This window comes from Raphanus sativus, chromosome 1 (genome assembly GCF_000801105.2).
Source record: "Raphanus sativus cultivar WK10039 chromosome 1, ASM80110v3, whole genome shotgun sequence".
Lineage (NCBI taxonomy): Eukaryota > Viridiplantae > Streptophyta > Magnoliopsida > Brassicales > Brassicaceae > Raphanus > Raphanus sativus.
The window spans coordinates 25,434,617-25,495,564 of NC_079511.1; the positions used below are offsets into that span (position 1 = coordinate 25,434,617).

The 60,948-nt window shown below is 31.1% G+C and overlaps 9 protein-coding genes across 9 annotated transcripts; 5 read left to right on the top strand and 4 right to left on the bottom strand.

Annotated features, from left to right (window-relative positions):
• Window positions 1–2,365: 2,365 nt before the first annotated feature.
• LOC108849803 (polyubiquitin 11) lies at window positions 2,366–14,993 on the bottom strand. Its single transcript, XM_056989031.1, is given in 3 exon segments — window positions 2,366–2,596; window positions 12,073–12,352; window positions 14,536–14,993. Coding segments are annotated over 3 exon segments (933 nt in total). The 5' UTR covers window positions 14,973–14,993; the 3' UTR covers window positions 2,366–2,380.
• Window positions 3,145–7,459, top strand: LOC130496712 (uncharacterized). Its single transcript, XM_056989027.1, has 5 exons — window positions 3,145–5,784; window positions 5,881–6,412; window positions 6,483–6,582; window positions 6,679–7,062; window positions 7,149–7,459. Exons 1-5 carry the CDS (start codon window positions 3,729–3,731, stop codon window positions 7,416–7,418), a joined length of 3,342 nt encoding a protein of 1,113 aa, XP_056845007.1. The 5' UTR covers window positions 3,145–3,728; the 3' UTR covers window positions 7,419–7,459.
• On the top strand, window positions 7,831–10,578 carry LOC130496713 (uncharacterized). The gene is made up of 6 exons (XM_056989030.1): window positions 7,831–8,359; window positions 9,026–9,250; window positions 9,324–9,453; window positions 9,530–9,826; window positions 9,910–10,131; window positions 10,196–10,578. Coding segments are annotated over exons 1-6 (1,164 nt in total). The 5' UTR covers window positions 7,831–8,357; the 3' UTR covers window positions 10,484–10,578.
• A 13,560-nt stretch (window positions 14,994–28,553) lies between the features above and the next one.
• LOC108811920 (GDSL esterase/lipase At1g54020-like) lies at window positions 28,554–30,961 on the bottom strand. Its single transcript, XM_018584036.2, has 5 exons — window positions 30,661–30,961; window positions 29,817–29,935; window positions 29,450–29,650; window positions 29,101–29,353; window positions 28,554–29,008 (listed from the first exon to the last, which is right to left on the bottom strand). The coding sequence occupies exons 1-5, from the start codon at window positions 30,914–30,916 to the stop codon at window positions 28,686–28,688; spliced, it is 1,152 nt and encodes a 383-aa protein (XP_018439538.2). The 5' UTR covers window positions 30,917–30,961; the 3' UTR covers window positions 28,554–28,685.
• Window positions 30,962–34,707: 3,746 nt separating this feature from the next.
• LOC108811930 (GDSL esterase/lipase At1g54020-like) lies at window positions 34,708–36,966 on the bottom strand. The gene is made up of 5 exons (XM_018584048.2): window positions 36,711–36,966; window positions 36,278–36,396; window positions 35,574–35,774; window positions 35,224–35,476; window positions 34,708–35,122 (listed from the first exon to the last, which is right to left on the bottom strand). The coding sequence occupies exons 1-5, from the start codon at window positions 36,964–36,966 to the stop codon at window positions 34,797–34,799; spliced, it is 1,155 nt and encodes a 384-aa protein (XP_018439550.2). The 3' UTR covers window positions 34,708–34,796.
• Window positions 36,967–47,090: 10,124 nt separating this feature from the next.
• LOC108839925 (trihelix transcription factor ASIL1) lies at window positions 47,091–48,316 on the top strand. Its single transcript, XM_018612715.2, has one exon. The coding sequence runs from the start codon at window positions 47,192–47,194 to the stop codon at window positions 48,095–48,097; it is 906 nt and encodes a 301-aa protein (XP_018468217.2). The 5' UTR covers window positions 47,091–47,191; the 3' UTR covers window positions 48,098–48,316.
• A 131-nt stretch (window positions 48,317–48,447) lies between these two features.
• LOC108810578 (dormancy-associated protein homolog 4) lies at window positions 48,448–50,125 on the top strand. Its single transcript, XM_018582683.2, has 3 exons — window positions 48,448–48,882; window positions 49,471–49,564; window positions 49,668–50,125. The coding sequence occupies exons 1-3, from the start codon at window positions 48,627–48,629 to the stop codon at window positions 49,693–49,695; spliced, it is 378 nt and encodes a 125-aa protein (XP_018438185.1). The 5' UTR covers window positions 48,448–48,626; the 3' UTR covers window positions 49,696–50,125.
• On the bottom strand, window positions 49,983–53,004 carry LOC108810560 (oligouridylate-binding protein 1A). Its single transcript, XM_018582673.2, has 12 exons — window positions 52,631–53,004; window positions 52,200–52,261; window positions 52,020–52,122; window positions 51,853–51,929; window positions 51,713–51,774; window positions 51,527–51,614; window positions 51,354–51,429; window positions 51,228–51,258; window positions 50,981–51,100; window positions 50,791–50,882; window positions 50,540–50,716; window positions 49,983–50,462 (listed from the first exon to the last, which is right to left on the bottom strand). Exons 1-12 carry the CDS (start codon window positions 52,760–52,762, stop codon window positions 50,205–50,207), a joined length of 1,278 nt encoding a protein of 425 aa, XP_018438175.1. The 5' UTR covers window positions 52,763–53,004; the 3' UTR covers window positions 49,983–50,204.
• A 5,087-nt stretch (window positions 53,005–58,091) lies between these two features.
• LOC108852568 (uncharacterized) lies at window positions 58,092–59,406 on the top strand. Its single transcript, XM_018626073.2, has 2 exons — window positions 58,092–58,609; window positions 58,691–59,406. Exon 2 carries the CDS (start codon window positions 58,695–58,697, stop codon window positions 59,133–59,135), a length of 441 nt encoding a protein of 146 aa, XP_018481575.2. The 5' UTR covers window positions 58,092–58,609; window positions 58,691–58,694; the 3' UTR covers window positions 59,136–59,406.
• The last annotated feature ends 1,542 nt before the right edge of the window (window positions 59,407–60,948 follow it).

Genomic DNA, 60,948 nt, shown 5'->3' on the forward strand with positions numbered 1-60,948 from the left:
ATATTTTCAAAAATACCTTATTTATTAAAATGGTATAGACTTTTACATCTTTGTTTTTATATGCTTTTCAAAATTCTAATCTCAAATTCTAAATCATAAACCTCCAATTCTAAACTCTAAACCCAAAATTTTCAACTCTAAACCCTAAACCCTAAACTATATACCCTAAATTCAATATCCTAAACTCTAAACCCTAAAGTCTAAACTATAAACCCTAAATCCTCAACTCTAAACCCTAAATCCTAAACCCTAAACCCTAAACTATATACCTTAAACCGTAAAACATCAAATCTAAACCCTAAATCCTAAACCTTCAAATCTAAACTCTTCATTAAAAGTAGTGGTAAAAGTGGTTAGTGTAAACATAAAAAATGGTACTATGAAAATGGTATTTTTGGCAATTTCTCTATTAAGAAACTCATTAAAATGCATTTATATTTTCATTAATGTCACATATCTAACCAATAGTATTTTAGATAAATAGATTTATTCATAAAATCAATGCATTTTGCAATTAATTTTGAGCTGAAATATTGTATAAATTGCATTGGTATTGTAGAATGACATTTTTTATGAAACAAGAAAAATGAGTTAAAATGACACTTAACATGAAACATGAAACAGATGGAGTATTATATATACATATAATTAATAAGGGTTGTTAGATTATTTGCAGTTGAGCTTTGATTAGTGAGAAAATCAATTTTCTAAAGATTCATATTCACAAAATCACAACTAACTATGATTTTTGCAATATCATATTTAGATTGGATCTCGGCATGACTGGATATGAAGTGAATAAAATATACATATATATTTAGTGGAAAAGCCTTAATGATTCGTTTTGTTTTCAGACATGGATATATTGTAAGCTCAAGGATAATTGTTTATAGATATTTATTTATGTATAGACGTAGACAAACCTTGGTCTGAAGATATGTGATTTAGTCACGTGTAATATACCTACCGACTTGGAACCTGCTGACAATATAGCGTTACAAGCCCTCCAATTTTAATGCTCAACTAGATTTTGATCCGCGCTTTTGAAGCGCGGGATATTTTACGATGAAAAATTTCACTAATAATTTAACAAATATTTTGGTAATTTTTAAAGAGTGTGTATTTAAAATATTTTTGCATTTAAATCAGTATTTTTAAATTCAACCCGATTGTGATTATACCGGTTAATCCGGAGATCTGACAATTCAATTTATGTTTTTAAAATATTCATATTAAAAAATCACTAAAACCCGAGACTAACCGATTCAACTGATGGATGACCGATATGTAATCTAATTAGATTTAAATTGTAATAGTTTCATAATTTGTAATCTTATAATCGAAATTTTAAATTTCACTATTTTGCAATTTATGAAATTATGACGTTTCTACAAAATTTTAAAGAGAAAATGATAGATATAAAATAATTAAGATTAATTATTGTATTATTTGGAAACATTGATAGTAGTATAAAAAATATATTGTTTGGAAACATTGATAGTACTATAAAGAAATAAGTATATTGTTTGGAAACATTGATAGTAGTATAAAGAAATAAGTATATTGTTTGGAAACATGGATAGTAGTATAAAGAAATGAACATTAGTGATTTAATGTATGTTTAACTATAAAGTATAAATGTGTATTTAATTTAAAAACTTACAAAATAAATGTTAGGTCCAACAAAATGTTTCTGTTTTAATAAGATAGATAGCTTAAACTAAATGTAAGTACAAACATATTAAGCCCATTACCTGAGCTGCTTAAAAAGTTAAGTTATACCCAAGTTTGTTTAATGAGAAGCCAACAACTGAACGAACAATGATAAGATAATCTCAGAATGCATAACTCGTTGTTCCATCCAGTCTTTAGAAATCTGCATGACATCACCACGAAGAAGGTCGTGTCCAATGTATGGACGTGTTGGAGCTTCGTCGATTTTGAGGTTGATGGTTTTGGAGCCATTTCATTCATAATTCACTGTAATTGGTTTCAGTTTTTAAAACACAATAATTTTGAAAATATTGAAAAAACTACACAAAGCTCGTAGATGACACTATGATCGATAGACTCAAAGCCAATCCTAGGCATAGTTCAGTCAAGAGTTGGTCTATGGTCTTCAATTTTTTTTAAAAAAAAATTACATAGTAATAGGCCAAAATCATCAAAAATAATTTTATTGAAAACTTTACCAAACCGCTTAGTCTTCAAAATCTCAAGGTTGGATCTGGAGATCATATTTAGGAGGTAAATTTTACCAAAAGCAAAACACGAGAAGTCTTGATTATTGTGTAACTCCACTAGTTAACATAGGTTTTACTAAAACAAAAAACAAAAGAAGAAACACGAACAACACTAAGCACCAACATCGCCACCAGTTTTAGAGACGTAAAACCAAGTGAATGGTCGAACCCTTCTTGATATTGTAGTCAGCCAATGTCCGACCATCCTCAAGCTGTTTGCCAGCAAATATCAGTCTCTGCTGGTCCGGCGGAATACCCTCTTTATCTTGGATCTTAGCCTTGACGTTATCGATGGTGTCGGAACCTTCACATATCAAGTGGATTAACTTTCCTGTAATTGTCTTTACAAAAAGCTGACCATTATTAACGTTCGATCGAGAATTTCGACGGGTTTGGTTATCACTGATCTTAAGGTCGATGATTTTGGAGCAATCCGCCTCTATGTTTATAATGGTCTTTCCACCCACAGTCTTTTTAGAAATATGCATGACATCACCATGAGGACGGTCATGTTCAATGTTTCTACGGGTTGGCTCTTCATCGACTTTGAGGCTGATGGTTTTGGAGCTATCCGCTTGTAAGCTAATTGTTGTCTTTCCATCCACTATCTTAATAGAACACTGCATTTTATTAAATTTAGTAAAAGAAAAGGTTAAAGACAAACTATGAGATAATTTGCAAAATGCTAAGCAAAATCGCACTATGAGACTAAAGACGATACAACTCTTAGGGTTTCCTTTTGTAGACGTTTGGAGGTATTAATTTGTGTACCAATTTCCCATAATGATATCATTTATTCTTTTGACTGTCTTCGGAAAATGTAGTCTTGAGTCGACCGTTGTGAAGACAATGGTTCCTCTTCGGTTCCTTATTCGAGATTTTACTCACTACAAGAAAACACGCTGAATTCCGACGGAGGTTCCGACGGACCAAAGTGTCGTCGGACAAATTTGACGATTTTCCGACCAATTTCTGACGGAAGCAAAAAATAAGAGGTCGTCGGAATTCCGTCAGTAAATACTGACGGAATTCCGACGAAACAGGGTTCGTCGGTATATACCGACGACTATCCGACGATATTCCGATCAACAATTATATCCGTTGGGGTCGTCAGTATTCCGTCGGTATATACCGACGGAATTCTGACGAACCCTTGTTCGTCGGCATATACCGACGACTATCTGACGATATTCTGATCAACAGATATAACCGTTGAGGTCGTCGGTATTCCGTCAGAAAATACCGACGAATTTCTGATGGACTATGTGACCGTTGCCGACAAATCCATATGACCGTTTTATAGCCGTTTAAAATTTGTAAATACCGACGGAATTCCGACGCACTGCTTTATGTCCGTCGGAATTCCGTCAGAAATTCGTCGGAAAGCCGTAACCAATTTCCTATAAATTCAACTCCTCCTCATTTCAACTCTTCACTCCTCATTCTCTCTTCATTCTCTTTGATCATAACAATTCCGTAAAAATCATGTCTTCAGGAGGTTATTATCGTTCATGGATGGATAAACCTCATTTGGATCCCAACACCAAATTGCTTACGGAAGAATACGTTCAAGGGATTAAAGAATTCATGAGGCTTGTTCAACAACAACCAGATGCAAAAAATGGTATGTTAAGATGTCCCTGCTCTAGTTGCAATAATAATAAAGTTATAGAAGAATTTAATGTTTGGACTCATTTGTATATGAAAGGGTTTTCACGTAATTACAAAGTTTGGTATCTTCATGGAGAAACTGGTTATGAATATGGTAGTACTAGCGAACCTCAGCCTATTAGTGAATTTCAGTCGGATATTAGGTTAGAAGAATCTAGAACGGATATAGATTATGGTGTAGGTACTGAGCAGATGGTACATGATCATTATAGAGGGGAAGAACCAAATCCCGAATCTAGGAGATTTTTTGACATGTTAGATGCAGGAAAACAACCTTTGTATCAAAATTGTAGAGATGGTCATTCAGCCTTATCATCTGCAACTAGATTAATGGGTATTAAGACAGACTATAATTTGGCTGAAGAATGTATGGATGCGATTACTGATTTTGTCAAAGGCATTCTACCTGAGGATAATGTTGCACCGGGTTCATACTACGAAGTTCAGAAACTGGTTGCCGGTCTTCAACTACCGTACGAAGTGATAGATGTATGTATTGACAACTGCATGATCTACTGGAGAGCGGATGAGACACGGAATGAATGCAAATTTTGTGGGAAACCTCGTTTCCAGGAGACGAGGGGAAGAGTTCCGATCCCGTTCAAAAGAATGTGGTATTTGCCTTTGACGGAAAGATTGAAGAGGTTGTATCAGTGTGAGCGCACAGCAAAAGCAATGAGATGGCATGCAGAGCATTCCACAAATGGTGAGATTAGACATCCTTCAGATGCGAAGGCTTGGAAACATTTCCAGTCAACATATCCAGAATTTGCAGAAGAGAGAAGAAATGTTTATCTTGGATTATCTACTGATGGTTTCAGCCCATTTGGAAAGCATGGAAGACAGTATTCTCTTTGGCCAGTTATTGTGACACCGTACAACCTACCGCCGAGCTTGTGCATGCGACGAGAGTTTTTGTTCCTCTCAATTCTCGTCCCCGGGCCAGAGCATCCTAAAAGATCACTAGATGTGTTTCTTCAACCACTGATATATGAGTTGCAACAACTATGGGCGCATGGTTTTGAGACATACGATGTTTCGTGCAAAGAAAACTTTCATATGCGGGCAGTACTTATGTGGACAATAAGTGACTTTCCAGCATATGGTATGTTATCTGGATGGACAACACATGGGAGACTATCATGTCCATATTGTCAAGATGACACAGCTGCTTTCCAACTAAAGAACGGAAGGAAAACGTGTTGGTTTGATTGTCACAGGCGATTTCTACCACCTGATCATCCATACCGCAGGAGTAGGAATGCATTTACGAAGAACAAGCAGGTGTTTGATGGTCCACCTGTGGAAGTTAGTGGGGAAGATTTGTTGAAGCAGTTTAGGTATTTTGATGCAGAAAGGACGCCAGATGTAGGTGGACATGAAAACATTCGAGTCAGTGCGGTTGGAGAGCTACATAACTGGCACAAAAAGAGTATTTTCTGGGATCTGCCATATTGGGAAAGTCATCTATTGCGGCATAATTTAGATGTCATGCATATTGAGAAGAACTTCTTCGACAATCTGATGAACACAGTCCTTAACATCCAAGGTAAAACGAAGGATAACTTGAAGTCAAGGTTGGATTTAGTCGATATCTGTGATCGTCCTGAACTTCATGTGGATGAGAATGGTACGGCCCCTTTTCCCATTTATCGTCTGGATGGTGCTAGAAAAGAAGAGTTCTTTGATTGGATTACAGATAAAGTGAAATTTCCTGACGGATATGCATCAAATTTGGGGAACTGCGTTGATAGAAGCGAAGGAAAGTTTACTGGCTTGAAGAGTCATGATTGTCATGTAATTATGCAGCGCCTCCTTCCGTTTGCTTTTTCAGCATTATTGCCACGTAATGTTCATGAAGCAATTGCAGGTATCTTTTATTTTTACAGTTTAATTTATTTTTATATTTAACAGTTATGCTTATATAAACTAATACTTATGAAATCTATGTCTTTTATCTATGTAGGGATAAGTGTTTTCTTCCGCGATTTATGCAGCAGAGTAGTGACTGAAGAGGGTATTAATAATTTGAAGACAAACGCTCCAGTCAGCATGTGCAACCTCGAGAAGATATTTCCTCCATCATTCTTTGATGTTATGGAACATCTTGTTATTCATCTCGCAAGAGAATTGGAACTTGGTGGTCCTGTGCAGTACAGATGGATGTATATTTTTGAGCGTTATATGCATCATCTGAAGAAGATGGTCAAAAATTTAAGCCGGGTGGAAGGATCTATAGTGGCACAGGTGATCAATGAAGAAACTGCAATTTTTGCTGAAAATTATTTTCCACCAGAAGTGCATACAAAACACCGAAGACCTTCTCGGCACAATGACAGAGGAGAGAGAGCAACATATCATGTTACTGTCCCAAGCATGTTCAAGGAAATAGGACGACTTAGTGGAACATTCACGAAGCGGAGACTTACGGACACTGAGCACGCTCATTTGCAAACATATTTGCTCACCAACTGTGAAGATGTTCTACAATATGAGAGGTAAAAATATTTATTCATTTACATTGTTTTTTTAATATTCAATAAATTGATATAATATTTTTGTATATAGTGTATATATGGCGGAGTTGCGTATGACTCACAGCCATGCAACAGAACATGAGCTTCAACAACTTAGAGATAATGGATTTGCTGCGTGGCTTCGTAGTTATGTGAGTTATATATATCATATTACCCTATGCAAATGAGTAGTTTAATTTTAATATAAACAAATTAACTTTTCACTCATATATGTTTTTAATTTATAGGTGAATGATGGTTTGGCCAGAGGTTTTGTGTTCGATGATTGGATACGCGAATTTGTGCAGGGACCAAACTATGTGGTCAAATCATATCCAAAATTCTGTACGCGAGGATATGCATTCACAAAGAAAGGTCATTCTAAGACAACATATGATGCTGGTGTTTCATCTTCTTCCGGTGACGATGTCTACTACGGCAACATAAAAGAAATATTAGAAATCCAATTTCCTGGAATGGTTGGATTGCGTTGTGTAGTATTCTATTGTGATTGGTATGACACCACCCTAGATAGAGGAGTGAAGATTGATGCGTTTGGTGTTATATCGGTTCATTCGCGGCGGAAACTTCAATATTATGATCCCTTCATTCTTGGTTCGCAAGCTGATCAGGTATGTTAATTTATTCATAATTTTTTACCAATATCATTAATTAATGTTATATACTCTACTAATACTTGTAAAATTGATATGTATAGGTGTGCTACATCAGTTACCCTCGGGTGACGTACAGAGACGATCCATGGGTCACAGTAACGCAAATCAACCCAAGAGGACGATTGAATGGAAGTTCTGATGATGATGAACCATTGCAACCAGAGTCTACCAGCAACGCCCAGGCAGTTCAAGATTTGGCAGATGTTGAATTCGTTGAGAATTTTACTGAGTTTGGACTTGATGCTGTTGTACATTCGGAGCCAGAAGCTGAGGTTGGGGAGTTTGATGAAGATTCAGAAGATTCGGATTAGGTTTTTTTTTTTTTTTTTTTTTCCTCGGTCCGTCGGAATTCCGTCGGCATATACCGACGGATTACCGATGAACCAGGCTAGTTCGTCGGTAATCCGTCGGTATATTGCGACGGAGTTCCGACGACATAGGGTTTCAATGATGTTTGTATACTTCCTCGTTAATTCGTCAGTATATTCCGACGACATACCGACGAACTGGTCGAGTTCGTCGGTATGTCGTCGGAATATACTGACGAATTAACGAGGACTTGTGTTTGAAAACAATTTCAAACATATAAATCTATAAATTTAGATGCCAAAACAACAAAAATAACACATAATAAGTTTTTAGTATAGTATTAGATCGCAACCATTCAAATATAACAACTCATAAAATAAGTGTTTATGCATATCAATGTTTTTATAACATCTCATCTTAACACTCATATACTTATACAATCATATTCATCTAATCTTACTACAAAAAAATGTTATTGTGTAAAATTGTGTTATAAAAACATTTTTATTGTTAAATATTTATGCAAATACTATATATATTATCAGAGATTAGGATTTTGCATTTAGAAACTTGTAATCAACCCCTAAACACTATGTCGTCGGAATTCCCTCGGTAAAGTTTGTCAGTATTCCGTCGGAAAACACTGACGAACCCGTGTCCGTCGGAAATTTTATTCACCCGGGAAACTAAACCGCGTGAAAATTTTCGCGCACCTCGAATTGGTTTATATTTAATGATTCCGACGGAATACTGACGAACCCGTGTCCGTCGGAATCATCAAATATAATTAACCCTTCTTCTTCCTTCTTCGTTATTTCCGCCTCTCTCTCTATCCTCTCCGCCGTTTCTCTCTCTTTGAAGGCGATTCCGGTGGTTTTCGAGCTCCCATCCCCGGCGATTCCTCTACCCACGCTCATATCTCTTCCCCCAAACCCGAAATCATGTAAGAATCATCCTAACCTTTGTTTATTTCAATTTTTTAGGGTTTTGGATGTTAGATCTCCGATTTGTTCTTGTTTGATTGAATGTTTTAGGATTGAATGGATTGTTTAGGATATATAAGTTAGGATTGTTGTTGTTTTAATTTTTTTCTGGAATTATTTTGTGTTTTTGTTAAATTCAAAACGTTTTACTATTTTTTAAAACGTTTTTTGATATTTAAAAACGTTTTTTGATATTTAAAAACGTTTTTTCAAGTTTACAGTTTAAACTATGTATTATTTAAAACGTTTTTTTTTTTTGATTTTTAGAAACGTTTTTTTTATTTTTAAAAACGTTTTTTGATTTTTAAAAATGATTTTTGATTTTTAAAAACGTTTTTTGATATTTAAAAACGTTTTTTCAAGTTTACAGTTTAAACTATGTATTATTTAAAACGTTTTATTTTTTGGTTGATTTTTAGAAACGTTTTTTGATTTTTAAAAACGTTTTTTGATTTTTTTAAAATGATTTTTGATTTTTAAAAACGTTTTTCGATTTTTAAAAATATTTAACAACCCTTTTCAATATTTATAAAAAATTATAATTTTTTATATTTTATATATATATATATATAAATCATTTTTTATGTAAAAATCATTTAATTAATTTGATGTATTAATTTTTTTAGGTCCGAGGAATCACCCCGCCCTGCAGCCCGTCGACGTAGTTCGGTGAGCTCTTCCCGTGCATCGGGATCGTCTCACGAACAAAACTCGTTTCCCGCATATATTCCCGCTCCACCTCCCGCTCAACAGAATCCGGGGGTCATGCCAGTTGAACTATTGGTTCAACAACCGGGTCGAGAGCATCTCCCGGTTCTCCATCCCACCCCACGACGAGGACATAGCACTTGGTTAGTATTTTTTTTATTTGTTGCATTATGTTTTTTTCCATTAATTAACTTGTTAACTTGTATTTTTTTAAAGGTTCACCAAGTCGAGTAATGGCATTAGCAGGAGCATCAACCAGATGATGTATTCCATGCTCCAAATTGGATATACGAAGTGGAGTGAGATCCCTCAAGAAGACCAAGAGTTGTGGTTTCGTCAATTTGCGGTAATAACTCTTCATTTTTTAAATTACTTACATTTTTTTAATATATCTACTTATTAAAATTATGTGTGTTTTGTAGCAAGAGTTCAACTGGCACCCCGATCACACGGAAACAGTCCGTATTAGATTCAAAGCTAAGGCCATGGACTCTTATACAAAGCAAGTGAATGCGTGGAAGAAAGTTTGGCAGAAGAACAAGAGGCCACGGAACATCAACGGGAGGGTGTTCGAGCAGTTGGTAGCTCATTGGCAGAAGGACGAAACTGCAGAGACGTCTTCTAGGAACTCTAAGAACCGGAAGAGCGATCGTGGCGGGAAAGGTATGTATGTGCACAACCTCGGGGCTTGCTCTATGTCTACTAAGGAAGATGAACTTGTAAGTTTTTTTTATTATTTATCTTTATGTTTATTTATATAAATATTTTATATATTCCTTGGCTAATAATGGTGGTTTTTTAGATCGAAGCAAATGACGGTAATCCCGTTGATCGACTCCAACTCATTAAGGTGGCTCACACTAACAAGAAGACGGGTCAAATTCAGGACCTCTTGATCAAAGATGTCGTTGATTTGGTGGAAACTGAAATAGCATCTCAATCTCAGCCTCTCTCTGATGACGGCGATTCAGTGGGAGCTTCAACCAACTTGTCCCGATTGCAAATCAATGAGATGGTTGAAAAGGTAATTTTTTTTTATTAATATATTCATTTTATAATGTAGTTTACTAACTTAAAATATTTTGTAGGCTGTTCCTAAAAGGAAAGGAGGCTTTTTAGTTGGATTGGCCCGCCGTGCTTCTTCGTATCCGGCATCTTCTTCGCAGGCTCCGTATGCCGATCCCATGATTCTCGATGAGCTACATGACAAAGGTGAACGGATTGTGGCATTGGAGGAGCAGAACGCCACTATCCAAGCTGAGAATGCCACTATCCTTGCTGAGAATGCCACTATCCTTGCTGAGTTGGCATCCCAAAAGAAGACCAACGCCGAGATAATGGAGAAGCTAAACCGTTTATTTGCTTCGAGTTCTTAGTTTTTTTCTGAATTTTAAAACTTTCTGAATGTTTTTTTTTAATATTTCGGTTTGTATGAATTTAAATTCTATAATATTATTAGTTTTCAATTTCAGATTTATTTTAATTAAATTTATAAAATTGCAAAATTTTATTCTATAATAAAAATATTTAAAAATGCAAAATACAAATTCTATATTGAAAAATTGGAAATACTGACGAACCATGTCCCTCGGAAAATACCGACGAACCGCGGTCCTCGGAAAATACCGACGAACCTGTCCCTCGGAAAATACCGACGAACCTGTCCCTCGGAAAATACCGACGAACCTGTCCCTCGGAAAATACCGACGAACCTGTCCCTCGGAAATTACCGACGAACAATGTCGTCGGAAAATACTGACGAACGTAGTCGTCGGTATTTACCGAGGGACCGAGTTCGTCGGTATTTCCGAGGGACAGGTTCGTCGGTATTTTCCGAGGGACCTAGTTCGTCAGTATTTTCCAATTTTCCGAGGACCGCTGTTGTCGGAGCTGTTATCGGAATGTGGTTAGAAGTTCGTCAGAATATAGTTTCTCGGCATTCGTCAGAAATTCGTCGGTGTGGCTGACGAAATTCCGACGAAGTTCGAAATTCCGACGAAATGATACCGACGGACAGTTTCGTCAGATATTCGTCAAAATATGTCTATTCCGACGATATTCTGACGAATTCGTCCGTCGGTATCCGCCTGCTTTCTTGTAGTGACTATTTTGTCAACAATTGTAAAAATAAAACAGACCGTCTATTATTATTAACTTACCAGTTCAATAGGTCACTTATATAATACTAGTAAAGTCACATTACTTTTAGGTTGTCGAGAAAGTTTTAAACTTACATAGCATTGACGTTGCTTAAGAGATGCTAATAGGGCATGATTCGCTTTTAATAAACTCGAAGAGTAAACTAATTAGTTGTGTTTTTTTCTTCTTGCCGGATTCAAAGAGTTAGTATAAAATGAACGTAGTGATATGTGAATTCTAGAATATGCAAAGAAAAATGAATTGATCGAAGCATATCAACGTAATACCCCTTTTCGATGACATGCAGCTCTGAGGAACATTCTGTTACATTTGTTGGAGTGGCTGCTATTGGCGAAATTGTTTTATCGCCATTCCAAACACATCTTATAATTATAATGTTGGATTGTTTGTTGTCGAACTTTGATAGAAAAAAAAAAGAATCAATTTTCTAAAGTCATATTCACAAATCCCACGTCACAACCAACTATGATTTTGCAATATCATATTTAGATTGGATCTCGGCGAGTCGGCGTAACGGATATGAAGTGGATAAGATATACATATTTAGTGGAATTATGATTAGTTTACTTTTCATACATGGAGATACTTGTTTATGTATGTACGTACGTAGACAAACCTTGGTCTGAAGATGTGATTTAGTCATGTGTAAATGGTGTTCACATACCGACTTTCGGGACCTGCTTACAATATAGCGTTGAAAGCCCTCCAATTTAAAAGCCCAATAACTTAAACTAAACGTTTAATACAACATATTAAGCCCATTATCAGGCCGACAAAGAAAAAAGAACAAGAGAAACACGAACACCATTAAGCACCAACATCGCCACAGTCTCAAGTCTTAATGACGTTGTATCAAGTGAATGATCGAGTCCGTCTTGATGTTATAGTCAGCCACTGTCCAACCATCCTCAAGCTGTTTGCTAGCAAGGATCAGCATCTGCTTGTCAAGCGGAATGCCCTCTTTATCCTGGATCTTGGCCTTGACGTTTTTGATGGTGTCAACGTCTTCGCACTTCAAGGGGATGAACTTTCCTGTCAATGTCTTCACAAAAATCTGCATGAGTTGACCATTACGAACGTTCGATCTGGTAGGGTCATCACTGATCTTAAGGTTGATGAGTTTGGAGCAATCCGCCTCTATGTTGATAGTAGTCTTTCCATCCACAGTCTTTTTTGAAATCTGCATGACATCACCATGAGGGAGGTCATGTCCGATGTATGGACGTGTTGGAGCTTCGTCGATTTTGAGGTTGATTGTTTTGGAGCTATCGGCGTCTAAGCAGATCGTTGTGTTTCCATCCACAATCTTAATAGAACTCTGCATTTTAGTAGGTGAATGATGAAAAAAAAGTTAATACAAGATAATTTGCAAAATGCCAAACAAAATAGAATTATGAAACCAGAAAATCCAACTTTCACTGGAGTTTTTTTTTCTTTTTAAAGAATTGTTTACTCTTGACTCTTAGGGTTTTGTAGACGTTTGGGGAGGCATTTATTTGTGTAACAATTTTCCATAATGATATCATTTATTTTTTGACTGGCTTTTGCCTTTTGGGAAACGTAGTCTTGAATCGACTGTTGTGAATAAACTGGTGCCTCTTCGGTTCTTTATCTGAGATTTTACAAATATAATTTGCCAACAATTGTAAAAATAAAAACAATTGTAAAAATAAAAAGAACATATTATTGTCGATAAAAAATTGAGTTATTCTTGGGTTCACCCCCTAGGGTGAACCTTTAGATTCACCAATCAATAGAATTCAAGTATTTTATATTTAATGTCTTTAAAAAATAAATAAAATATTGTTAAATTATATTATGTTTTCAAATAAATAGCTAAAAATAAATAAAAATAGTTGTAGTTGCAAAATTTTTTTTAATAAAAACTCTAAACCCAAAATACTAAACCCTAAACCCTAAATACTAAACCCTAAAATCTTGGAAAACCCTAAACCCTTGGGAAACCCTAAACCCTTGGGTAAACACTAAACCGTTGGATGAATCATAGTTTTAAAAATTAAAAATTCTTTTTTTCAATTATTACTGTTTTTTTTTATTTTTAGCTATTTATTTTAAAAACATAATATAATTTAACAAGATTTTGTTTCTTTTTTTAAAAGATATTAAATAAAAAATACTTGAATTCTATTGGTTGATGAATCTAAAGGTTCACCTTAGGGGGTGAACCCAAGAATAATTCTAAAAAATTTTAACTTAATTTCTCAACCTTTTATCAGGTCAGTAAGATATTTACGTTGCCGTTAGGTTTAGAGATATATTGACATCGCTAAAGAGATGGCGATGGGCGTGATTCGCTTTTAAAAAACTGGAAGGTTATAACTTATATCAGGTGTGTGTCAGTGTGTGTGTGTTTTTTGGCTGGACTTAGAGTTAATAGAAAACCATTAGAAGTTTTTAAATGACCAACGGGTCTTTCTACTATTTATTTTTCTGATCTAAATCTAATTGATGGTTTTTATATCGTTATTAATGGCCTAGAAGAACCCTTTTAAATGCATTGAAAATCATTAGACTGTGAGAAATATTGCACATTAGAAACTGGAGATGATCTTATATAATACATGAGCCAGTTCATTCGCTGTAATGAGTTTGGAATTCAAAATCCAGTAAATTTAACAATGCTGAAAAGAAAAATAGAGGTCGTAGATGAGTCGTTAGGATAGATAGGGGGGAGGAACGTTAACAACGACACGAGATATTTGATGGTTTGGTGTGTGATCTGGTTTCAGCATTAGAGCATCTCTAATATAAAACACCATTTTTTTCTCCAAAATGGAGTAAAAGTGATTATGGAGTAAAAATGCTCAAACCCTACTCCATTTCTCACTCCATAATGGAGTGATGAACAAAAAAAAAATTAGATTACTCCATTTATGGAGTAAACTCCATTATGGAGTGAGAAATAGAGTGGGGGTGGAGCATTTTCTACTCCAAACTCACTTTTACTCCATTTTGGAGGAAAAAATAGAGTTGGGTTGGAAATGACTTTACTGAAGAAAATCAACATTTAGATTGAAAAACTCTTCCATAAACTAAGAATCGAAGCTCGTTTAGCTACCAAAACTCTTTCTTTAACGGTTATTAAAAACTGAATCCCATTTAGACTCACAACAAGCCCTTAAACAGGAAAGGTAATGGAAAAAAATCTAAAGTATACGAGAAGAAAATGGCCACGTAAATAACTGAAAGCAACGACTGAAACAAAGCCCAATAGTAAGGAACGTGCTCCAACGCTGCATCACGCTACCTCAGACGCAGTACTAAGTGAAGGGTCGACTCCTTCTGAATGTTGTAGTAGGCCAAGGTGTGACCATCCTCAAGAGTCTTTCCAGCGAAGATCAATCTCTGCTGGTCCGGTGGGATACCTTCCTTGTCTTGGATCTGGTCCTTGAGGTTGTCAATGGTGTCGAAGCTGGCCACATTTATGACAATGCTCTTTCCTTTCAAATTCTTTACAAAAATTTGCATGACTTGACTGATCCTAAGGTCGATGCTTTTGGAGCTAGCCACCTCTAGGTTTATCGTCATCTTTCCATCCACAATCTTTTTGGAAATCTTTGTGGCTTTATTATAATGACTAAGGGTTGTGTCTTCTTCGCCGATTTCGAAGTCGATCGATTTGGAGCTATTGACTTCTAGGTTTAACATTGTTTTTCCAGCCACATTCTTAATAGAAATCTGCATTTAACCTAGTACTCGCAAGTGAATGTACGTAAATAAGAGTTAATAAACAAGATCTATACTATTATTTGCGAAGTAATTTTTCGCAACGGAGCTCTCACGTTAAAAGTTAGAGTGATTAATATCAATACTACCCTTAATGAATATTATATAAAATCTGTTATTATATAATTTTTAAGAGCCATATTAACAACATAATTTTATGTATTAGATATTATACACGAGAACAAATCAAAGTATCAGGTTTTTGGTTCTCCACCTACGTATTCAGATAATGTTTATACAATAAACTATAGTTTATCAAATATATTTTATTAGATATGATAAGCTATTGCTATTGTAGTTATCGTATATACCTTATACATGTAACTTTGCTTATGAACACTAAAAACAGACTTAAACGTATAATAAAACTTTGTAAATATTTCTATAAGTAAATAAATTTATTTACTACATTAGATTATTAATTATAATATAATATAATAAAATTTTATCCAAAAATAGAAAAGAGTATAAAACTTATTACATCAGAATATCATATAATTCTATTAAAACTGATATAGTAAAAATGTATTTTAAAATAAAAAGATAATTCCTATATATATTGTGTTATTATCCAAAAATATTTTTAATGTATTTAAAAATAATTTATTTATATATATTTTTGTTATCCAAAAGAATATCTTTTATTAATAAAAACACAAAAATAGAAACAGAAAACGCATAATTAAAATATCTATTATACATGAGAGTTTTCAAAAAAATATTAACACAGTAATGAACATATTCATATATATTGATGATTAATTTTTATATATAAATAATTTGATATACGGTACAAAACTTTTTAAAACCATAAATAATAACTTATCAAAATAGTTTTTGAATTAACAATACATGTATTGATAAATCATTGTAAAACGATTATGCATGTTGGCACAACACATTTGTAAAGTTATTTTTCCCAATGGAACTCTCATATTAAAAGTAAGAGCGGTTAAAATCGTTTATACTTTAATGAATAAAATATTAAAATTATACACAAAATAAAAATAAATTTTAGTTTTCGTTAGATAATTTATTAAAATTCATAATAGTTAGAATTATTGAAAATATAAAATATATATTAACATAAAAAGATATTTATGTATTATTGTGTTGTTATCTGAAAAAATATTTTAATTAAAGAGCTAAAAGTTTAAAAAAAACATATTTTAAATTAAAAATATAATTCCTAAATATATCGTAGTGTACAAAGAAAACTTTTTAAAAATTATTAGACATAAGAATTTATATCTATACTATTATTTATGAAGTGATTTTGCTTACTTGTCATGTTCTCCATGATTTTAGCTAATTTTGCTTATTTGTCATATTTTTATTAAGTTTAAGATAAACTATTTTGCTTACTTGTCATGTTCTCCATGATTTTAGCTAATTTTGCTTATTTGTCATATTTTTATTAAGTTTAAGATAAACTAATTTAGCTGAGTCACTAATTAATTAATTTAAAAAATAACCTTGATGAATCTTGTATATAAATTAACAAATTTTATTTTAATAATATTAAATTTATATGTTATATTAGCTTTTCTTATTTTTCATATTTTTATCAGGTTTTAGACTACTATTATTTATGAAGTGATTTTGCTTACTTGTCATATTCTCTATGATTTGAGCTAATTTTGCTTATTTGTCATATTTTTATTAAGTTTAAGATAAATTATCATTGATTTATTATTTGTTTTTAGATGAGTCACGAATTAATTAATTTAAAAAATAGCCTTGATGAATCTTGTATATAAATAAACAAATTTTATTTTATTAATATTAAATTTATATGTTATATTAGCTTTTCTTATTTTTCATATTTTATCAGGTTTTAGACTTTTATATACTATTATTTGAGAAGTATATTTGCTTATGTGTCATTCTCTCCATAGTTTTAGGTTATTTCGCTTATTAGTCAAATTCTCCATAAATAATTTTATTAATTTATTTCATAATTTATCATTATCATTTTAAATAATTTTGGTGATTTATCTGATAATTTATTATTATCTCAAAATAAATATAAAATTTAACGATAATATCAAATTTATATTTATATTATATTTAATTAATAATTATATATGTATTTATTTTATATTTGGTTTAATAATATTAAACCAAATTTATTTTATATATCTATACTATTTGAGAAGTAAATCTGCTTATGTGTCAGTGTCATGCTTTCCATAGTTCTAGGTTATTTTGCTTATTAGTCAAATTCTCCATAAATAATTTAGTAATTTATTTGATAATTTTCATTATCATCTTTAAATAATTTTAGTGATTTATCTGATCATTTATTATTATCTCAAAATAAATAAAAATTAAAGATAATTTCAAATTTATATTTATATTAGATTTAATTAAATATTATATATGTATTTATTTTATATTTGGTTTAATAATATGAACCAAATTTATTTTAAACATATATTTATATCACATAATTAGATCGAATAGTCTATATTTTAAAATAAATTTCTTAAAACAATCAAAATCACTCTCATCATACTATTATTTGAAAAGTAAATTTGCTTACGTCTCATGCTCTCCATAGTTTAGGTTATTTTGCTTATTAATCAAATTCTACATAAATTATTTTAGTAAGTTAGTTGATAATCTATCATTATCATCTTTAAATAATTTAGTGATTTATCTGTTAATTTATTATTATCTAAAAATAAATAAAAAAGTTTAACGATAATATCAAATTTATATTTTATTTAATTAAGTAATATTAAAATATTATATATGTATTTATTTATATTTTTGTTTAATAATATTAAACCAAATTTATTATATATATATATCACATAATTAGATCGAGTCATCTATATTAAAAAATAAATTTCCTAAAACAATCAAAATCACTCTCATCTATACTGTTATTTGAGAAGTAAATTTGCTTATGTGTCATGCTCTCCATAGTTTTAAGTTATTTTGCTTATTAGTCAAATTCTCCATAAATAATTTTAGTAATTTTTTGATAATTTTTCATTATCATCTTTAAATAACTTAAGTTATTTATCTGATAATTTATTATTATCTCAAAATGAATAAAAGAATGTAACCATAATATCAAATTTATATTTATATTATATTTAGTTAAGTAATATTAAAATATTATATATGTATTTATTTTATATTGGGTTTAATAACAGCAAACCAAAATTATTTTAAATGTATATATATATATACACTCGAATTATCTATTTTAATATTAATTATATGGACAGCAAATTATCTTATTGTAAACCAAAAAAATATTGTCATTATCTCAGTTCGTTTTAAAAACGATTTTCCAATTTTGTGTGTTTTAGTGTTTTTTGGTAGTTTAATATATGTTTCTGGTTCAAAAATACAAAGTAGATTAAGAGAGACCGAAATTTCACATTTACTTTACTCTATTGTGTAAAATATTTTTGTTATGTAATTATGCTCTCATGATCTCATTGTTTTATAGTATTCATTTGTGTTAAGAAGACGTAAACCGAAATAAAAAATAAAAAATAAACTAAAATGATTAAGAATATAAAAAATAAGTTGTCATGATATTTAAATCATAATACATATGTTAATAAGTATTAGTAAAATTATTAAACCCGCGGGTGTGGGCAAAACACCTAGTAATTTGATAAACGTAAAGAAAATCGAATTGTAAGACTAAGAAGATCCAACTTTTATTACGAGTAGCCAAATTTAATGGAATTCTTTGAATGTATATTGATACTAGGTGATTCTCCCGTGCTCATGCACGAAAATAAATATTTACAAATAAGTACTTTACTTTGTTTGTTTATATGTTTTAAGTAATCTTTTATTTGTATGTATAAAAATTGTATTAAATATCTTTATGTTTAAGTATGATATTTTGTATTATTTCAACTTTTTGAGTTGTATATAGACGGTAAATTAATGATGATTTGTCTCATTAGGTTAAAATTATCGTATTAGTAGGTTATTCAGTTTATCTTCTTATATTTGTAAATATATTTCATAAAATTTTGTATAATTTGATATATTTTATTTTATAAAATAGAAAAAAGTAAATCAGATATTCATTAATAAACATAACTTGTAAAATATTGAAAATTTATTCACGTAAATGAATATATGCAAAATAGATACGTCATAATAATTGGTTGATTGTTCATATTTTGATTGATTTCATTACTTGGATTTGGTATATTGGGCTATATAATTTTTAATCATAATGTTTTGGTTATAATTAGACTAAAATAAAAAGATTTTGCTAATTACATTTTTTTTAGCTTACCTTAGGTTCATAAATATATTTATGTATAATTTATATATGTTTTTGATAAAATATATAAGTCTATATTTTGAAATTTGATAGATATTTTCTGTTTTTATGTTTTTGGAAAAATATGAAGAAAAATACAAATAAATTTCGTTTATGTATAATCAATCTTTTATATTCTAGAAATATTATTATCTTATAGAAAATGTCTAAATTATTTTATTAATATTATAAATTTTCTTTTTATTATCAAATTTTTTAATACAAATTTAATTTAACTGAACATTAAAATTAAGATAAAAAATTTAGTTTATTTTGAATTATATTTAAGAATGTGCATGTATATATTTAAAATTATATCTTAGGTATATTTTTCTATCTATTTATTTTAATTAAATATATTAAATAAATATGGAAAATTGCATAATTGTCAAAAATTAAAATTAAAAAATATTTATAAAATCTGTAGATATATATATATATATAAGAAACTAATGATTTTACGATTTAGTTTGATTTTATGATTTATTTCTTTTTATAATTTTCTAAAATTATGTATATATTTTTGAAATATTTTAATTTAAATGATATTTCGAAATTTGAAATGCCATAATTGAATATATTTATTTTAATGATGATTTATGGGTTTTTACCATATTTTTAAAAAGTCCAAAAATATAAATCGACAATATATATAATATATGATTTTCCATGTCATATTAATCTTTAAATATAATTTTCCATGTCATATTAATCTTTAAAACATGTCATCAATTTTAGTAGCCATATCACAATTATTAATCTAGATGTTTTCCTGCACCATGTGTAGTGATGAAATTTTTTAAAGTTAAATTTTATATTTTAAAATGTAATTTATTAATATTATATATTTTATTATTTTTACCAATAATTAATATAAATATCATTAATTAAGCATAAAATTAAGAGAAAATATTTTTTTTATTTTTAATTATATTTAAGAATATATATGTATACATATAAAGTTAAAATCTTAGATAAAAAATTATTTATTTCATTTGGTTAAATGTATTAAATCAACTTGTACAAAATTACTAAAATCATATAAAATTGTATAGTTATCAAAAATTAAAACTAAATAATATTTACATAATTTGTAGATATCTAAAAGAAACTAATGATATTACGATTTTTTTTTAAATTCAGAAAATTCAAAAACTTTTAGATAATAAAAATTTTATAATTATAAAAGTAAAATTATATAATATTTCGAAATTCAAAATGTCATATTTGAATATATTTATTTTAGTGATGATTTATGAGTTATTACCATATTCTACAAAGTTTACCAAAATATAAATCAATATTAAATGTAATATATGAGTTATTACTATATTTTACAAAGATTTCCAAAAATATATATCATCATTAAATGTAATTGTCCATATCATATTTAACCATATGACATGTCATCAATCTTAATAGCCATGTCACAATTGTTTTTGTGAAAACGATTGTAGAAAAGACATGTGACAAATCACTTCGCAAATAATGTCTAGGGGATTAAGCGGAATATATATAGTACAAGGTATTAGGTCAAGACCCTATAGAAAAGGATTCAAACTTATCTTCTTCTTTTTGAATCACCAAAAAGATACAAACTTATCAAAAAGTATCTTAACAAATTTATATATCAAAAAACATATTGATTTACGCATTTAAACACACACCAATTAACCTAATGTGTTAACAATACCATAATCGAAAGGTATATTACTGTAACATTTTAGGATCAATCCACAAGAAACTAGAAATATACAAACTTTTTTAATCTAAGCAAATAGAAAAAAATTTATGATCTAAACTAGTGAAATAGAAAGACAAATAAAAGCAAGTACAATATAAGGGGGGGTGTATTGAATTAAGAATTTTAGGAGATTTTAGAGTGTTTTAATTTTGGTGAGTTTAAGGTGATTTTGAAGTTATTTAGGAGGTTTTAGTAGAATTTTAAAAGTTAAAAATAGAAATCTATATGTGATTTGGTAGGTATTTTCTAGAAATTTTAGAGTTGTTTAGGTGACTCTTTCCTAATTTTCCTAATCTGAAATTTCCAGCACATCTTCATTCTAGAACTTCCCTTGTGGGTTCCGGTCTGATTTTCAATAACCATTTCCGTGTACTCTCTCAGAGCTTGATGATGACATATGTTCATGGGCGTTAAGAACACACCGAATCTGAAATTGTTAATTAAGAGAAGGGTTTGTTCAGACGCTGGAGCTTTTTAATATATATATTACAAAAATAAAGAGAAGATCTTGATGCGCTAATCTCTGTTCGTGCCGTTAAAGATCTTCTTCATATGATTGAAGAGTATCAAGAAGCTGAAGAAAAGGCTGGTTCCAAGAGGATAGGAGTGTTTCTAGTGTCTTTATCTGAGACAAGAACAAGAACATAAACCAAAAAAAATGCATCATACGATATTGAACATTATCAATATGTTTCAGCTCTTAATGGCTTTGTAGATGTGAGTCATAAAAAGAGTTCAAGTAGAAAAGTCAAGCAACAAGACATTTTGGAACCGCTTCATATTATAGCCCCACCTTAAGTCATCCATACTCTTGTACTTCTGTTCATTATAATTTATGGGGTTCAGATAACTATAGAAAAAGAGGTAATCTGAATGCAGTGAAGAGTTTTTTTTTTCTTTTCTTTTTGCTAAAAAATGCAGTGAAGAGTTTGTGTTGCAAGACTTTTGTTTTGATTGGCCGTTCGGCTATTTGTGAATATGCAGATTCTAGTTCTTAAGTTTGTATATTCATCAAATCTCTGACTTTTAAATCAGTGATGAGGGATGAATCAAGCAAATATGTATGTATTATTGACCTCGATCATGCAAAACAATGATCAGCTTATATTTATATACTTTTGAAGACTTGAAGTTGGGAGTTGGGCTGAGACGTGACTCTGCAGAAGTTTCATGGTGGCATGCGAGCTTTGGCTTTTATGGTTTTAAAGTAGAATGGATTTGTGGAGAATATTTAGATCAAAGATGTTATCGTAAAGGCAGAATCAGGAGAATAGACTCCTTCAAGCAGCGTCACACTGACAGCTTCGTGCTCACAGAGACATATCGTCGACCAAGTGATGCTACGAGTTCGACACTGACAGCTTTTATTTACAACTTAAAGACGGGTTTCCTACGGAGAGACGGAAGTAGTCGAGATCAGGTCTTTAAACGCTGATGTTTTTTCCCTCCGAGCAAGAAGACATGTCTCTCGGTTCTTGTTTCAACGTACGGCACTATTTTTTGTAAGTCTCTTCAAATACCAGCTCTAAAGATGTTATTCTATAAGAATTCTTTTTAACTAAAAATTAATGTAAACTCTTCTAAAATCCTTATTACAGAAGTTTCATCCTAATTGTTGTTTGCAGTTAAATAAGTGGATTTGATTTAGTTTTTGCAAATTGTTACTTGAATAACAGGGGGTTTCAAGTGATTTTCAAATACTTTTTCCAAATTCCATATTGAATAACACTTGATTTGGATTTTTTTTTTTAAATTATCAATTGAATAACAGGGGATTTTAACAAAATCTGAAAGTCTCTTGAAACTCTTGTTTCAATACACCCCCCTAAATCAAAGAAAGACAAGCTTTTGGGTCAAGATTATTGATTAGAATGATCAAATGATATCTCATGCTGCTTAAACAATCATCAATTACTAATCTTTAGGTTTAAGATCACTAATTTAAGCTAATCCACTCCCGTGGTAATAACTCCTATGCTAATCAAGTTCGTAACATCAATTTTCATTGGTTAATTACCATCAAATATGCATGAAGTCTAAGTTCTAATAGCCACTAAACATCCATAGCATCAACTCCTGTTGGCTAAGCAATTAAAGCACAATGATTAGCTTCAAACATTTCATCGTGAACAAAAAAAAGCTTCAAACATTTCATCAAACACTTTTCGGGCATGAAACAACCTAACCTATGATCTAGATTATAATTTCCAAACCTTAATCTAGAATTAAGCGCACTAATCAAGTAAATATCATTTAGATTAATAACATATAATCGAAAACCAATCACTAATCACCCTAATCTACTAGACTCAATAACTCTAAAAGCTCTACTCACTAATCTCCATGAGACCACACAAACTCATGATAGATTGTTGGATAAACAAGAGATTAAGAGATATATACAAAATATTAACAAAATAAACTCTTAAACCATACAAGATTCCAATTGAAAAACAAGAGAAATTACAAAACTATAACTTAGGTAGTCTAGGTTTTTTCTTGCCATTAAATAACTATTTATAGGTTCTCAAAATCAAACCGGATTAACCGGACAAACCGTATTAAACCATATAAAAATCTGGGTAAAAACTATTTTAAAAGCCAAACGGACTTTTGTTGAACGCAATCACCAAATGCCATACGTCGTGACCGTGTTTGAAACCGCGATTTGCAATCACAATTTCTTTTCTTCTCCACAGCGGCCTGCTCGTCCCGCTCTGCCTGGTTGCTACTGAGCTCGTTTCAATCCGAGCGATGGCATCTGCCCGCAACATCAGACCGCTCCAGACCCGAAGATTGCTTTCGAGCCGCTTGATTCATGGTGATGTCTTCTCCATCCTCCTCCTTGTTGGAGTGAACCTTTCCACCAAAATTCCTCTTTATGAGAGGTACATGTCTCTTGGTGTCAAAGCCTCAAGTACTTTCGTTTTCTCAACTGCTTGTTATCTTGTGTGATGGTTCGCTTGGGACCGGAAGATTCAACGAGACTCATCCCGGTGAGACTCGAGGTTGTGGAACGCTCAACGTCACAATATACAGTGACTATTATCAAGTCTGAAAACTTTGAAGGACGCAGATTATTTGCGTGCGGCTCCTTTGATAAACTTGGACACTCTATCAAACTTCCAAAGTTTGTGTCTCTATCTTTATTTGCTTTGCTCTTGATATTTTCAAAAGGACCGCACATTGCTTTGTTCGATGTTGCATTTGTCCATGTAACCGTTTAAGTTATTAATAAAGAATTTTTTACAAAAAAAAGAGTATTTTATTTTGTCTATTGTTATCAGTAACTTTAGTCGAGGATTGAAAAAAAGCCGTTGTTGAATTTATTTATAGCTATTCTGACAGGTATTTTGTGTTCTCATGATATAGAGCTTTGGCCCAAAATTGATTGATAGGGCACCAACATGAAAACTAATTTGAGTTCAAATATATATATATATATCAATACTATTAAAACATGAATACAAAATAAGATAACCCTTAAACTTGCATAATATTTACAAGAATATTTAGCCTGTGTATTCCATGCTCTGGATTAGAAATCTAGATCGAGAGATGGAAGTCTGCTAAAGAAGTCTCCACTCAGCCTTGGCCTTACTTAGCCGATGCTCTTAGCTGTTGAACTTGTTAGGTATTAGCTCAATTGAATGGTATCCACAACTCTCTTGTGGTTCTTAGGTTTCCATCTTTCTTGTCCGAATCTGAGATTAGTTCACCATCTTTCTGGTAACAGTTTGCTTTGTTAGAGTACTCATCCTTTATTTATTTAAACTGATATTTCATTAGCTTTCGTTGATGTTTTGTAGCTTGTTCTGTTTCTGGTCGCTATACATTTTAGTATCTGAATCCAAGCATCAAGCTTGTTACTGACATGTGTAATTATTTCCAATTTCAGTGTGATTGTTTTCTGCAATGTCTAAACTAAAAGACCGCCTGCTTCAGCTTTGAATCTCAGAGATGCTGCCTGAGTCTCACTCTTCTGCTTCTGGAAGAACTACCCTTCTTGGAGTTGATGTCTTGGGTCTTAAGAAGCGTGGACAAGGCCTACATTCTTGGAATCGTTTTTATCCCTCTGGAAGCACTCATGTCATGGATGTTGACAAGTTCACAATGACCCTTTTGGAAATACTCATGTCATGGAAGAAGAACTATGATCCTTTGGAAACACTCATGTCTTGGAGGAAGAAATATGATCCCTTTGGAAACACTGACGTCCACATCCACATTCATCTTTTTTTCTGTCCACAAAATTGTCGTACATATATTTTAGTTTATCTTAAAATCAAAAAAGATATATCAGAATGGGTGTTGAAATATAGATAAAAATATTATAATTTTTAATTGGAACAAATTTTATTTTTAAATATAAAAAAAATTCCAAAGGACCGAAGAAATACATATTATAAGGGTGTAGTGATAAAATAGTCTTCTCTCTCAACCAACTCCGGCGTTAAACACTACTCAAATTCACCTTTTTCAAAAAAAAAAAAAAAATTCTGTAAACTGTAGGATCTCCTTTAGCTTTTACAATCCGATGATCGCTATATCATAGGAAACACGTTTCCTCTATCTGTTTTGGTCCTCACAAGGCCGAAATAAAAGAAAAATAAAACTAATTCAGCTCTTCTATTTCTTAACCAAGGGAGAATGATATAATTGTCATAACACAAGGGAGAGAGAAGGAGAAAGTGTCTCACTAGCGACAAGTGCCTAAATGTGTTAAGAAAAAGAAAATTGTGTCTATTGAAGTAATCAACTCTATTTACAATATAATGCCACTGAAGAAATAAATGATCTTATTGTCTTTTCCTGTATTTAAACATTTCCTAAATTAATTATAACAAGCCTTATATTTGTTTTGCATTTCAGCCGTAACTCATCTATCATTAATTACTTTTTAACTTCAAAATTTTACAAAAAGAAAAACTTTTAACTTCAATTAGATTAATATATTTAATAAGTTAATAACACGAAAAAAAATTTATATTTAAATCATTCACCACGAGAGTTTATATTTGAGAATTCGGCCAAAAAAAAATCTCAACTTTGCATGAATTACCAAAAAATACATGAACTTTTGGGCTCACAAAAAAAAAAAAATTCATTGATTTTACAATTAATTAATAATATTTTCGTTGACTTGCCAATTTAGCACGCCGTCATTTAATTTAACATAAAAGTTTGACGTCATTTATTGTTGGCGTTAAATTAAAACAAGTAGACCCCTGAATTCGAACTCGAGTTGGTTGGATCATATGGCAAGGTATTTTACCACTAGACTAGTGGCACTTTCAATGTAGTTACTAACATATTTAATGTTATTTGGTACTCATTGAATATAAAAAAATCTCTAAAAACTTAAAAAGATCTATAAAATTCTAAAAATTGAAAAAATAATTTTTTATATAAAATTAATTTTGAAAATTAAATTGAAAAATATTTTTTTTTCTTAAAAATAAAAATCTTCCAAAATTTTCAATTTTCTAGCCTACAAATCGTTTTTGTTTTAAAAAAAAATCGAAATTAAAAAAAATTGGGAGATTTAAATCGATTTGTTTTTTTTAAATTGAAATTTTCTAAAGATTTTTATTTTTTAAAGAAAAAATAAAAATCTTCCAAATTTTTCAATTGTTTTTAAAAAAATTCAAAATCTAGCTTAAAAAATCGAAATTTAAAAAACAAATTAAAATTTTGGAAGGTTTAAATCGAAATTTATAAAAAAACAAAAACTTTGGAAGATTTTTATTTTTTTAAAGAAAAAAAAATTATTTTTTCATTTTAATTTCAAAATTAATTTTATAAAAAAAAATCTTTTTTCAATTTTTGGAATTTTAAAGATCTTTTAAGTTTTTAGAGAATTTTTTAATATTCAATCAGTACCAAATAACATTAAATATGTTAGTAACTACATTGAAATTGTTACTAGTCCAGTGGTAAAATACCTTACCATATAATCCAACCAACCCGAGTTTAGATCCAGGGGTCTACTTGTTTTTATTTTTCAAATCATGTAAAACGACGTCGTTTCATTTCATTTGAAAACGACGTCGTTTCATTTTAACGTCAACAATAAACGACGTCAAACTTTTCTGTTAAATTGACAAGTCAACGAAAACATTATTAATTAATTGTAAAGTCAATGAAAATTTAGTGTTTTTTGATCAGCCCAAAAATTCATGTATTATTTGGCAATTCGTGTAAAATTGAGGTTTTTTGCTGAATTCCCGTTTATATTTAGTCGTAGTCACCACTTCAAACCGTTTGCTGAATTAACCTGCATCATACGCAAGGTTATAATACACCTCATGGAGTAATTGGCTCTCTCTTTTTTTCAACAGAGGAGTAATTGGCAGTGACAACCATCTTTCAAAAAATCTTAAATATTTCAAAGAAACACAAAATCAAAACATGGAGTGATTTCTTTTTTGATCAAACAAAACATGGAGTGATAACTAATGAAAAATCTTATTTAGTTTAACTGAAAATAATTCATGGAAAAATCTTATGTATCTTAACTGAAAATATCTAGAATTCAAAATCAATTACGTATACCAACAATAACTTCTAAATCAGCTATATTTAATTATAAAAAAAAATATTTTCCCTTGAATTTAGGTACACACAATTGTCTATATTAGATTCTAATCGGCTAAGGAATAAATCAGTAGACAAAAATCAAATATAAAATAATTTATTCATAAATCAAATATAAAATAATTTGTTCATAAATTATTAATATAATGTTATCATAATATAATTCTAATTAGTTATAAATATTGGATTTATTTATATGATACACTGTGATATGATAGACAATCAAAATCACAAGATATAATAAGTTATAAATAAATTTTTTATTTTTTAAAATGTTATATTAACAATTATCTAATATATTATAATTTACAAATATATGCATATATATATTATACCATTAGTACAAAAAAAAATTTAAGTGAACTCAAATATTTTTACGGTCACTGATTAAGCTCTAGAAATAAACAACAACATCGCAAGATTATTTTTATTTAACAAATTATAGCTCGCTTATATATTTTATGTATCTACAATTTTTTAAAGGATGCTAAGATTTTGAAATAGAAAAAAATATGATCCACCTCTATATTATTTTAATTAAGAAATTTAAAATTTATATCAGAATATTTTATAAAACTTTTAATTTTAATTTTTATTATAACTGTAGCGATTAGTTTTCATCTAAACTTATGTTTAAATATTTCAAATACATAACTTAATATAAACAAAAAATTCAAAACATAAAATAAATATCCGCCCGGTCGGACGGGTCAATATCTAGTATATATTTGGATTAGAGTGCAAAGGATTTTGGGATTTGGTCATAATGGAAAACAATACCCATTTGGGTTTAATAATTTTTTTTTTTTTTGAAAAAACAATCTGGCTTTAATAATTGATTATAGGTTTCGTTAGAGTTCTAGTTTGCTGCTTATTAACAGTGATGAAATGTTCATAACGCCATTTTTTATTTATAACAAAAAATACACACGTGATAACATTTTATTTAGAGTTTCAACAGTCAGGCCGCTAAGTTCGTGCCTGAACTAGAGAGAAACTATAATGCTCGAAACTAGACGAGCTACATGGATGCACTCGCATAGACGTCATTCTCATGGACTACCGATAAATCATTCTCCACTGGTTCTTTCCAAAACTCAGACATATTTGTATTAACAGCATAGGTAATAAGTTCACGAATGTTCATGGGTTGGATAACGTTTGGGTCGGCTCCAAATAGAAGATGAGCGAATGATTCTTGTGCCTTCTCTGAGTTGTGACGTCCATCGAAGTAGAGGTAAGACCTTTGATACTCGCATAGCTTCGAGTGCACGTTGGGTAAACCGCAACCATACGCGTTGTGCGTCCCAGTACCGCAACACGATACACTCGTAACGGAGTAACCTAGTCAGTCACAACAAGTATTGTTAAATACTTACAGATATTAACTATTACTAGTGTATATATTTTGAAACGGTAAATCCCATAATACTTACGGAAATTCATGTTTCTCTGTGTCCTGCGAAGAATGACATTGTAGAAATCGAAAACGGTGAACTGGAAACCCGATTTGGATGTCGCTAGATCATTCAGCATCGGTCCGATTTTAGCGTTGTGTAGTTTAGCCAAATCGTTGAATTTCTCGTAACACTCGTTACCAGTGTTAAAGTCTTGTCTCACGATAGGTAAGCAACCTAGTGGCGCTAACATATATACAACGAACTTACTAGCTCCCAATGAATACAACATCTGCAATATTCACATAAATTATTTAAAGTAACAAATATTATGAATACTATTAATTAATTTTCCCATTCATTTTTAAGTGTAAAAGGACTTAATTACCTCAATATTGTATTTTAGTCTGCTAATGACTGAAGTGACAAAAGCTTCTTGAGCAGAACCATCGGCTGTAGGATTGCTTTTGGTGAAGTTTAAGTAATCTTCCATACCAATAGATATCATAAACAATGATTTCTGAATGTAACTCTCGTTCCAGTTTGATATCATCTGATCGAATTTCCTCACTTGTTGATTCATGTTCAACTACAAAAGATAATAACAAAATAAACCATGCGTTACAAAAATTATTAGAATTTTGCTTATAATTATTTAACAAATAAATAATAATAATTATGACATAACTGTTACAATAGTTATGACAAACATTATACACACATTCATTTATTTATTTATTTATCACTAAGCTTACAGAGTCTTTGGGAGCCCCAAGTATAGTAGCGGCGTCTACGGCAAAGCTAGCTCCTCGTGAGACATCGACGCCGGGTTTAAGCGCCGGCGGTAAATCGTGTGAAATTCCCATGAATTTTGCTGTCATTTTAGTTACCCCTCATTAATGTTATGAACTTTAATTACGAATCTATTTTATTTTTCTAGATAAGCATAGTACAGATGGTTATATTAAAAATATCTAAGAATAAATTTATGTTTTTGAGAGTAGAACATCATCTATTTTATTTTTTCAAATGGAAGATGTTTCCCCAAATATTAAAAGTTAGCGTAATCTATTACAAATTACTTTACCTTTTTTGGACATCAGATTAATCTATCTTAAAAGATACATACTAAAAATATTACTTTGGATATTTCAAAATAAAAATTGAAATATTTTTAAAATAGTTCTGGTGATTTTAAAATACTTTTAATAGAATATATATATATACTTGAGAATTTTTTTTTGGATCGAAAGAGAAATTTTTTTATAGAGCATCGGGGTTGCTCTGAGAGCTTTAAAAACAATTACTAGTCCTTAGTAATTCAAACCTTTCACACATATTTATAAAATGCTCTGCAAATTATTTATGTCTTATCTTTTCGAATTATAACTCAATTTTAAATTATTTATTATGTATAGATAAGCTCACACATACGCCAAAATTTATATGTTTTCGCAGTTTTGTTTCTTCAGACAAATAAAATGAAAAATAAAATAAAATAAGATAATTGTTTTTTTTGGTAAAATGTTAAGATAATAAAAAATAATTGTTTCCAGGAGAAACTGTGAAAACAGAGAAAAGAAAAACAATAAACTTTACCAATAAAGTCCGGGACGATTTTGCCATCCGATAACTTGCCGTTGGGGTCATCTCGAGATTTACCGTAAGGCCAGAAGTTTTGAGGAAGTGTACCAGTTGTGATGAACTTTCTATTTCCTGCGTCAAAGTTGGAATCTCCGAATGTGAACAATGCCACCGCCGGAATATTTTGTCCGGCGACGATGATAGGGTTGTGGAACAGTGTGAATACAAAAAGTACCCCTAGAACACTCGCTAAATTGAAGTTGGTTGCCATTTATATGGACGTGAGGATAATAATAATAAGATAGGAATGTTTGATAAGTTCCACTGTCCACTACTAGATTTATATATATTAAAATATCCGAAGCTAAAATGGTATAAAAAATACAGTTCTAAAAATTAAGTGATCGAACTCATTTTAAGTGGACAAGTTTTGTTGAAAGTGACATGACAAATTACAGAAAAGAAATAACGCTTGTAATATAATTAATTATATATAAAAAACATTCAAAAAACAAAGTGATATGTGAATGTGAGCTGTTTAAGTCTCTCACGTTTTTGATATGTGTTATTATTGGTTGAAACTAATTCCACTTGCACCTAACTTTCCAAAAATTTACGGGACCCAAAAGTTAACAATCTCTTATCCATATTTCTCAGCATTTAAAAAGGAAATAATTAGAAAAAGGAAAAAAAGAAAAGAAAAACAAGAAGTGAGAGAAGAGAATCGTCTATTTATTTAAAGACGTTGCAAAAGCTGCGAGGGACGTTTCAGGTGTGTTGTCATGCATGGATGACCTATATTTTTATTTAAAGTTTATTTGTTTTATTTTACTGATCTCCTTATTATATTATGACAGATGATGGGGAAGAGCTTCCCTCGTTTTTTTTTTTAATAATATGTAAAATTTATTCAGAAAAAGTATTTGTTACAGCTATTGCTACTTTTAGCTAGGAAATTTTCTATAAAACAGAGTACTTTTGTTTTGACTATCTAACAGAGAGCCAAAAGTTGCAGTATTTCTTCATGGTGCCGAATCCTTTTAGAGATGAGAAGTAAACATTGGTTTCAAACATGTCTATCTATAATAGTAATTAGCTGGCTCGCTGGAATCAGCTGTTGTCCATGCCGGCAGTTGTTTTGTTCCCTCCAAATCGAGTGTAAAGCTACCTGAAAGCTGTAACGTACCAGGTATAGTTTCAGCTTTGAGATCGAGTTATCTGCAAGTATCACCATGATGTCCTGCCATTTGTCGGAGAAGCGTGACGAAAGGAGACGTCGCACCAATCCCGACCAAACTTCTCGAGAGTAGATACAGTCAAAGAAGAGATGATCTCTTGTATCCAGCTGTTGTTGACACAAAACGCAAGTCGCAGCTTCCCTCGTTGCTGATGCTCTTATACCTCACAGCTGATGAATTAGCAGTAGCTACTTTTATTAAATCTTTTAATAAGATAATTGGTAGAGTAGTATCAGTATATAATTTTAAAATGATTCTAAAAATTACTATATAGTATAATTTAAAATAATATATACTAAATTATAATATATATTAATAATATATTTGTTACTAAAAATAATGAATATTAATTAATAATATAAATAAAAATTTCAATTGAAATATTATTATATTAAAATAAATGTAAAATTTATTTAAAATATAAATTATTTTTGGATATAAGATAATTTTGAATATTATAAAATAAAATAAATAATTTATATATAAATTATCATCCCATATATATTAAAGGATAAACATTTAAAAATTGTAACCTCAATTTTATAATAATTAAAAAGATTTCTTGCTTATGTGGTAATCAATTAGATAGTCAATTAGTCTTACGTGTTATCTTTACTTTTAAATTAAAAAACATGGTGGTCCAATTCGATTTGTATATCTTGCTAGATATATTGAATGCCAATTATATGATATCATATTTCCTATTAACTAAATCAAAGTCTCGCATTTTTCTTAAATAAAAATTACGGAATTACCTAATATGATTAGCGTATATATAACAATTAATGATTATGAATAATAAAGGATCTTGGATATGGAAGAAACTATTGAAACTGAGGAGGTTGCGTACAACTATTTAGGGTGGACATAAGGGATGGCATGAGCTGTTACTTCTGGTTTGATGATTGGTTGGGTAAGGGTAGTTTGATCGACATCACCAGAGCTGAAGGTACTATCTTTCTGGGTATCAGGAGGCACTCCAAGGTTAGCGAAGCAGTAAACTGGATATTAATATCTTAAGCAAATTCATTTAGCTAATGTTAGATTATTCAAAAAAATATGAAGCAAAATTTTATGAAACTTGAGTTTATATAAAAATAATTCATTTTACTATTTTCATATATGTTTTATATCAATTTAGAATTTATTAATTTTTTTCGTTTTATTATAAATGTTATGTCGATGACATTCCATTGTCAAACTTTAATAAATTATGTCTACTTTAATAAGTGGGCTAAGAAGACTATGTGTTTTACACTTTATTAAATTTCTAAAATATTTTATAAATAATAATTAAAAATTTATAAATGATTTAGTAGAATTTATTTGTTACAAATTTTAAAGTCTTTATAAAAAAAATATTATCTTTTAAGAGTAAATTTGAAAGTGGTATCAACTTTGTGGTAAAATTGAAATTTCTCCTTTGAATTTAAATATTATCTAAAATTTAAATAAAATTGGAAACTTATGAGATTTGTTTTAAAGTTTGAATATTTTAAATTTTGTTTTAAACTTATTATTATTTTTGATTATAAATATAGTTTAAGTACTAAAATCAGCATAGTTTAAAATATAGGTGTATTAAAGAAAGCAAAATAATTAGTTTGACTATTAAACTTGGTAGCAAAAAAAGTTGGATTTTAAAAAAAATTGTGAAACTTGGTTGGATTATTTCTGAGAAACAGCTTTAATTTTAATCGATGTGCCTTTTCACATATTTTTAAAAATTTCTGAACACACACCATTTCACATTTAAAAAAAAATATGAATGATGCACATATTTAGCTAACTCTAAATGGAGAAGAGAGCGAAACAGGCCTATCTTAAAACATTTTAGCAGTTACATATTTTATAACGTTTTTTATCTTGCAAATTTTTAGTTTATTTGATTTTCTATTTTCTTCATATAATATGACTGATAATATATCTCGCAAATTTTATATGATAAAACGACTGACAAAATGCATGAAATCAATGAAAAAAAAATGAAAATTAATCAAGTAAAAATATAATTAAGTGTAAACATCTGATCAATATGTTAAAATAATTTAATTTTTTAGTAAAGTATTTATATGCCTGTGCATCCGCGCAGATTTGCTTCTTAGTACTAATAATACCATAAAAAAGAGTAAGTCTTCAATTCACTTCCTAGGGTGAACCTAACACACCAATAGGATTTCACTATTTCATATTTAGTATTTTTAAAAAAAAAAATATTGTAAAATTAAATTATGTTTTTTAAATTAAAAGATAAAAATAATATTAGTTGCAAACAAAAAACTTTAAAAAAAAATTAATACCGTCAACAAAACACTAAATCCTAAATACTAAACCCTAAACCCTAAATACTAAATCCTAAATCTTTGGATAAATCTTAAACTCTTGAGTAAATCTTAAATCTTAAGGTTTAGAATTTATCCAAATATTTAGGGTTTAGTATTTGTTTAGAGTTTAGTGTTTTGTTGACGGTATTGAAGTTACTTTAAAAAAAGTTCAAGGATTTACGATCCAAAAGTTTAAGGTTTACCCAATGGTTTAGGTTTAAGATTTAGGGTTTAGGTTTTAGTGTTTTGCTGATGATATTAAAATATATATATATATCTTCTTTTTGCAACTTTTTAAAAAAAAAAAATTTTGGGTTTTTATCTTTAATTTTTAAAACATAATATAATTTTACAATAATTTGTTTCTTTTTAAAAAATATACTAAATATGAAATAGTGAAATTATATTAGTGGATAAACCTTTAAGTTCACCTAGAAAGTGAATCCAAGAATTACTCTAAAGAAAAACATTGCACTTTTATTTTATTACAAAAAACACAGGATAACATTTTATTTAGAGTGTCAACGATCACACCGCTTAGCTAGTGCCTGATCTTGAGACTAAAGTCACTAAACTATTAATCTCAAAACTACATAGATGCACTTGCATTGACGTCATATTCGTCAACTGACAATAAATTCCTCCCTACTGCTGGTTCTTTCCAAAACTCAGACATATTTGTATTAACAGGATAGGTAATAAGTTCACGAATGTTCATGGGTTGGATAACGTTTGGATTGGCTCCAAAGAGAAGATGGGCGAACTGTTCCTGTGCCTTCTCGGAGTTGTGACGTCCGTCGAAGTAAAGATAAGATCTTTGATAATCACATAGCTTTGAGTGCACGTTAGGTCTACCGCAACCGTAGGCGTTGTGCGACCCTATACCGCAGCACGATACATTCGTAAAGGAGTAACCTAGTCAGTCACAACAAGTATTATATTATCAAATACTTAATAACAAAAATTAACTATTACTAGTGTATATAATTTGTAACGGTAAATTACATAATACTTACGGAAATTCATGTTGTTTTGTGTCCTGCGAAGAATGACATTGTAGAAATCGAAAACGGTGAACTGGAAACCCGATCTAGCTCGCGCTAGATCATTAAGCATCGGTCCGAGTCTAGCGTTGTGTTGTTTAGCCAAATCGTTGAACTTTTCGTAACAATCGTTACCAGTGTTAAACTCTTGTCTCACGATAGGTAAGCAACCCAGTGCTGGTAACGTATATACGGCGAATTTACTAGCTCCCGACGAATACAACATCTGCAGCATACACATTAATTATAGTGTAATAAATATTATCAGTGTACTGCTAACTAGTAATTTTTACATTTCTTCAAAATTGGAAGTACGTACTTACCTCGATATTGTTTCTTAGTCGGCTAATGACTGAAATGACAAAAGCTTGTTGAGCAGAACTATCGGCTGTGGGATTGTTTTTGGTGAAGTTATAATAATCTTCCGTACCAATAAATATCAGGAACAATGATTTCGTAATGTACTCCTCTTTCCAATTTGATATCATCTGATTGAATCTCCTCACTTGGTTATTCAAATTCAGCTATAAGAAAAATCAAAACCATGCATTACAGAATTTTGCTTATAATTATTTAACAAATAAATAATGACAGTACTAATCAATTATGATAACAATAATTATTTCCTTTGTTAGCATGCATTTTAAGATACCTTTTGTTTTTGTACTAACTATTAAATAATACTATTTTATCTTTGATATTTAAGAAATACTCCTTCTGTTTTTTTATGGATGTAGTTTTAGCTGAATGCACAAGAATTAAGAAATATATTATTTATTTTTAAAATAGCATTCAGTATATAAATTAGGAATAGTTAAAGTAATGATAAATAAGTCTATATATCCAATAAAAATAAAAATTGCATAGAATAATAAAAACTATTTATATTTTGAAACAAACAAATTTTTCTTAAACTATTTATAATATGAAAGGGAGGGAGTAGAATATAATTCTAACACACATTGTAAATATACATAAATAGCTTTTTAGAATGTTTAAATATACACAAATAATTAAGGAAAGTTACAGAGTTTTTGGCAGTCCCAAGTATGCTAGCAGAGTCTACAGCAAAGCTAGCTCCTCGTGAGACATTGGCACCAGGTTTAAACGCCGGCGGTATATCGTGTAGAATCCCCATGAATTTTGCTGTCATTTTAGTAAATAAATATATTAATTATGGTTACTTAAAACAAAACCAGAAATAAATCTAAGCTTTTCTCTTAACGTTCGAGAGGAGAACAGTATATATCCCTATTTTTATTCAGTTTTTCTTTTCAAATGGAACATGTTCCACAAATATTTAAGAAATTAGCATGATACAAATTAGGATCCTTGAAAACCGTTAATAGTCCGTTGTATTCCAAGATTTCACACATTTATAAAATGCAAGGCAATATCTTTGAATTGCTTGTTTCATTGAACTCAGTTTAAAAATTATTTATTAAAAACAATTGACTTACCGATAAAGTCAGGGACGATTCTCCCATCCGAGAACTTGCCACTGGGGCCATCTCGGGATTTACCGTAAGGCCAGAAATTTTGAGGAAATCTTGTACCTGCGAGGAACATTCTATTTCCGGGGTCGAAGTTGGAATCGCCGAACGTGAACAATGCCACCGCCGGAATGTTTTGTCCGGCCACGGTGATCGGGTCGTGGAACAGAGTGAATACTAAAACGACCCCTAGAATATTCGCTAAACTGCAGCTGCATGCCATTTTTTGTGAAATAGAGGGTAATAAGATATGTTTGATAAGTTCCTCGGTGCACTACTTGATTTATATAGTAAAGTATTTGAAATTGAAATAGATTTTTAAAAGTTTTTTTTACAATTTACAAGTTAAATAGTAATCGAACCTATTTGCATGACAAGTTATGTTGAAAGAGCCCTTTCGAGTGACAGCGTTTAAGCCATAACAAAAAAGTGACAGCGTTGCGAATGTGGAAGTGTTCCCTATCCAGTGTCACGTTTTTAACAGGTGTTAGACAATTTTTAACTCATTCAGTTTTCATTCTAAACTTTGTTTTATATATAGAAAAAAATTGATCTTTCCTTCTACTATAAAACTAGATTCTGACCCGTTTTTAAAATGACGGATATATTTTTTGTTTTACATATTTCAGAATTTTAGTTTTTAAATTTGTATTATTAGTCCAATTTTTGTTTTTTGTATAGTATATTTCTTAAATGATTAATAAGCAGTTTTAATAGTTGTATTAAAATAGTTGGACTACACTTATATCAATAGGTTATGATCATATTTTAATAGAATTGATAATTGTATTAAAATAATTGGATTACACTTATATCAATAGATCATGATCATAGTTTAATAAATTGATATTTGCGTTTTTCTTTGTAATCATTTTTTGTAAAATATTTTTTTAAATCATTAGTAAAAAGTTTTGATCCATTATATATAGGGATAATTTGCAAAATACCCTATTTAAGATTTGAAATTTAAAAAATACACTGCCTTTAATTTTTTTTTTAAACTATACTTTTTCTAATATGAATTTACTTTTTTACCCCAATTTGATACTTTAATAATCATTATATAAATTCTAAATTAATAAACATATTATAATTATTTATGTTTAAGATAAATATGTGTATTTAAAATAAAATTGTTACAATAACAAAGATAAATAAATAATCATATGTTGACTTTATGCAACGTGGTGTCTGAAGAATAATGTTTTGGTGACATGGTAGTTGTATACAGAAATAAAATAACAGGGATCAGACAATTAATGGCTTATAGGCACAAGATTTTCTTTCTCTCTCAGTTACAACAATAAAGCTAGCAGAGAGGAACAAACATCAATGGCGGTCAACAACTTCGATATAAAGCTAAGCAGAAACACGAACATAATCACATGATCTCATGTTGTTCATCTTCCTCAACTCCCTTTTCACTTGCTTCATCGCTAAGTTCGCATCTTTCTTCGGCCTCAAAAAAATATGCCTCCTCTATCTGAAGCTAGATCGTATCTTCCACCAACGAGAGCTGCTAAGTCCAAACCACGTGGCGGAGAGAGCGAGTTTCAGTTTTTGCAAAACTCAGTCGGCGAGCTTGTGCTCAGAGTGTTCGGCTCGAGAGGAGAGAAGCAATATTGGTTTAAGGTTCTGCTCTTAATGCTAGAAGCGCTTGGGAAAAAAACACTACCCTAGTTACTTGCTTGTCAAGTTATCTGTTTGGGAGAAAACTCTTGAGGACAGAGAAATGATTGACAGTGGTAAGACTCGAGATGGGTTCAAGATAGAAAGAGAATCTCATAGTTTCCATCCACATAAATCATTTTCTCGGGAATAAAGACGAGATCCCTGAAACTAAATCAAGAGTTTTGGAAGATGAACAAAAGGATGATGATGCTATTGGTTTTACCAAAACAAATAATAGAAATAACGAACATGCATAGCTGAGGTTTATACATATTTAGATGAATACGCTTCTTGTATAATTCATCAAATTTTTGATCAAGTCCATCTTGTACGGTAAGAAAACTTATAACAAGATATTATGTAGATTCTCTAACGGTTTTTTAAACAATTCTTTAAAAAATGTTTAATACTAATTGAGAGATATTAATATTGGGCAATTTAGTAAAGTAATATATAAATAAGTGTATTTTTCTAAAAACCTAAACAAAGGTGTATTTTCCAAATTATAATCTTATTGAATTGCACTTATCCAAATTTCCCCTTATATATATTCTATCTATTCTATTAAAATAAAAGTCACAACTTCATTTCATGTGTGACTTTTAAGTTGTACCATTCTTAAGAAATTTTATTAAATGTATATTAATAAGACTAATAATACATAGAATTTTTGAAATATTTTATCATAATATCTTTTGATATATTTTCATTTAAAATGTAATACATATGTATTAAAAATTTTAGAAAATCTGTCAAAAAAAATCTTAACAAGATCTTAATTTTCAGAAATTATATGTAAATATTTTGTCTAATTTCGTAATTTTTTTTGAAAATATTATTATACATTAATATATTCAGTTATCAATGAAAATAAATATTATATCATGTTTTATCTATTATATAATCACAATCAGTCATATTAAAAGAAAATTATTATGTTGATCTAAATATTTTAACAATAATCTTAATTTTCGAAAATAATTATGTAAATTTTTTCACTAACTTTGTAATTAGCAATGAACTATTATCATGCATTAATATATATTCAGTTATTATTTATAAAATTTAAAATATAATTTTTATACTAACTTTATCTATTTTATAATCATAAACAATCATGTTAAATTATTATGCTGAACTAAATATGAAAAAATTATATTAAATTGATAAAATTTTAAATTTATTTTCATAAATATAAAATATTTATTTTAAAATATAATATGACTACAAGAACAGCTTCACATTACGAGACTATATAACACATGTATACAAGTTAACATATTGTAAACTTTTTTTTATACAATAATATATTATGTAAAATGAATAAAAATAAAGTTATTGCTATAAGAAAATCCAGTTTTGAAAGTCAGGTAAAAAATTAACATAAATTAAATACAAATAATTTTCAAACTAGATTTCGATCCGTGCAACCGCGCGGATGTTTGTTTTCATTTATTTTTATTTTTTTTTTGTCATCAACAAACAGACTCATATAGACTCTGCGCACCAAACTGGGAGCTCTGCATCCATGTGAACGACGAAAGACGTTTGCTGCCTGGCACTGCGTGCTAAACGATCCGCCTTTGAATTCTCCGTTCGTGGTACATGAATGATCTGTGAGCTCGAGAAGCTGTCTTTTAATCTCTTAATATCCTCCAGATAATTTAATATCTTCATTTATTTTTATATAAATATTTTGTTTTAATCCTAAATTGGTATATATTATTATATTACAACAGAAGTCATGACTTCTAATTCATGTATGATTTTTTTTTAAAATGGACTACTTACTAGATTTGGTCACACTGCATTTTTATCTATTATAAATCTTCATATTAAATAATATCATTAAATATCTTCATTTTTATTTAAGGCTAAAAATAAATATTAATTTAAAAAAAAATCTAACAAAATCTTTGAAGAATCTTTTCAGAATCCTTTTAGAATTTATTTTCGAAAATTGGTTAATTTAAATTTTAGTTGTCATAAAATATAATCAGAGATTTAAATTTAATTTAGTTTTGATTTATAAACAAAAAATAAAATTATATAAAATATTGTAATGATAGTAATAGCCACTTAAAATGATTACTTTTCAAAAATAAAATTTACAAAGATTCTAAAAAGATTTTGTTGGAAAGCAATATCCATTTCTGTTTAATTATATAACATGTATAAAAAATTAACTTATCTTAAAATTTTATATATACAAGGACATATTATATAATCTGAATAAACAAAACAAATTACTAAAAGAAATCTAGCACTTTGAATTGCGGATCGGGATTATAGTAAATTTAATACAAAATAATTCAGAAGTATGTCATTTCTAACAAATCTAACATTTTAATTAAAACTACTATATTGAACTAAATATGATAAAATTATTTTAAATCTCAGTTCAAAAAAAAATATTTTAAATTGATAAGTTAGTATATTTTATTTTCATAAATATAAAACCTTTATTCTAAAAATATAATATGTTGGTAGAATGATTAACATTAATAAACTATATAATACATGTATAAAATGTTAAATTTTCTTAAACTTTTATATATACAATAATTTATTATATAAACTGAATAAACAAAACAAAATTTTCAAAGAAATCTAACACTTTGAATTACGGATCAGGATCATAGTAAATTAAATATAAAATACATACATAATAAGAAGCAACATGTAATATATATATATATATATATATTTATGAGAAATTGTCTAAACTACCACTTTCTTGATACCACTTTTCATTTTTACCTTAATCACTTATACCATTAAAAATTTAATAATAGAAAGACCATTATACCCTAATTAATTAAACCTAAGACTAAATACGTCGACGTCGACTATCAACTCTATCTTCTTCGTCGATGTGATGTGAGAATCCGGCGAGCTTCAGCTAAGGATACGATCGGATATTTGAGATGTCGGCGGATTGCTTTTGTGATGGAAGTGAGACATTGGGATGAGCCAAGTGAGGCATAATCGCCATGATTGCGATAGAGTGGCGAGAAGAGAAAAAGGACTTGGATTTGGGAAGGAATTGAAGCTGCAATGATACCAATCAGACAACTCGGTGCAGATATTCTCACCATCCAAGAAAATAAAGTATTATACCAACCTTTTCTAAACTCTTTGTCTTTCAAATTGATTTTGAAGTCTCTTTTGAGTTGATGAATGGATGTGTAAATGTTTATAGGTGAGACCGCTAAGATATGATGATTTTCGGAAATCAATGGCAGTAATCGAGCGTTGGAACTCGGAGTTTGGCTCTAATTGAGTATGGGAGGTTGATCTCCCTGTCGACGAGGTCCCTCCTGAGCTTCCTGAACCAGCTCTTGGCATCAACTTCGCAAGGGATGGTATGGCAGAGGAAAACTGGGTTTCTCTGATTGCAGTTCACTCGGATTCTTGGCTCATCTCTGCTGCCTTTTACATTGGTGCACGTTTCTCTTTTGATAAAAACTAGAGGTATAACTTTTCCTTCTCTTCCCACTGTTCTATGTTCTTGTACACATTGTTTGGTGGTAACTTGTAGTTTTCTTGCCTCTGAGTTGAATGAATTTGTTTCAGGATGAGGCTGTTCCAGATGATAAATGATCTTCCAACCATTTACGAGGTTGTAACCAGCAAAGCAAAGCAATCCAAGGATCAATCTGCAAACAGTGGCAGAAGCAAGTCTAGTGGTGTCACTCAAACGGACATAAAACTCTTCTTTGAGGCTGTGTGGAGAGGTTTTACGTCTAAGGCTTCTGGGAGATCATCATCATCCAACTAGAATCGGTTTCGTTGAGTTTGTCATGGTAAACCCGTCGTTGCTCTTTTACCAGCTTGCTATCAGAGCTCCTTTGGGACAGAACACTGTAATAATATCTCTCTCAACCAAAACTGATCTTCTTCATTTTATCAAAATCCACGCCATCTAATAGTTAACTTGTTTCTTGTGTGTAGGTTCTTCTTAGGGGACCTGAGAACTCACATGAGGCAGTGAAGCATTTCGGCCCTGCTCCTGGTGTGCCACACAGTCACTCCAAGCCGTATGTTCGGTCCAAGGGAAGGAAGTTTGAGAGGCCAGAGGAAAGAGGAAGAGCTGAGGTTTCAAGGTTTAAGAAACATTATCTCTGCGTTTTTGAACTTGATTCTCAGAGTGTTTGTTTGCTTCTTTACTTAAATCTCTATTCTCGTTGCTTCTCGTTTGCTTCTCATTAGTGAATTGTTGCTTCTCGTGTGCTTGCTTCAGACAATATGTTTAGGTTTTGTTTCTACTGGATTCATCGTGTGTTGAGTCACTTACATTAAGCTTTTATAATATCAAAATCTTATTCATAATATGCTCGAAGTACAACACTTAAAAAACAAGAATGTTATTTGAGAGGCAACGCAACAGCCAAGAACCCTAGAAGCTTTTCTTGTTGTCCTGAAGCTTGGTGAAGAAGTCACTGATGTGCGCAGTGACCTCTTGAGTTTCTCTTGGTTAACGAAGTGACCAGCATCTTCAATTACAACAACCTCTAGAAGATGTAGAACATCTGCAGCAAATTCACCACCGTCAAAGTACTCTTTAACCCTGAAATAAATGTATACATCTGCAATAAATAAATGTATAAACTCTTTTTTTTGGCATCAAATGTATAAACTTTTATAAATAGCTTATAAGTTCTTGTAAATAGTTTTATAAACCCTTTTAAAAATAACCTTTGTAATATATAAAGCCTTATAAAAGACTATGAATCATTTATAGTGACTTTATAAATATTTATAAATCATCTGTACACCTTATAAATAGTTTATAAACTATTATAAATAATTTACATACTTTTATAAACCTTGAATCTGATCTTGTTTGGTGCTAATGTGGTTGCTGTATCTGAAGATATCTCATTGCTAACACAATCTAGCAAACAAAATTGTTTTATAATCATTTATAAATGGTGTATAAACTTTATAAATTAATTTTACAAACCCTTATAAATTATTTACATACTTTTATAAACCTTTATAAATTATTATACAAACAATTATAAATAATTTTATAAGTCTTTTTAAATTGTTATAGATTCTTTAGTTGATTTATAAACTTATACAACTCTTATAATATTCCTTATAAATTGAATATAAGCTTTCATAAAGTTTTTATAAACCCTTATTAGTAGTATACATACCCTTTATAAATTATTTATAAACTTTCATAACTTTATTATAAACATTTATAAATGGTTTATAGATTTTATAACATGTTTTATATGCCTTTATAAATGGTTTATATACTCTTACCATTGATTTTACATACCCTTATAAATTTTTTATAATCCTTCATAATGGTGTATTAACTTTATAAATTGTTTTTATAAACTCTTATAAATTATTTGCATACCCTTATAAATTTTTATAAATTATTATACAAATCATTATACAAATCATTATAAATTATTTTATAAGGCTTTCTAAATGGTTATAGACTCTTTTAGTTGATTTATAAACCTATACAACTCTTATATTACCTCTTATAAATGAATTTATAAATTCTTATAAATAATGATTTTATAAACCCTTATAAATGATTTTATAAACCCGTATAAAACATTTACATATTCTTATAAATTATTGATAGACCCTTATAAAATCTAGTTGTACTTAAATTAGACTTTTCATTTGACCATAATCTTATTTTATAAACTCTTATAAATTGTGTTATGAAGATTAATAAATTTTAATCTTTGGAATATATTTATAAATATATTTATAAACTGTTATAAATAGATTTATATTTCATATATATTTTATCAACTCTTATAAATATGTCCTAAACCCATCAACACAAAAGAAAAAGCTCTTATAAACCCTTATAAGATGATATAAATCATTACAGAATATTTATGAATTCTATAATTACACATACAATAATGATTCTTTTGGTTAGAAAATGATTTTGTAAATAATTATAAATAATTTACAAACATTTACATGAGAATTATAAAAAATTTGTAAGAATTTATAAATCTTGAGATATTGAGATTCAGTTGTTTTCAGTCTCAGGCTGCAGTACCAACTATCTCTTTGTCCAAAACACTAGAAGAAAATGGTTCAGAGATGGTGGCAACAGTGGTAAATCTTTCACATTTTGTGTTTGGCATATTTCAGCTCTGCTTTATGAGCAATAGAGTGAGGTGGAGGAGACACAAGACTGATAATTTTGAGCCTGTTTCGGTATGTACGCAGTGGATTGGGTTGAGTTTTGCAAGTACAAACTCCATTGGAGCTAGATTCAAATGATTTACAAAACGTTATAAATTAGTTTATAATTAACTTATAGTCTGCAGTAGATATTTTATAAAGTATTATAAATTAATTTTATAAAGCTTTTGTAACACAAGACGGAAGAAGACTAAACAGATCCTCCTTCTCATCATCGTGACTACTCTCCCCCATGGAAATTCTTGATATCTTTCAGCAACAGCGCTGTGTAACTGCTCTTGTCGTCTTCTTCCTTTGATTGCAACAACAACGTTTCTAGACTGAAATCGAAGTCCCGTGATTTCCTCAACGATCTGCTTCTGCTTATCACTTGAGGTTTCGTGACTTAAGCAGATTCATTTTCTCTTTTTATCATCTTCTCCTTGTTGTCTCCTTTAATCGCGTTCTGATTTAGTTCCTCCAATGGCTTTCTCGATCTCGTCCTCACCGCCGCCGTCTTCGCTCGATCTCATCCTCGCCGTCGATGCTCGATCTCATCCTCGCCGTCGTCGCTCGATCTCATCGTCGTCATTCGGTCTTGTCGCGTCGCCATCGTCATCACTCAAATCTCGTCCTCACCGCCGCCGTCTTCGCTTGATCTCATCCTCGCCGTCGATGCTCGATCTCATCCTCGCCGTCGATGCTCGATCTCATCCTCGCCGTCGTCACTCGGTCTTGTCGCGTCGCCATCGTCATCACTCAATCTCGTCGCGTTGTCGTCTCTGTCGTTGAGCTCAACGAAGATTTCTCTCGGCAAAAGAAATGATAAGAAATTAGGTTAGATTGTGAGAGAGGTGTTCTTGTCTTTTATCAATTAATGATTTAGGTATTTTTGAAAATGTTCTCCTTCTTAGTGTATATATGAAAAGTGGTACCAAGAAAAGTGTATAAATAAAATTTCCCCTATATTTATTTATTTATTTATTTATATGTGATCATTTGAAATAGTTAGTTAATTAACAGCATGAAAACTATAAAATTATTGTAGTTGAAATAGTGATTTAAACATTTAAATATATGAATAATCTTAAAATATATACTAATTAAATAAACAAAATATATATATAAACATGAAAATAAATATCCGCACGATTGTGCGGGTCAAAATCTAATTAATATAGTAGATGAGGTGTGTCTATCACTTTTTAAAACAAAATAACTTTCCGTTTATTTTTTATTGGATATATTGTTTCAAACTTTCATATTTATTTGTATCTTCTTCTATATTTTTGGATCATTATTTCATTATTTAACTTATAAATATATATAAAATCGGTAAAATAGTTTTTATTGTCACCTTCTATGATAGTGTAATATTTCATAAATTTTGAAAGTTTTTAACAAATTAAACTTTTAGTTTCGTAGATTTATATTATGAGTATATTTGAAGTTGTATACTTGTTCTTTCTCCATCAAATAGATTATACTTGTTCTTTCTCCATCAAATAGATTATTTCAAACTTTCGCATATACTTCAGCGGTTTCACATATACTTCAACTTTGGTTCCGATATCTCTCTACCATCCCTCCTATCAACTTTGGTTTTTTTGTATAAATAAAATTTTAAACTGTGGGCTCAGAGCCCAAACTCACTTACCCTTCATGGGCTGTAAGCTTTTCCTCCCTTTATACAATTCAATAGAAAGTCCGTCTCAAAAACCATACAACTCTCATCTATCAATACTATTATTTATGAAGTGACTTTGCTTACTTGTCATGTTCTCTATAATTTTAGCTAATTTTGCTTATTTGTCATATTTTTATTAAGTTTAACCTAAATTATCGTTGATGTATTATTTATTTTGAGTTGAGTCACTAAATCATTAATTTAAAATAATAGTTTTGATGAATATTCTATATAAATACAAAAGAATTTTATTTTATTAATATTAATATTAAATTTATATGTTATATTAGTTTTTCTTATTTGTCATATTTTTATTAGGTTTTAGACTTTTAGATAAGTTATTAATTTATTATTAATTTCTAACTATTCACTAATTTATTTTAATGATATAAAGTTTATATGTTATATGCTATATTAAATAATTGATTACAAAATAATATTTTAGAATTATCAAAAATAAGATAATTCTTCTATATATATTCTGTTTTTGTGCCTATCTGAAAACAATATTTTAATTATAAAAGTTAAAAAAATTAAGATACAAAATAATTTATTATTAAATATTAGTCAACAAAAAAATATAAATATATTTCTAAACTATCTCTAAGATATGAGTGTTTTAAAAATAATAAATATATATAAATATTTTGATGTTTGATTTAACTATTTAAAAACATAAATAATAATTTATTATGCTGGTTTTAGATTAATAAGAAATAAACTAATAAGTATTTATAAGAAATTTATGCCCGCATGTGCAGGCAAAACACCTAGTGCAAATAATAACTATATTATTATACTGGAGAGGGTGATGGGCCTTTTCGTCAAATTAAAATCGGAGAGATTACTCACCCGGCGACCTTATCCCTTTCGCCGGTGAGTCAATCTCAGATCTACCCAAAAATTAACCAACATGGAGGACGAAGACGAGACTCAATCTCCACGTGATTCCCTCTCACCAGCTCCGATTATGCCTACGAGCGACGACGTCACGGTCGCCTCAGCGACGAAACGGCCTCCCTCCTCCTCCTCCTCTCAACAATCTCCGTTGACTTTAACGGTTCACACTCCCTCCGTTACCGTTACCGTTAACAAAAACGGACGAAGCGGAAGCGGAGGAGGAGGAAGAGACGATTGCTGGAGCGAGGAAGCGACGAAAGTTCTAATCGAAGCGTGGGGGGATCGATTCTCGGAGCCGGGGAAAGGAACGTTGAAGCAGCAGCAGTGGCACCAAGTGGCTGAGATCGTGAACGAGAGTGGCCAATGCAAGTACGCCAAAACGGATGTTCAGTGTAAGAACAGGATCGATACGGTTAAGAAGAAGTATAAGCAAGAAAAGGCCAAGAATGGGCCTAGTAAATGGGTTTTCTTCAAAAAGCTCGAGGCTTTGATCGGTGGTGGTGGCGGGAAGGCTCCAGCGCGTAGTACTAGTAGCTCGGGGGGTCCAATGAGGTGGCATTTTAGGAAACGAAGTGCTTCCGACACTGACTCTGACTCTGATCCTGACCCTCAACCTGAGCCTTCTCCTGAGAGTCTCCCTCCGAAGCGGGTGAAGATGGATGAGTCTGGAGTTGGAGATGTGGCGAGGGCGATACTTGGGTTCACCCAGGCTTATGAGAAGGCGGAAACTGCGAAGCTTAAGCTGATGATGGAGTTGGAGAAGGAGAGGATGGAGTTTGCCAAGGAGATGGAGTTGCAGAGGATGCAGTTCTTGAAAACTCAAATGGAGATAACGCAGAACAATCAAGAAGAGGAGAGGAGCAAGCGTGACGGTGATGATGATGATAATGTTAAGATTAATGGCGATGTAAGTAGCTGACAATTTGAACACAAATGTTAAGATTATGGTAATTTGCTATGATTAAAAAACTTATTTAGATTGCTGGCTTAGGGTTTGATGTTGTTGTACTTCGTGGGATATGTAAATGTAGAAGTTTATTGCAGGGGTTCAGAGAACTGTGATGACCTTGTTGTTGTTATGTTATCTTGTCTGAAACATGTTTCTGTTTTCTTAGAATCAGAAACAAAGATTCACACTTGTCTTGGTATAAACCTGAAAAGAGACACAACTTATAAGAATATACTCACCGTGTCTTTAAGTACATTGAGATTAGAGAAACATTAGGAAGAAACCATTGATTAGGTAGCAGCATCATAATCCATAATTAAAACCTCCTTAATTAAGCTAGAGCTAATAATTAACCTCACTAAATATATTCAATGCTTCTCTTTCTCCATCGCCTCTATAAAACCATTCTCCTCGCAGGAGAAATAATGAAAGGTTAAGAGACATTAAAATAAAAACCCAAATAATTTCAAAATATTTTTTTAGATAATATTTTGATCGGATGGGGTTCTTACACAAGCTGTGGGATGACACGGTGGCCGGACCAACTCCAGAAAATGGTCTGGGAAAATTGAGAAAGCATGTTTCATTAGCCACTGTCCAATCTCCTCCTCTCTCCACCGATCAAGTCACAAGAAGCATTGTCGTTACCAAGGGGAATAACAATGTTCGTGGGCTCCGGAAATTGAAGATGGGTCCGGGTCGTGCTCCGGATTCTCCGACCGGGTCAAGGAGCACCCCGAGAACGCCTCTAACCCGTATTTATTTCTCCTTCCTTTAATAAAACTAAGATTAATTTACGATACAATTAGGAACTAACCACAAATCAGATTCAAAAGAAAATTTAATTTGTTTTTTTCTTCAATTAGGAAGTTATTAAAGTTATGATAGATTATGCATTTTAATTTTTATAACATTCAATCATTCCATAACACATGCATCTATACTTTGCTACTTCCATTGAGACTTGTACGCATGCGTATGCATGGTTTAAACTTTAAAGGTGTCACGTAATGATAGATTTTGAATACATTTCTTTAACATATCATTGTTTGTTAAATTAAAGAATAAATAGCAATTAATATAAATTAGAGAAGAACAGAATGAATGTTTTTTGGGTGCAATCATATTAACATATGAATGCTGATTATTAGAGTTTGAATTTTTGGAGAACGAATGAACTGGTATGTTCAATGAAAGTTTACAGAAGAACACAATAAATAAATCAAAACTAAAGATATTCCCATAAAGTTAAGTAAGCAAAATAAAATAACATTATAGCTTATCAAAAATCGCATTTTGATATAGCAATTAAAGCCTCATGTTGATAAACGCATTATATGCAGCTGGGACACCATGTGATAATTTTGGACCATTCAGCGCCGATAAAACCCCATCCGCTGGTGAAGTTGATGCCTCGAGTTTCACTACTTATGAATGGTTAGTATAATATCTGCATCACTTAATTTCCTCATGGATTCACTTATATATGTAACTACATTACATATAATCCTTTCTGCTATGTGTTTATGCTAAAATACAGGATTGTGATAAACGCATTGGACCGTTGAAGAGAAAGAGAAGAAAGTTCTACGGGTTTTTGTGTGTAAATATTAATAACCTATGCATGTAATATGCAAAAATTTACTGATATGGTAACTGTTAAATAATGTCTCTTTTTAACAATGATTTAGTATTATATAACAAACCATAAAATTATTACAACTATTACATAAATCAAAAGATAAATACTTGGACCAAGTTGACCATTACAAAACCACGATATAAGACACTACCTCCCTCTCAGACAAACAACATGTCTAGACCCCAGGAAATTTGGAACCCAAACCCAACCCCCTTTTATTTCAACGTTATTTTATTGCTTGGCATACAAGCCAAGTAAGACTCATAGGTTACAAACCAAGAAGCATACATATAGAATCAACGACTTCAAATGAGAGACACACATACATAAGAGACTCTGAACAAGGTCTAGAAAAAGGAAACAAGAAAGTGATAAAATTAAGAAGGAAAAAAAAAGGAGAAAAGGTATCTTAGCGCCAAGACACCAAAGAGTTTATTACTGATAGTACATGAGCTGCTGATGCGCCGCAGCTACATTCTGAAAACCACCATCGTACATAGCTGCTGCACTTGCTCCAGCTGCATTGACATGCCTTAGAGAATGCTGAGCCTGAGGGTGCATCTTGGCTAAAGCCAGTTGCCTCTCATAGGCTAAAAGGTCCATTGGGGACAGACCAGGGACTGCCACTGGCACTGGTGGCGGAAGCGGGTTTGAAGCTGTGCCTATTGGAGTTGGCTTGTTTCCCCATGAGCACTGCAAATTTATCAAATGAATCGGTTTAGGTGAAAACCAGTTAAACCAATTTACAGGCAAGGGTTAGTTAGTAGTACCTTTATCTGTCTGTTAAAGAGGAAAGGCTGAGAGTTGCCCATTTGAATAGCAAGAGCAGCCTCATCATGAGTGTTGTATCTCACAAAACCAAAGCCTTTGTCTCGCTGGACACGGACCTCTTCAATCACTCCAGCGCCAAGTGTATGGAACAGGCGGTGAAGATCAAGCTGAGTTACCTGCAAAAACTAACATCTGTCAGGACCTGCCAAATCAGGAGCGAGCAGTTCTTTTTAAAAATCTGACAACTTACTTCAGGAGCGAGGTTTCCTACATACACAGTGGTATACTGAGGATTGTTTTCAGGAGCTTCTTCGTTTGAGATTGAGATCTCTCTACCATCCTCTGCTCAAGTAGTAAATCAAAGTAAATCTTCATCAATCTGATCTTCAAGAGAAAGTAAGAAAAATAACAGAGTTTGCAAAAAGTAATCAGAAGTAAACCTGACGAGCCGTTTGTGAGTTCAACGACACTTTTTCCATCAGAGCTATGTTTGTCATCGCCAAAAGTAGCACCTTTTGTCGCCCAGTTGCATCTGATTTGTCTGCTACTTAACCATTTACCTGAGAGCAGGTAAAAGAAACATAAAAAATATACTACTGACAAAACTATATTAAGATATATATAAATAACTCAATACTAAATACAAAGTTTAATCCGCAAAAATAACTGCTATATAATAATTCTTACCATTCATTTCATTTATGGCATTTTGAGCATCCTGCAGATTAAATGTAACAATTAAAATCAATCAATATGAAAACATGAATGGAGCTAAAGTAAACAGTCACCAATGATTTGAAGAAATAGCAAAACCTGCTGATTGCGGAAGGAAACAAACCCAAAGCCTCTTGAGCGTCCAGTTTTCTGGTCCCACATTACTCTTGCATCCCTACATACAAATAACAGATACTGACTCTCAAAACCCAGGCTATAATCAATAAGATAAAATTATGTAATCAGTATTGATATAAGAAAAAAGAGCTTACGAGCAAGTGTTAAAGGCAGAAAAGCTTTCAAACAAAGCTGCATCAGTAACATCTGGACTGAGATCTCCAACAAAAATGTTGAAATGGCCTGCATTCACAAACTCATTAGACTCTCTCAAGGAACAAGCAACCAAAAAAATTGCAATACTTTGTGTAATCATTTAATCTGTCCTAACTAGAACTTACTTGATGTGTCTTCCCTTTGACCAGTAGCATACGCCCAGTTAACTTTGATAGGCTGTCCAAACCTGTTAAAATCCAGTATTACAAATCTAGTAGAACGTATAAAACAGATTAAACAAGAAGTATCAATTCCAGATGCTTACAGATGCCTTCCGTTAAGAGACATGATAGCCAAACCAGCAGATCGTCGATCAAAGTAGTGAACAAATCCATATGATGACTGACAAAAAGTGAAAACACAAACACTTGAATAAGTTAGCACAAAAAAAAACCAAAACTGAAAGAAGGGGTGGTCTTGCGAAACACCAACCTTATCTTTTCTGATGAGCTTACAGCTCTCAACAGGGCCGGTACTTGCAAAAATCTCTTGAAGAAGAACCTCAGTGACCTGCGTATGGATGTTGCCAGCATACCTGCAAACCCCCAAAAGTCATCATTTATTACAAGAAGAAATCGAAGAAAGAAAACAACTTTCAGACGAAACACTTACACACTGCGGCAAGTGGTGGGATCGAAACCAGGAGGAAGGTTTCCACTTGGTAGAGGCTCCATCTGCACAGACAAATGCTCAGAGCTTTAAAAAACAAAGCTTTTCTACTTGTAACAAAAAGACCAATTTAGACAAATGCCAAAACTTAAAAAATCACAGCTTTTCTACTTGTAATAAAAAGACCAATCAAATTACAGAAAAGCCCCATCAAATTAAACAGAATCACTAACTCGAAACCCTAACCCATGATCAAAAGCTCAAAAATCACAGCTTTTCTACTCGAAATCAAAGACCCATCAAAATTAAACCTAATTAATAGCTCGAAACCCTAACACATGATCAAAAGCTCGAAACTTTTCATGGTACAGAGAGAAAGAGGGCGAATCGGGGATTTACAGAGAAAACCCTAATTTGGAAAGAGGTAGAGAAACCTGAGGAGGAGGAGGAGGAGGAGGAGGAGCCATGAGGCTAGGATGATAGAGAGAGTGGTGTTGTTGCATCAAAGCTTGCTGCATCATTGCTTGTTGCTGCTGCTGCTGCTGTTTGAGCCTCGGATTCTGCATCTTTTTTTTTTTCTCACTGCGAGATGAGATGAGATAGAAAATATCTGTTTTGTTTCCCGAGAAAAGACCTCTTTCCTCTTTTTAGCTTAGGGTTCGAAATCAACTAAAAACGAAGAAGCAAAAAAAAAAAGAAAAAAAAAAGAAAAGGAAAAAAAAAAGAGAAATAAGAGAGGAGAGAGAAAACAGAAATTGAACGCTATTGTGAATGGATGGAGTAAAGAAAGGGTTGTACGAGACTGGTGACCATATATAGCAGTAGGACGATTTCTCTGATACAGAGAAGAGTAGATACTAATGTCACGGGGCTGTTAAGACTAGATTCCCTCACTGACCAATTATAATTATTGGTTCTTTGCGGCCCAGCCCACGGCTCAAACAGAGACGCACACACGGTATAAATAATTGCAGAGTTACTTACGTGACTGACCAATAATTAAACAATTGTTGACGGCCCAGCCCAAGTCCTAAATTTACGTGTATATACAAGAAAAATTTGCATATTTGTGAATATTTGTGATTATGGAATTCATCCTTGAAAAATTTGCATATTTGTGATTATGGAATTCATCCTTTCTGAATGACGTGTTTTTAATGTCTGTAGCACCCCTATAATCTAATACTTCAACCTAACATCTAATACATCCTCGAACACTATATCTCATTATTACTTGTAACAAGAGAGATTATATTCACTATCGATATACTATTATTTCGAAAATAACTATCTGATCTCTCTAAAATCTTTTGGTTTCTCTGTAGATACGATCCAATTCCTCTCACAATCTCTCTGGTTTTTTTCAGAACCCTTGCTAAGAAATCATCCCAAATCCATCTCAATCTCTTTGATATCTCAGTTGAAATCCTTACTCCAAACAGTCTCATGTCTGTCAATTACGAGTCAAATACTTCACTTTTCACAATAATCGATGCAATAACTCCTCTCTCCTCTCATATTTCATATTATAGTTTTTTAGACTTCTCTGCCGGAACACTTCTTTTCACCGTCGATGCCGAGAACTTCATCTTCTCTGACATAACCTCTCGACAGAATCATTCTAAGTTATAATTATCATTACGAAACTCTTATGCTGTATACATAAAGAAAACAAGGCATAGGGTCATTATCATCATTTCGAGTGATCAGGAGGTGGGCTTCACATTTAAACATGTGTTTTTTTTCCATACATGCAAATTACTGAATCTTTGTAGAATTTGTGTGTAAATCGCTTAATTTTATTCGCATCTAGTTCTTTTTTTTCTTTAATATAAATTCGTTAAACTTCCCTGATGTTTTTTTAATCCATGTTGTAGTTTTGGGTTAACCTTTTTTGATTGCGTCATCTTGGCTTGTAAGTTGTACTTGATTTTGGGTTAACCTTCTTTTTCTTTTTTTTTTTCTATCAAAAAAAAAAAGTTGTACTTGATTTTTATCACGTGCTATATTTGTTATTTGACATAGAGGAACATTTGAGGTTTTTTGTTGGTTTTTAGTGTTTGTTTTCCGTATACTTTCAGAACGGTATAAGTGATGGCAGTGGCAGAGCTAACCTAGTATTATGTAGGTCATATGACTCATGTAAATATTTGTAGAAAACATTTTTACATGTACCTTTTACTCAAAGATCTAATAAGATAAAATTGTTGACCCTTACAAAATATAATTGTTATATATATTATTAAAAAGAATTATTCTAAAAAAATTACTTAGAAAAATTGTTACACCTATTCATTTTTAGCTCAAATTATTGCATATAACCAAATATTTATAGCTAACACCTATTATATCGACCAAATATTAATATCTTCTAACATTTAAATAAACATGTGACTATACATACATTATAATACTATTTCATTTATTGTAACCTAATTAACAGTTCAAATACGAACCTATATAAAAAATAAAATATAATCACATATCTATTAACGGTTTTAAAAGGTTACTAAAATATTTATCAATTATATATAGATTTAAACGAGAATTAGTATGTTATAACCAATCAGGATACTGTCTAAATTTTATTTTATGAATATTTATTGGTCCGTCTACATACATTCTAATGAGGTTAAAATATTATTCTTCTTTTATACTCTTTCATTTGAGTTATATTGATTAACGCTCTGAAAATGAATACCTTATTAAAAGATACTAATTCGGGTAAATGGATATTCGAGTCCGGTATGGATCATTTTCGGACATGAAACCTTCAGGTCCTATACATTTTGACCTAATTAGATATTTGAAAATTTTCGGTTTAGGTTTGAGTTAAATCCTTTCGGATATAAGTAGGTTATGATCTATAATTCAAATATTTGGAAAATAATTGGGTAAAAAATTCAAAAAATCCAAAAATCCAAAAAACTCCTGAAACATGAAAAATACATAAAAACCAAAACAAATAATTGAACAATATTCAAATACCTAAAAATCCCACAAATTTCACCTGAAATTTGATCCAAAAAATAAAAAATACCTAAGATTTTATCTGAATACACAATATATATACATACATATATATACATACATATATATATATATTGAAATTTAACCTAAAACTCAAATTAAACTACAGCCAAATCCCCAATCCTTAAACTTAAAATATGTATATGTATTACCTAAAGCATATCCGAAATACCCAAATTATATATAATATACACAAAATATTTCAGTTATTTTGGATATATAATCGGGTTTCAGGTAGGACACGTACTCAAACCATCACCTGTAAGTCCAAAAACTACTCAATATTTACTTTTCCCTGAACCCAGACCGTAGCCAAACCTCTATTTTCATGTCAATTTTGATTCTCTTTTAAATCCAAATAAAATGCACAGACTTAAAAGAGAATTACATAAGAGTATACATAAAAAGTCTCAAATAAAATACTTCATAAATTATATATCCTTTTAAAAAATTGTTCTTCGACAAAATAAGATTTTGCAACATAAAAATGCACAACAGTCCCAAAATATTAACTCATATGAAAATTTGTTTGTAATAAAAAAAAACACATTTTCGAAGCGTAGATCAAAATCTAGTTTTAAATATCATATAAGAGTATTTCCCACTTATTGATTAATGAAACTTTTTTTGATTACACTCCTCGTGTGTTTTTGTTAAAAAAAAAAGATGACTGTAAACTTAACCATGTATGTTTTTTTGAATATTGGGCTCACTAACTCTAGTTTTAACCATATATTACTTTTGACGTATGTGGCAGTCACTCTTTTGTACATATAAGCATGTGCTAGATATTGATCCATACCCGTGCAAGTATTAATTTTTACATTTATACATTGATATTTATTTTTCATAATTAATGCTAATAGTGTTTAAGATGTCATATAACATAACTATATTCAAAGATCTGGACAGAATCGGGTAATATGGTTATTTTGATACACTATTCGAATCCGTTTTAGACATATTGGTTATTTAGATATATTTAGGTTTTTATACATCAAAACCGAACTCATCAAAATCTTAAAGAATCCAACTCAAAACCCATACATAAATTTATAATATTGAAATGGACCTAATTTTGAAACAAAAAAACAATATCCGAAATGAACAATTTGTACCTAAATGAATAATCAATTATCAACTATTTCTATGTGTTTAACTAAATTAAGTAAAATAAAAAAGTTTTTTTATTTATTAAATTATTATATTAAGTGAAAATTTAAGTAACAGTAAAAGTAAAAGTAACACATTTTTATTATTTTAATTTAAGTTATTATTTTATTCACAAAACATGTGTTTGAATTATGTTTTTAACTACGTAATTTTCCAATGAATTGAAACTAAAATAAAAAATGTTTTGATAAAATAAACTAAATCGAACTTTTAACCATATATAAAATCTAATTATTTATATTTTTGATTTTAAACTGGCACATGTTTATATTGATTAATTAATAAATAAAAATATGTACTATTATTATTATGGTACTATAATTAATGATGTGAATTATTGTTAAGGTAATATAATTAATGAAATTGTTAAACCAAGTAAAATATGGAAAACAAAATAACGTAATATTGCTATCTATGTTTTCAAACCATTTTAATTTAGACTACTATTTATGTTTCCAAATAATCTTAATTTGTACTTCAGTCTTAATAGTATAGATGTTTAATGTGTTATTTGTTCGTTGCCTACTTTCAATGCTCAGACCATTTGTTGATAAATGTTGGCGTAATTGCTTTTATTGTATGTTTATGCTTCAGAAACACGTCTAAATGCATCTTGATTTCTTATTCTTTAAGAACATGCAAAATGTCAACGACTTTAAAAGTCAGTTGAACAGATGAAACTTCTGGAAGAAATTGTTCTCAAACAAATAAAAATCGACAGCGCAGCAATGTATTGGACGTCACTTTTGTCAGTAGACCAAGTATGATCAACGTCACAATATAGAGATATATTGTGATTTTACTTGCTGTCCGAAAGAAAAAAACAGTGCGATCTTCGTAATGGGTCATAATATATGACGATAGGTTTGCTTGTTCTAATGCAACCCTTCTTCAGATGCATAATTGCCAACACAACAAAACCAATTAAGTATACAATAATGGTAATAGTCGATGAACCTTCGTTAGTTATCCTCTCTAAAGGCAAGCGATTTTAACCCGATCTTGTTTGAGTTATCTTGCACGCTTTCAACTCTTCTTCATCCACGTGTGTGTCTCATCCATTCGTGCACTTCATAATTGTCCTGATTATCAAAGATCAAACACCATAATCGACACTTTTTGCCAAGTAAAGCCTGCACGTTAAAATCATGATGATAAACAAATCTTCTAACTTATACGTTTTAAATGATTTAAGTCTAATCCGTTTAATTTATTTGGAAATTAATTGCAATTTGATTTATAAAATATTCATTTTTTTTGTTTTTATATGTGTAAACCTAAATTCAACTAATCCTAAGACAATATAGATGAGTAATCTGATTCTGAATGTTACATTTTCTGATAAAGTTTAAGATATGATCTCATCTTCCTCTAATCACTAATTTAGTTTCTATAGTAGAAAAGAAACAAACCCATAATCGACAAATTTAACTCTTGCTTAAACTTTGATGTTTGTGTTTTTTTACTTTAAAACTTTTTGGTATATAAATCTTAACATGTTAACCAAAAAAAAAAATCTTTTAGTATAAATTTATATAAAACGATTAAAAAATTCACGTGAACTAATCAGATAGTAGTAGTCTGGCGGTATAAAACCATGTTACAGCTATATATATTCAGTGACCATTCAACCCAATGCGATTTATGTTTATCAGTCAAAACAAAATAAAATGCTCAGCTGGCAACTCCACACAGTGACAACGATCATCAATCGGCAGTCTGATCCGCAACAACTTATGCCGACGTGGAATTATAAGGAACAAATCAAAATATTCTAATATTTCCTCTTTTGATCTTTAAATGTTTTGTTTATGAAGAGTGTATGAAAGAGTCGCTGATTTTTTTTTTTTAATAAATCCTTATAAATACTTCTGGTTTCTCTATCTCCTTCATTCCATTAACGATCAAAGATCAAAAGTTTAAAGCAAAACTGCAAAAAAATAAAAGTGTTTTTCCAAAAAATATTTGCAAAAAGTTATAAAATTTGTTTTTTTTCTTCTGATCGCTGAAATGAAATCTGGGTATTCCTGGATTTGATCATTCTTTTATTAATAAAATGATTTTCTTCTTCTCCAAGCTATTCAACGGCAAAGCGCAAGTAGCAGAGTGGGAGAAAGAGAGATAGCAAAATCATTTTCATACATACATACATACGTGTATTTACATATCTTAGTAGATTTATCACCACACAATCAGATTCGGACCAAAAGGTTTGTGTTCTGTCTGAGAATCAGATTCCAGAGAGAGACCAATCTGTTTTTAATCCCAACTTGGTGTTCTTTAATTCACAGAGAGATGTCTGCGAGTTTTATGGCGATCACGAAGTCGTCGGAGACAGAGTTCACGCGTTGCGAATGTTGCGGTATGGCGGAAGAATACACGGCGGCGTATGTAGAGAGCGTACGCAATCTCTACGCCGGGAAACTGATCTGCGGGCTCTGTTCCGAGGCGGCGAGTTACGAGAGTTTCCGGAGACAGATCGGCGTGGATGAGGCCGTAGCGATTCACACGAGGGTTTGCGGCGAGTTTTTGTCTTCTCCGTCTCCGGCTGTCGATTTCATATCGGCGATCGGGGAGATGTTCAGGAGAAGATTGGTTCTGGGTTTGCCGAGGGTCGTGACTTCAGCTTTGCCTCCGCCGAGGAGTGTTCCGGCTGTGGACGGTGGCGTGATTTGTGCTGCGGCGGTGATTGGTGGGGCAGGGAGTTGCTTGCCTGCTTTGTCCGGTGGAGTGTAGATTCGAATATTCCGCGAGGAATTAAACTGAGAAGGAAGCGTGTGTGTGAAGGAAGACTAGGAATAACATATATTATTAAAAATTACAGAAAAGAGGTTAAAAAGAAAAAGAAAAAAATCGGGAAGTAAAAATATGATGTAAATATAATTGAAAATTAGGATGTCGTTTTGTTGTAATATACTGTAATTGTTTATGTGGCAGTGTCAATTGTTGATATGAGTGCTTAAATAATGGAAGTTTTAGTGTGGTAACAAGACTGGTTGTTGGAATTTTTTTTTTACGAGATGATTTTAAACTAATTAATTATGGTTGATTTTGGCCATGTTTATCTTCTGTTTGACAAAAAAAAAACCATAATGTTGTTTTTAAAATGGTCAAAGCATAATAATTTGTATTTAACTACATACCAAGTACAGTAACAAAAAAATATGTGTAATCCTGAGTGTGCGAACGCCAAAAGAAAAATTATTGATTAGATTGTTGGTAGAGCAGGATTGGGATTATGCCGAACATGATCTAATCTAGTCTAGTCTTCAGTAATCGAATTTAATCGAGATTTAAATATTAGAGGAAGATTCTAGGTTCCACTAAGTATTTTTAATTTCTCAAAATACAATTTGGCCGACTTCTACGAAAGAAAAACGTTGTATCACCACAAGGAATAATGCTTCGTAATATGCTTATATAGCTGTATTTTAAATATTTTATTATTATAGCTGGTATTGAGTCTATTGACAAAGAAATACATATTTTAGTTTTACTTGGGTACGTATTATTATTTAATATGTACACAAAGAGGTCTACAAACAGAAATTTGTATACACATCTACAAAGCATCAGCATCATCCTGAGAAATTCAGGGAGGACGGTCTACTCTAAAAATATATCCGAGTTCGTTTTCTCCCACACACTTTAACCAAGAGAGCTCTTAACCGCTGGTCCTTTCGTTTCCCCCTGCGTTGACATTCCTTTTATGGCTGCTTTTCACCAAACCTTTCTGTAAGATTCAAATCTTGACGTCATTTGAAGTAATACCCGCCAGTTAATAGACTTCCTTGGCCTTTAACTTCCGGGTTCTTCCCCTGACTTGGTCGGAGGGATCGCCTTTTCCGGCCAATCTCGCCGGAGAAGTCCGCTGGAGCTGAAGCTGAAGAAGATGGCCTCCTATCTAGAGCCTCTCGTCCTATGTTTCCAAACTTCCGACAGCTCCCCTGTTTGAGGATCCTTACTACCCTGTGTAATTCTCTGCTTTCGTGTCTTTTAAAGTGATTTACTGCAGGTTTTGTGGTCTTCTTGCTGCTCGACTCTGCTTTTTTTCTACAGTCTTGTAGTCTTCAGTTTGGTCTCCATCTGCAATCTACCGGTTTATCTCCACACAACTCTACAGTCTTCGACAGCAAGTAACTGAAGATGTCGCACCGCTACTCGAGGGCGGATAAAGGAAAAGGAAGAGAGGACGACTTCCCTCTCCGGAAGCCTCTGGTTAAGGTTCCGGCGACGAATGTTACGGAGCTCATAGAGCGCAACAAACTTACCCTCATCGGAAAAGTGACTAATCCAGCTATCCAAAAACCAAAGGCTTTAGTTGACTTCTTCTTACAACAATGGAATGTTGTGGGAAAAAATTCAGGAAGGAACCTCGGTCCAGCTCTGTTCCAATTTGGTTTTGAATCTGAGAAAGATTTGCAGACTATCTTGTCAAAAGCTCCTTTCCACTTCAAAAATTGGATGCTGATTTTACAAAGATGGGAACCGATTGTATCAGACTCCTTCCCCTCTCAAATACCTTTTTGGATCAGTGCCCATGGGATTC

Excerpts from the sequence above, each read along its gene's own strand:
- LOC130496712 (XM_056989027.1), top strand. The coding sequence starts at position 3,729 with ATGTCTTCAGGAGGTTATTATCGTTCATGGATGGATAAACCTCATTTG. Across the intron at positions 5,785-5,880 it reads TGTTCATGAAGCAATTGCAG|GGATAAGTGTTTTCTTCCGC; the intron begins GTATCTTTTATT and ends TTATCTATGTAG. Across the intron at positions 6,583-6,678 it reads CTGCGTGGCTTCGTAGTTAT|GTGAATGATGGTTTGGCCAG; the intron begins GTGAGTTATATA and ends TTTAATTTATAG.
- LOC130496713 (XM_056989030.1), top strand. Across the intron at positions 9,454-9,529 it reads TGTGGTTTCGTCAATTTGCG|CAAGAGTTCAACTGGCACCC; the intron begins GTAATAACTCTT and ends TGTGTTTTGTAG. Across the intron at positions 10,132-10,195 it reads TCAATGAGATGGTTGAAAAG|GCTGTTCCTAAAAGGAAAGG; the intron begins GTAATTTTTTTT and ends AATATTTTGTAG.
- LOC108811920 (XM_018584036.2), bottom strand. The coding sequence starts at position 30,916 with ATGGCAACCAACTTCAATTTAGCGAGTGTTCTAGGGGTACTTTTTGTA. Across the intron at positions 29,936-30,660 it reads AATCGTCCCGGACTTTATTG|CAAAATTCATGGGAATTTCA; the intron begins GTAAAGTTTATT and ends CTAAAATGACAG. Across the intron at positions 29,354-29,449 it reads GACTAAAATACAATATTGAG|ATGTTGTATTCATTGGGAGC; the intron begins GTAATTAAGTCC and ends TGAATATTGCAG.
- LOC108811930 (XM_018584048.2), bottom strand. The coding sequence starts at position 36,966 with ATGGCATGCAGCTGCAGTTTAGCGAATATTCTAGGGGTCGTTTTAGTA. Across the intron at positions 35,775-36,277 it reads TTGGGACTGCCAAAAACTCT|CTGAATTTGAATAACCAAGT; the intron begins GTAACTTTCCTT and ends TTTTTCTTATAG. Across the intron at positions 35,123-35,223 it reads ACAAAACAACATGAATTTCC|GTTACTCCTTTACGAATGTA; the intron begins GTAAGTATTATG and ends GTGACTGACTAG.
- LOC108839925 (XM_018612715.2), top strand. The coding sequence starts at position 47,192 with ATGGAGGACGAAGACGAGACTCAATCTCCACGTGATTCCCTCTCACCA.
- LOC108810578 (XM_018582683.2), top strand. The coding sequence starts at position 48,627 with ATGGGGTTCTTACACAAGCTGTGGGATGACACGGTGGCCGGACCAACT. Across the intron at positions 48,883-49,470 it reads CCCGAGAACGCCTCTAACCC|CTGGGACACCATGTGATAAT; the intron begins GTATTTATTTCT and ends CATTATATGCAG. Across the intron at positions 49,565-49,667 it reads AGTTTCACTACTTATGAATG|GATTGTGATAAACGCATTGG; the intron begins GTTAGTATAATA and ends GCTAAAATACAG.
- LOC108810560 (XM_018582673.2), bottom strand. The coding sequence starts at position 52,762 with ATGCAGAATCCGAGGCTCAAACAGCAGCAGCAGCAGCAACAAGCAATG. Across the intron at positions 52,262-52,630 it reads CTCCTCCTCCTCCTCCTCAG|ATGGAGCCTCTACCAAGTGG; the intron begins GTTTCTCTACCT and ends TTGTCTGTGCAG. Across the intron at positions 51,430-51,526 it reads TCTGCCTTTAACACTTGCTC|GGATGCAAGAGTAATGTGGG; the intron begins GTAAGCTCTTTT and ends ATTTGTATGTAG.
- LOC108852568 (XM_018626073.2), top strand. The coding sequence starts at position 58,695 with ATGTCTGCGAGTTTTATGGCGATCACGAAGTCGTCGGAGACAGAGTTC.